Below are 68,509 nucleotides of genomic sequence, written 5' to 3'. Positions count from 1 at the left end.
CATGAGTCGAAAAGGAGTTTTCGATTTATATTGACTTAATAGTGGAGTGAAAGATATGATCGATGATCGAGATTGACACAATTCCATATCTCGTAATTGATCGGATCATATTGACGAAGGGATTATAGTTTCACGGTAAACGAACGAATTTGGTTTTGTCATACCACGTGATATTTCCCGTCACATGTATTGCCCTGACACATTGCTAGATGTCAATCAGGGACGGCGAATGTGAATTGACGATAAATTAAAAGAGTGTTTTAATTTATCAATTTTGATTAGATCAAAATAATATTTCACGTCGTTAGGCATCGTGGTCGGGAACCTAATGGGTCACACACAAAAGAGAATTGGAAGATTGCAAATTGCCAATTGATTAATTTAACAATCGTTGGATAAATTAATTAATTGGATTTGTTATTTATATTTTCGAATTAATTAATTGGATTAATTAATTCACGGACCGGGTTTAATTAATTGGATTAATTAATTATTGGACCGGACCGGACCGGGCCGAGCCTGTTTGGGTTTATATAAATACATAACTAGGTTTTGAGGTCCATTAAGGTTTTCATTATTCTTGCTAGCACAAGAGAAAACCCTAGAGGCTGCAATCATTTTCTCTGTGTGGATCACCGTTGGAGGCTGGACAATTGGACAGCTGTGGTGGCGAATCAAAGTTGTGGAACGAAAAGAAAAGCAAAAGGATTGCAGATCTGAAAAAAGGTACAATCTTATCACAATTCCTAACCAAACACAATGAGATCTATTGGATGGGAATCGAAATAATTTAATTTTCCGCTGTGCATGTATAAGTAGATTCCCAACACTCATTAAAGTGGGTAACTTCATATTTCCCTTTGATTTTGTTGTCCTAGATATAGAGGAGCCATAGGATGCAACGTTACTTATCTTGGGCAGATCCTTTCTATCAACAAGCCGAGCTGTCATGAACTTTGAAAGTGGTGAATTGACATTGAAAGTGGAAGATAAGCAAGAGACGTTCAAGATTTACAACACTATCTAGAATCCATTACATGAAGAGGTCAGCAAAAAGGCTAAGGAAGAGTACAAGTATATTGCTACAAAGGTACAACAAGGCTCAAGAGAGATGGAGCCTAAACATCTAGTTAGCGTTGGACAAAAGAAGAATGGAGGGTTCAAGGTTTGGAGGGCAAAACGAGGATGCAAGGCCAGAAATTGTAAGGAGGGTAAAAGCTCAAAACATATATTTAAACCACCCTGATGAATTCGTCTGTGCAGTCTAGCTAAAGACTATAAATTAAACACTTATTAGGAGGCAACCTAATCTTCTAACCCTTTTATTTATTTTGCTTTCTGCATCGCATAGCAAATAGATTTATTTTGATTATTTGGTTGCATTAGATTTAGGCATGTTTTAATTTGCAGGGTATCACCATCCTTAATACTCCACTTAGGCCATTGAATTTATTGTTGGTATTTTGATTGTTTGGGCTAAGTAACACAAGTTCTAGATTATTTGATTTTTAATGTTTGATTTAACTGCTATGTCAGGAACATGACGTCGTGGAACACTCAAACCAACATATAACAAAGGAAAAATATGATGATAGAGATTGTCGAGCCGTCATCCATACTGCCTCACATATTCAACAGAAAACTTCGGGGAGTATTTTCTTCCTTTTCTTCCCCATTCCCTTATACTCTTGCTTTTGCTTTATGACATTGAGGACAATGTCGGGTTCAAGTTTGAGGGTGAAAAAAGACATTGAGTTTTTTGGTTTTCGTATGCTTGTGTTGGTGCGTTTGTTTAATACTACTTAAAAAACAAAAACAAGAAAAAAAACAACAAAATTTTTTATTAGGTTGCATGCTTGTGTGGGTGGATAGCCTGGCCGACAATGATGATCTAAATTGAGATTTAGTGTTAATTTATAAACTGTGGATAGGTTGTATGCTAGATTGATTGAAACTTAAACTTGCAAAACTTGATATTAGACGCGCACAAGAATTGAGTTTGACATTGTGATAAAATAAGTTGTTTCGTGCTCTTAATAGGTGGATTTAGTTGGACATAAATGCTTTACCCAAACCATACTAAACTAATTACCATTAGACCAAATCTAGCACAATTTGGGGTGATTTTACTATTGTAAGAAAATACGGATGTGGCTAGGGATTCCTTGTGTGAAAAAAAAATTGTGTGAATTGTTTGAGATTAACAGGATAAAATTGAGTGAAAGTCTTGAGTTGGAGGTCAGTTTTCTTGAATAGGTGTATGATAAGGGGCATTACACTAATCAAGGCATATATTTTTGAATTTAAAACTTCTCTTTGAAACCTTAATGACTCGAGCAATTAAGCCTGCAATGGTATCTTAAAACTTGATGCCCTAAAATCATCTGACTTAGGAGTCATCAACCTAAAACTCGCTACAAGAGTCATTTAGAAAGCAATCAGAGATGAAGTTGCCATTGAAAAAATAGTAATAATTGTTCTCTTCGAAACCTTTATGACTCGGGTTATTAAGTATGTAAGGGTGTTTAAAAATCTGGTGCCCTAAAGTCGTCTGACTTGGGAGTCTTCGGCCTAAAGCCTGCTACATGGGTCATATAGAAAGCTTAAAGGGGAGTTAGGGATGTAAACAAGCCACGAGCCTAAAGTTTCGGCTCCGGCTCCGGCTCCGGCTCAGCCCGGTTAAAATGGTCGAGCTTTTTTGTGGGCCTGAGCTCGGCCAAAAATCGGGCCGAGCCGGGCAGGCTCGTTTTCTCCACTTTTTTTTTTATTATTTCTCCTAAACTGCTGCCTTAAAAGGCAGCAACTTGCTGCATTAAAAAAGGCAGCAGTTTTGCTGCCTCAAAATTATTTTTTTTAAAAGCTCACGAGCCGACTCGGGCAAAGCCCGTGTCCCAAAAAGGGGCTCGGGTCTGTCGAGCCCCGAGCCGAGTTACGAGCAGCCCGAACCGACGAGCCCGATTGCCATCCCTAAGGGGAGTTCAAAAAAATAAAAATAAAAATAAAAATGCATTAAATGTCTTGTTAAGTCATAACACTTATTCGAGGGAATTTAACTTTCAATGAAGAATAATTAGCCTAGTTGATTCTTGCAGTCGAAGCAATCAAATAATTGGAGAATCCTTATTCATTGATGTGTTGACTTGCAACTAGTGACATCCACCCAAATTGGAGAGGGTAAGGATAGTAATGAAAAACTCAATCTTAGATCACACGCTGGGAAAAGAGTGAAAAAATTAAGTTTGGGGGTATGTAATTCTTACGAGAGATGAAATGATAAATTTGACCATAGAGGGTCAGAAATTGGAATAACTTGTGAAATCATTAATCTCTACCTATTTCTTCACACACACACACATACACACATACGTCGATTTTGCATTAAAAAAATGGATATTGATTTGGTGTTGTGACTTTGAAGTAGTTTGTAAATTTAATACGGTGATCTCCATTCCCGATGTAAAAAGCTAGATTATCCAACCAAAATATTTTACATGTTTGTGTGTTTGTTAAGTTAAGTTATGATTTTGTTTAAGGACAAACAAATGTTTTTAAGTTTGGTGATTTCTATTCCTAGGTTGGTTGGTCCTATGTTGTCTAGCAGGCATCTGTCCTACAAGTCCCTTATTTTTAGGGTCAGGGTCAGGGTCAAGGAGAAACTTAAGCTTGTCAGTGGCAGGGACAAAATTGATCTTAGAAGTACTAATAGCATTGTAATCATTCTCCTTATATCCTAGACCTCCCTTATTACGAGCAGGTTTGCTCATTCCTAAGATGCTATCAAGCTTTACAGAACCACTAGAGAACTCAAGGAGTTAGGTGTTGGAATCCTCAAGATCGCTTATCAAGGTCTTAACCTTATTTTCTAAAAGACTCATTCACAACACTCAACTCAGGAAGTCTCTCAAAGGACTTCTCAACATCACTCATCAGATTGTTAACATGAGTATCTAAAGATTCATTCACGGAGTTCAAATTACTTAGGGATAAAGTAAATTCTTTAAGGTCAACTAAAAGCTTTTCTTTCTGTAACTCAAGATATCTAACTTTCATACACTATGCTTTATTTTTAGTCAAAATCTTAAGGCTTTCCTCATAGTTATTATTACCACTTCGTGGAGCTAACTATGGATAGATCTCTACAGTGAGGTCACCATGGGCATTAGAAGGAAGAAGGGAGGGCCTCCTCCCAGTGGATGCCAGGAAAGAATCTTTCAGACCAAAATTTCATTAAGAAATGTTAGGAATTTATCTCTACTATATAAAAAGGAGAATGTGAAGTTATTGTAGAAATCAACTGATATGATCCAGGAGTCGAGCCCGACGAAAGCGAGTGCAAGACGAGACCCGTCGGTAGTCAATGGCGGACCAATGACACGATCAAGGGCAAAGCAAGTGAAACAAGTGATGGGGATTGCTCGTTCAAGAAACCATTGATGGAACCATGTTCGGGACTCAAAATGGAGCAATTTTCATGTTCGGGTCGAAGGTCGAATCAACTTAGATCAATTTATTATCAAGTGACGAAACCGGAGACTGAAAACAAGCCATGCGACCGCATAGGCTAAAACACCATGCGACTACATAGGTGCTTACCGAAACTCAAAGGAGCCAACCGGACTGAACCATGCGACCGCATGGAAATACATTATGCGGTCGCATAGACCATTTTTTTGGCGAATTCTCTAATTTTGGCAATTTTCCATATTTTGTTAGTTTTTTATTCTTTTTCATATTTTGGGGATTATGATCAACTTTTGCACAATTTTTACCTAGTTTTTAGGTTTAGTATAAATAGGAGTTTCCATTCAATTGTTAAAAACTTTTGACATTATTGATATTGAATTAAAGTGAGGCGTATTGTCTTCTCTTCATCGTTCTTCATTGAACAACTTCGAACTTATCAAGTGTTAACTTATGGCGTTCAAACAACCGGATTTAATTCTTGGATTGTGTGATCAAGGGGTCTTTCAAGCGTCGTTCTTGTTGGATTTTTTTGTTCGACTTTCTTTTGGGTTAATCCTAAACTCCTGGATTAATTTGGCTTTCTTGGGTTCGTTAATCTCGTTGTGGGTTTCGTAGTCAACGTTGCTACGAGGTTCGCATCAGTTGGTATCAGAGCAAGGTTCCAAACTAAGTGAAAGTTATATCTTTGCTTTATTTGTTTGAGTTGTTAATTTTGTTTTCTTAGTTCTTCTTCATTCTTGTTTTTCTTTTCATCGTTTCGTTGAGTTGTTGGTAATTTAATCATCTTCTTTCATCAAGGAGTTTAAAAAAAAATGAGCACAAAATTTTATTGATTGATTTTGTTTTTCTACCAACACTTCCTACATTATGTTTAACTTTGGGATATTCAATTGGGTTCGATTCTTTCAATCTTCTATTGAGTCTATTCACATATTCTTGTCAAAACATTCATCTATTCCATTTATTCAAGTCCTTTGAGTCTCGTGATATACGATTAATATTCGGTTTGTTTGAATTTTCGATAAAATAATTGATTTAGTTCACTTGGTTCTTTGAAGTACTTGGAGGAAGACTTTGAGTGGTAAAAGGCCTAGTGGTGAGTTTAATAGAGGGAAAAAGACGTAGTGAGTGTTTTCCGAGTGAAATCTTTGTGAGGCATAAAAAAATTGTGTGATATGATGTCGGAAAGAGAAGGTTCCAACTCAAGCCGAAACGATAATGAAAACAATGCTTCAGAGGACATGATGCGGAGGTTTGAACGGGTACTTGGTGATGTTAGGGAGAAGGTGGATAGGCAAGGGGAATGGATGGCGCAAATAGGTACTACAATTGCTAATCTTAGTCGGGGACAACTGGAAATGTCTAATGCTAGGGGGTCGAGTAGGCATGAATCTAGGAGAGGAAGGCGGGATGAGTATCGTAGTGATGAGGATGATTTTGATGAAAATGACTTTGATATGGGTTGATCGAGGCATAGGGGCGATCGGATGGAAAGACGGGGTAAAAATAACTAGGGAGATGGAGTAGATGGAAATTTGGGGAGTATTAAAATGACTATTCCGCAATTTAAGGGGAGAAGCGATCCGGAAGCATATTTAGAGTGGAAAAGGAAGGTTGAGATGATCTTTGAGTGCTATAATTATTCGGAGGAGAAAAAGTTAAAATTGGCAGTACTTGAATTTGTAGATTACGCGATGTCTTGGTAGGATCAAGTACTTACATCACGGCGTAAGGTCGGGAAAAACCAATTAGCACTTAGGATGAATTGAAGGTGTTGATGAGGAGGAGGTTTGTTCCGAGTCACTATTATAGGGAAATCCATCAAAAATTGCAAGGTTTGTACCAAGGATTGAAACGCGTAGAGGATTATCACAAGGAGATGGAAATTCTTATGATTCGGGCTAATGTGGAGGAAGATCGGGAAGCTACCATGGCACGGTTCTTGAATAGGTTAAATCGGGATATTGCAAACATCGTAGAGTTGCAACACTATGTGGAAATCGAGGACATGTTACATGTGGCAATGAAGGTCGAGAGGCAATTGAAGAGGAAGGGGACGTCTAGGCAACCGTTAGGTACTTCGACTCCTAATCCAACATGGAAATCAAAGTGGGATGATAACAACAAAAATGGGGCTGCACCTAGAGATAAAAATGATTGGCAAAAGGGCAAGGATGAAAATGCTAGCAAACCAATATCAAAATCGGAGGCACAACCGTTGCACAATCGAGACATCAAATATTTTAGGTGTTTGGGAACGGGGCATATTGCTTCTCAATGCCCAAACAAACGGGTGATGGTGTTGCGGGATAATGGAGAGATCGTGAGTGATAATGATGGCGAGTTTGATGACATGCCGGTATTGGAGGATGTTAGTGATTAAGAAAAAGTTAAAGGGCCGGTTGGGGATCTACTAGTCACAAGGCGAGTTCTCACTACTTACGTCAAAGCGAATGACTTGGAGTTGCAACGGGAGAACATTTTCCACACTCAATGCCACATCAACAATACGGTATGTAGTGTTATAATTAATGGTGGTAGTTGCACTAATGTAGCTAACGTATCTCTTGTAGAAAAATTGGGTTTAACATTGTTGAGACACCCGAGACCTTATAAATTGCAATGGTTGAATGAGAGTGGCAAGGTGAGGGTGAATCGAAGAGTGTTACTTAATTTGTCAATTGGGAATTATAAGGACGAGTTAGTGTGTGATGTGGTGCCAATGCAAGCGGGACATATTTTATTGGGGCGACCATGGCAATACGATAGGGAGGCTATGCATGATGGGTACAAAAATCGATATAGTTTCATTAAGGATGGAAGGATCATTACTCTTGTACCATTAACACCGACGCAAGTCTATAAGGACCAATTAAAATTGAGAAGTGAGAAAGAGAGGAAAGCAAAAGAGTTAGAAAAAATGAGAGCAAATAGTGAGTTGGAGAAAAAGAGAGAAAATATTGAGATAGCAATTAGAGAGAAAAAGAGAGAACAATCACAAGAGAGAAAAGAAAGAGAGTGTCCCGAGAGAAGAGAGAAAACACGAGCGAATTTCTTTGCAAAAGAGAGTGATTTGAGGAGGGCGGTAGTTAAGAGAAAAGAGATGATCTTGTTTGTTTATAAGGAATCACTCCTCAATTTTGTGGAAACTAACCCACTCCTCCCTAGTTTGGCTAAGTCTTTGTTGCAAGAATTCGACGATGTATTTTCAGAGGATGCTACAAGTGGATTGCCGCCTATTCGAGGCATTGAACATCAAATTGACTTCATACCCGGAGCTGTCATTCCAAATCGACCGGCTTATCGAAGTAATCCAAGTGGAGGAGTTAATGAGCAAATGATACGTGAGGGAAAGCATGAGTCCTTGTGCGATACCGATTTTGCTTGTACCAAAAAAGGATGGAATATGGCGAATGTGCGTGGATTGTAGGGCTATCAACAACGTAACGGTAAATCGTCACCCTATACCTAGGTTAGATGACATGCTTGATGAATCACTTGGTGCTTGCATATTTTCTAAAATTGATTTAAAAAGCGGGTATCATCAAATTCGTATGCAGGAGGATGATGGATAGAAAATGGCTTTTAAAACTAAATATGATTTATATAAATGGTTGGTTATGCTGTTTGGACTCACAAATGCACCTTGCACTTTTATGCGTTTAATGAATCACGTTTTACGTGCTTTTATAGGAAAATTTGTTGTGATTTATTTTGACGACATTTTGATCTATAGCAAAGATCTAGGAGAGCATTTGAAACATTTAAAGTGTGTGTTAATTGTTTTAAGGAAAGAACAACTCTATGTTAATCTTAAAAAATGCACGTTTTGTATGGATAGAGTTATTTTTCTTTGTTTTGTGGTTAGTATTAATGGGGTAGAAGTAGACGATGAAAAGATAAAGGATATTAGAGATTGGCCGACACCTAAAAGCATAACGGAAGTTAGGAGTTTTCATGGTTTGACTAGTTTTTATAGGCGTTTTGTGAAAGATTTTAACACTATCACCGCATCGCTCACGGAAGTAGTTAAAAAGAGTGGAGATTTTCATTGGGATGATGAACAGAAACTTGCATTTAATACTATTAAAGGTAGATTGTATGAAGCACCTGTTTTAGCATTATCTAACTTTGATAAAATATTCAAGATTGAGTGTGACGCATCAGGAATAGGGATTGGAGCAGTTTTAATGCAGGATCGGAGGCCTATTGCATACTTTAGCGAGAAATTGAGTGGAGCTCCTTTAAATTATCCTATATATGACAAAGAACTTTATGCACTTGTTCAAGCTTTGGAGACTTGGCAACATTATCTATGGCCGAAGGAGTTCGTAATACACACCGATCAAGAGTCACTAAAGCACTTGCGAGGATAAGGTAAATTGAACAAGAGGCATGCACGGTGGATGAAATTCATTGAGACCTTTCCATACGTCATTCGGTAAAAACAAGGTAAGGAAAATGTGGTGGCGGATGCGTTGTCGCGAAGGTACATATTGCTAACTACTCTTGATTCTAAGCTACTTGGGTTTGAACATATTAAGGAATTGTATGAAAAAGATATTGAATTTTCGGATATTTATTTGTCATGCATAAAAGGGGTGGTTGATAGATTCTTTAGGCATGGGGGGTATTTATTTCGGAAAAATAGGTTATGTGTTCCTAATTGTTCTATTCGGGAGTTGTTAGTAAGGGAGGCTCATAGTGGTGGATTGATGGGACACTTTGGGGTTCAAAAGACTTTAGATGTATTGAAGGAGCATTTTTACTCTAAGATGAAAAGTGATGTTGAGTGAATTTGTAGTCGATGCATAGGTTGTAAAAGGGCTAAGTCTATGGTTTTACCTCAAGGTTTGTACACACCTTTACCTACACATAGTAAGCCTTGGGTTGATATCTCGATGGACTTTGTTTTAGGTTTACCTAGGACTAAGAGAGGTCGGGATTCTATTTTTGTGGTTGTAGATAGGTTCAACAAAATGGCACATTTTATAACATGTCACAAAACTGACGATGCCACAAACATTGCTGACTTATTCTTTAAAGAGATTTTGCGTTTACATGGGGTTCCTAGAAGCATAGTGTCGGATTGGAATGTCAAATTTTTGAGTCACTTTTGGAGAGTTTTGTGGGGTAAGTTAGGCACTAAGTTACTATTTTCCACAACTTGTCACCCACAAACGGATGGGCAAACCGAGGTAGTGAATAGGACTATGACACAATTGTTACGTACAGTAATCAATAAAAATTTGAAGAGTTGGGAGGAGTGTCTACCATTTGTTGAATTTGCATACAATCGAGCTGTTCACTCTACTACGTCATATTCTCCATTTGAAATTGTATATGGTTTTAATCCATTAACTCTTTTGGATTTAATTCCTTTACCTGTGAATGAACGTGGTAGTTTAGATGGCAAAAAGAAGGCGGAATTGGTTAAGTCACTCCACGAAAAGGTAAAAGCGCAAATTAAAAACAAAAGTAAGTTGGTTACGTCGCAGGCGAACAAAGGTAGGAAGCGCGTGATATTCGAGCCAGGAGATTGGGTTTGGGTGCACTTTAGGAAAGAGCAGTTTCCGGAGCAAAGGAAGTCCAAGTTGCAACCGAGGAGCGATAGACCATTTCAAGTGATTGAAAAGATAAACGACAATGCTTACAAGTTGGACCTTCTAGGTGAGTACAATGTTTCAGCTACTTTTAATGTATCTGATCTCTCTCTGTTTGATGCAAGTTCAGATTCGAGGACGAATCCTTTTGAAGAGGGAGGGGATGATATGATCCAGGAGTCGAGCCCGACGAAGGCGAGTGTGAGACGAGACCCATTGATAGTCGATGGCGGACCAATGACGCGATCAAGGGCAAAGCAAGTGAAACAAGCGATGAGATTGATCGTTCAAGAAACCATTGATGCAACCATATTCGGGATTCAAAATGGAGTAACTTTCATGTTCGGGTCGATGGCCGAATCAACTTGGATCAATTTATTATCAAGCGACGAAATCGGAGGCTGAAAACAAGCCTATGCGACCGCATAGGCTAAAACACCATGTGACCGCATAGGTGCTTACTGAAACTCAAAGGAGCCAACCGGACTGAACCATGCGACCGCATAGAAATACACTATGCAATTGTATAGACCATTTTTTTGGTGAATTTCCTAATTTTGGCAATTTTTCATATTTTGTTAGTTTTTGATTCTTTTCCATATTTTAGGGATTATGATCGACTTTTGCACAATTTTTACCTAGTTTTTAGGTTTAGTATTAATAGGAGTTTCCATTCAATTGTTAAAAACTTTTGACATTATTAATTTTGAATTAAAGTGAGGCGTATTGTCTTCTCTTCATCGTTTTTCATTGAACAATTTCAAACTTATCAAGTGTTAACTTGTGGCGTTCAAACAACCGGATTTAATTTTTGGATTGCGTGATCAAAGGGTCTTTCAAGCGTCGTTCTTGTTGGGTTTTTTGTTCGACTTTCTTTTGGATTAATCCTAAACTCTTTGATTAATTTGACGTTCTTGGGTTCGTCAATCTCGTTGTGGGTTTCATAGTCAACGTTGCTACGAGATTCGCATCATCAACAGTGAATTGTTCCATTTTATCTTACTATAGCAATTTTTTTTTGTTATGGAAACAAAAACGACGTCGTTTGTCTTCAATCATTTTTCTATTTTAACACGTCATTTTACTGCAACCATCACCTCCACTAGAACATTTTTCCATTTTCACACACTAGTTCACCTCATACAATCCAACTGATAAAGAAAAAACTGAATTATTTAACAAATTAAACAAATAAAAATTACAAGCAAAAATAAAAGGAAACAAAAAATATGGAAGAGGTAAATATAGAATGAAGTCTTTTTAACTTACAACTATGTAATAAAAAAATAAAAAAAAGGCACACGCACTTTTCCTACCTAGATTTTTGACAAAAAAATTCATTTTTTAATATAAATCATTTAATATTTTAGATTTATTTTACTAAAAATTTAAAAAAATAAAAATAAAAAATTAGTCTCCACCTCCTGTTCACTCCGTGCACGGAAGAAACACACTCTGTGCACAAAGCCTATGGAGTAGCGCTCCGTGCACGGAGTGAACATTTTGCCACGTTTCGCATATATTTTACCCTTTTTATGTATAGGGCCTTCGTATATTTTCATGCAAGCAGTTCCCTGTTTAACCACGTTCTATGCTTGTATGATCAGGTACCGTTTCTGACACTATGATATGCCACCCCCAACGAATTTGACTTCTTCCTTTGTAGTCATGCCGGGATTCAAGTAAATTTGATTTCCATTGAGTATTGTTTAGATACGTAGGATATTTTGCTTTATAATTCTAATCGATTTTTGCATTTCCAATCAGGGAACTAGCCGTCCAACGCGCTACCATGTGCTATATGATGAGAACAGATTTAATGCAGATGCTTTACAAATGCTAACCAATAGCTTGTGTTATACGTAAACTATCCTTCCTAAAACTTGTATTTTTTATGAATGGCTTGAGGTCGCTTTTATGTATTCACAATTGGAAACCTTTTCCTTTCAGGCATGCCAGTCCACTTTTGGCGTTGTTATACTCAAAAGATTGCAGGATATGACTTGATCACTGAAATTTGCAAAGTTGTATCACTAAGTCTGACTTGAGAGGGGAAAAGATCCCAAGGGAACTGCAAATAGTATAAGATGCATAACCTTCCCAAGAGATGATCTCCTTATGAAAAAATAGAACCCATCTTGGATGCAATATATGTAATTGTTTATAACTTAAATTTATATCAAAATTCTAATCACACCAAATAGAGGCTTACTTTAAAAGCCAACTTTCCAAGAAAACTGCTTGTCTAGAATGCTGAGAATCTTCTTTATTTATCAACATCACTTGTTTAATGAACACTGCTACATGTACACTATGGTGTACACTTTAGTTTACACTTTGTTACGTGTCATTATTCTATTGGACAATTTAAATTTCAAACAGTTTTTTCATTCAATTAACACTTGACAACAACGCAAGTATCAAACAAAATGTAAAAAATCAGTTTATAAATAGCAAAGTTCTTGTTTAATTGCTTAATCATTAATCAATGCACATTTTTATATGAAAAGTTTCCATATTAAGAGGAGAAAATATATTCGCAATGTTTGTTGAGAACTTCCCCAATTTAGAGCATGTCTGGTTAAGTTTATCTAAAAAACCAGCTTTTCTCGACCGGATCTCGCTAGATAAAGTTGAGGAAGGATCAAAAAAACAAAAATGAGTGAGATGCTACTCTTGTCAATTACGAGATTTTGCACCTTGTTTAGTACACAATTTAATAATTTTTTGAAAATGGGTTAGATTTTTTAGTACAGTTGGAAGGGGTTTTTATTCTCAATTGGTTCTAAACGCGGCACAACAAGAGTCTGCCAAACTATTTAAGAATATTACTTTTAACAATTGATTTTAATCATCATTCATGCAAAATAAATGAAGTTAGAATTAACACAATTCAAGAAAATACAAAATAAAATATTGCTTGAAATCGGCCAAAAAAGAAAAAAGAAAAACTCATTCTCCGTGCACGGAGAGATTACGGTCTGTGCACAGAAAGATTTCTCTCCATGCACAAAGAGATTACGGACCGTGCACGGAGTGCCACTATTCTCCGTGCATGGAGAGAATTTTTTTTTCCTTTTTTTTTCTTTTTTTATTTGTTCTGTTTATCTTATAAATAAAAAAATTTCAATTTAAAATTCTTTTTAATTCTTTTCTCATAAAGCTTAATTTTTCAATTTTAACTAAATAATATTTATATATTCTTTATATAAATTTCATAACTTTGTTCTATTTTGTTTTTATTATATTTTTTTAAAATTGTTTTAAAATTTCTTTTTTCATCATATCATAAATAATTTTTTTTCGATTTAAAATTCTTTTTAATTCATTTCGTTTTATGATAAAACGTCATTTTTTATTTTTAATAAATAATATTTATTTTTAATTTTAATTATTTCAATTTAATTAAAAAACTTTACAATAACTTTTTTTTTCACCTACAATTTTTTTTATTCTTTAATTTGTTAAATCATTTATTTTTTTTATCCATATTGGTGTAAAATGATTTTTACGAACTAAATAATTTAACAAATTAGAGAACAAAAAAAAAATTCAGACAAAAATAGAACAAAATTATTGGCCAAAATAAAAGGTTACTGTAATTTTATTTTTTTTGCCTGATTTTTTTTTTTTTTTTTTTTTTTGCAATTTTTTTTTTTTTTTTTTTTTTTTGTTAATCATTTAGTTTGTAACTATCATTCCATGCTTGCTATAATATTGCACAGCGAGAATTTTTTTTTTTTTCCAATTTTTTTTTTTTTTCAACTCCAATTTCTCGGCGCACTCCCATTTCATCGTCATTCCCCATCCACTAGCCTTCCCTCACCATTGCCAGTCCTCCCCTCTCCTCTGTCCGGCTGTTTCTATTCCCAACTCAAGTTGACTGCCACTGCCTCCTCTTGGCTTCTAGTATTTCAGATATGCCCAATTCCTAATTAAAGAATATTATGTACAAGAATGTGGAGGCCCAAGAGCATGAAGCCATTTAATTTGTCAAAAATTAAAACATAGCAAAATAAAAGTGCTTCTAAATTGATCTCATCTTTTAAGATTTTACACAGATTTACAATTTTTCATTATAGCCAAACAAGAAAAAAAATCTAAATAAAAAAATTCCCCAAGGTTCTGTGTTTTCGTATCAAGAATTATTTGCAAATGAAAAGATTCAAGTTTTCGCTTAACTTTATCCCTCGAAAGCAACTTCTCCGTGAGCATTCGGACCTATTCACAAACAAAATAATTAGTGACAACTAAAGTGTAAATTGAATTTTTTTAACCAAGCAATAAAGTGTACCTCATTTTTCAGTTTCTCATTCTCTTTGAATTGGCTATAATCTGCCTTTCTTTTAAAGAATCACAGCTTTCTTTTAAAGAATCACACTCTTTCTCCAAGTTCTTTGTTTTGTACCGGGCTCGACGGTTTTGGAACCAAATTGCAACTTGCCTAGGTTACAGTCCAAGTCCTTTAGCAAGCTGGAGCTTTCTCTTTGGTTCGAGCTTATTTTTCACCTCAAAACTTTTCTCAAGAAGCTGAACCTGATCGAGCGTTAGTGGGATGTCAAACGGGTCGAGCGGCTCGTCAGCTCGTCAAAACCCGACTCGTAAGCGGCTGGGGCTCGTCATTTAGCCAAACAGGGGGCTCAATCTCACGAGCTCATCGAGCCCACGAGTGTTGACGAGCCCACAAGCTCGTCAAAAAATATGAAAAAAAAAAGGTCAAAAATGTGCAAGTTTACAACAACAAAAAAAAAAAAAATTTAAATTTAAAAAATCAAAAAAATCACGAGCTCGCAAGTGGCTCGTGAGCTCCACTAGGCCCACGAGCTAGTGGCTCGTGAGCTCACGAGCTCGTGGGCCGAGCCCGAGGAACACGCCGAGCTCAAGCTCAGCTCATCTTTCACGAGCCCGAGTCGAGCTCGTGAATTAAAGGGCTGAGCCGGCTCGATTCGACCCAATGCCATCCCTAGGCGTGAGCCGCCTTTTCTTCTACGACTGTTGAAAGCAACCATCTAATCATCATTGCCATCTGCCTTTTTATCAATCTGTGTGAAAAATGAACTCTCTGGATTTTTGAAGTTTACCATGGATGTAGATCCTAAAACAAAGAAACCAGACAAAATGTTATCAGATTCTTCAACTAACATTAATTGCCCAGATTCCCATATTATCATAAAGAGAATGGGTAATTGGCGCAAAACGTCCCTACCTTTCAGCTTAATTGTGAAAAACGTCCCCACCTTTCATTTTTTGGCATTTTTGCCCTCATTTCAACCTTTCATTGCGAGAAACGTCCTTCCCTCCAACATCCGTCATTTCTTCCGTTAATTAAGAAAAAGATGCCATTTTCTTTCCAATCAACAAGGGTAAAACCGTCCTCACCATGGAACCTTTCATTTTCATCATCTTCTTTAAACAGCACGAGATGGTTCTCATTCCACTTCCTTTTGCTTCTTGAAAACTTTCCATTTGTCTTCCATTTCTACAATTGTTTCTCCATTCTTGTATGGTGCTATTTCTTGGTCAGTAGCTTCAACAAGATGTTTACTAGAGCCTGAAGAATCCAGCACCGTCTTTTGAAAATAATTTGGAAGCTGCTGGAAATTGGAGTTCATTAGCATAACAAAAAAAATCTGGAATTGAAGATGAATCCAGAAGCATGCTGAATAATTTATCTTCACCGTCGTGGATTCTCTAGAAGATTGAAGACGGCCACTTCACTGACATGCTAGAATTTGCTAGAAGATGAAGCCACTGACCTTGGATGTCTATATATATGTGTGTTGCTATATTTTGTATGTAAGTGTGAAAGAAGAGAGACAGTGCTTGGTGAGAGGAAATAATCTGGCAAAATAATTGGTGAGATGCTCTAGTGTGTTTGGTTAAGATTTTTGATGTGTGTGCAAAACTGTATAAAATTTATTTCATCAATAAAATTATAATTTCTTGTGCGTTCTAAAATTCAAAAAAGTGATATTTGAGCTCAACAAAACTCAAAAGAGCCTGAAAAAGGAAGCCCAATTACCTTTCCTGCAAATGATATTCACGTTCAACATTTAGAACCGGTAGTTGAGTTCGTGGACTCAAGCTCATCAAGAGATTGGAAAGTGCTCTCAAGATTTTATTTTTTTTTTTGGTAAAATGATGTGTAAATAAACAACTGTTGTTTATACAAAATAAAGCAAAGCACTTTGGGAATGGATGGGATCTTGTTTATATGAAAATACGGCATTGATATTGTTGGACGTCTTCCACGGGTTTTTAATCATCCCTTTTTCTTTTTTAGATTTTCTTCGACCTTATTATGTTACTTTGTATACTTACAGGGTTTCCAATCTTTTTGGTCTAAATCCCAACAAACAATTCATCTGTGGGTTTCTTTTTTGGAAGTTTTTCTATGAAATGGCAACTAGAAGCTTCATGAAACTCATCCAGTAAACTGAAGAATTTTGTTACTGCTCAAAATAACCAAGGTTGAAGTCATCTTTTTCTTAATTACGGTTTTACCCCTATCGACTATAAAGAAATTGACATCTTTTTCTTAATTAACGGAGGAAATGACGGATGTTGGACGGAAGGACGTTCGTTGCAATGAAGGTTGAAATGAGAGCAAAAATGCCAAAAAATGAAAGGTGGGGACGTTTTCCACAATGAAGCTGAAAGGTAGGGATGTTTTGCGCCAATTACCTTAAAGAGAATTGACCCTTTCTTGAGGGCTGAAAATCACAATATATTGAAATTAGCTCTTCTTTCATTCTTAATTCTGTACAATACTGAACAATCCACCGCGCAAAAATCTACAAAATCTTAACTTCAGTTTCTTCCTTAACACTATCCAACACTTTAAAATCCACTGCACGAAAATTTACAAAAATTTAACTTTGTTTTCTTCCATAATACAGTCCAATAATTTAGAATTTACATTATAATAATGTGAATCTCTAATTCCCCAAAGGTATATCAAAGCTGCTTAAATAACATAGTGACTGCAAATTATTAACAAAACGCTCTCAAAGATTAACAGAGTAAAAATTGAAGTCTTTACAAAGAATTTACACAAAACCCACAACAAAAATATTGGACCCTTTCAGACAAAGTACTAAATTCTATATCATTAAAGGGAAAAAATTATTACCATGAAAAGAAGAGAAAGAATTGGTAATCCAGAGAGAATCAAGAGCTTCAAAGAGCCAAGAAGCCATTCACTTTTGAACAGAACATTATTCATATTTGAACCATCACAAACTCTGGGATCTTCCATACCCTCAGCTTTCTGAAAAGATGATTTTTTTTTTATTTTTTTATTTTGTGGGAAGTTATAGTAACATACTTTGGCACATGAAGAATGAGTTCCAAAAATAAATAAATAAATAAAAATAAAGGTGAAAATCTATGGCTTATGACGAAAAAAAGTGATTATGAGCATAATATTGATGTGGGAAATGTATAAGCTACGGAGAGATTTTTTTTCCTTCTCTCTCCTTTGTCAACTCCAATTTCTTGGGTTGTGAAGAAATGTTGAGGTTGTTTCCTTTTTTTTATGAAATTTTAGTCAAATTTAATTAGAAACGTGTCAATAAACAAAGATCAACAACGAAGCTACTAAAGTGGGGCCGATTTTAGACAAATTCCTTTATGTGTTGTTTCTTTTTTTTAGTAAGTTTTGGTTATATCTCGACGAATTTAAATCGGATTTGAATTCCGTTTGTTGGTGAATAATATTTAAGATTAGGAGTCTCGATTTTAGTTACTATCTCGATTTTTTCGATTTTTGGAAAAACAATATAACGCTCTAGCATTTTTTTTTCATCGTAGAAAATCTCCGAATAACCCAATTTCTGACCACCCACATTCATCACCCAAAAATCATGGGATTCTTCAAACATAATGTGATTACAAGAATCCAAAGTATCCACCCAATATTTCAATAAAAAAGACTCAAAATATCTCTTATAATTTCAATGAATTCCTGTAATCAAGTAACAGAGTCATAAAAAATAGACCCAGGGGTTCAAAAAAATCAATTAAACTCCATAGATACTTTTTTAAATTCTACACATTCCACACTAATAATAACATAATAAATACAAACTCTTGCAACGCACGAGACGCAGACTAGTATTTTTATAAAATTCTATTAAGGATTGGAGTCTTTGTAAAATTAAATTTTACTCTAATTTATCTTATGACTTGGGAACCGTCCTTAAATTTTATTATTAACAATATAAAAGGAGAGAAAGCGATGTTGGAGAAGATATATATGCGATTTTCTCTTGTAAGTATTTTTTCATTGTAGTGAATTATTGTAACGACGAAAGAGAATGTAATCTCACATTGAAACAATCCTCCATAAATTTTATGTCTTCTTGACTGTTTATTTTTCTTTGTTCAAATTGATTTCTTTCAATGAAATAAAATTAAGGTCTATAATTCTTAACATTGTCAGCCTAATGCACATCCTATCTAGATCCTTAGGTGTGGTGTCTTGTCCTTGGCTCAAGGACCCGATTTCACCATCTATTCATGTGTAGCCCCATTTCACCTCCATGACCTCGATCTTACACGGATTTCTCCACGAATTCACTGTTCCATCTCAGCGAGGAGCCGTACTCCATCACATCTCTTACATTTTGATCCTAACTTATGTGAACTCGGATAGGTAGATCGCTATTAAACTCATAAAAGAATGACGCAAACCCCAAGAAAGTTAAAAATCAAAGTTCAGGACTCAATTCACAAATTTGTGGACCAAACAACCAATTAATGAATCAAACAACCCCAAGATAACAAAGATACGAAGGACCTTTTGATTAGACAATTAATTAAATCTTACCTGAGTTGTTGAACGCCACAAAATGTTGAATCTTGATAAGTTCAGATTTGTCCACACAATAACAAGGATTGGAAGCAAAAGCCTCTTGAACTAATTTCTCAAAATATCAAAGTCTAAAGTTTACAATGCAAAATAAGTCTCTATTTATATAAAACCATAAAAACCCTAACTAAACTTAGCAAACACGTCCAAATATTAAAAGAAATAAGGAAAGATTAGAATTCTATAAGAAAAAGGAAACTTGCGAAAATTCAAAAATTCGGCTCCAGTTTTGGCATATTCTCATGCGGTCGCATAGACCACATAAAATTTGGCCTTCAGCGTCCTGTTGCCTCCCATGCGACCGCAAGCCAGGAACCACTATGCGGTCGCATAGTGGCTGATTTTGGCTCCACGTTCAGCCATTTGAATCAAGTGTCTCCAATCCATTCCGGCCTTCATCTCCAACACCAACATTGTTCCTTGACATGTTGTCTTCAACCCCGTGAACTTCATAGCTCCCACTAGCAATCATATACCTTAAATCAATGTCAATTGGACACAATTGCGCCCCCTTCTTCTCGGCTTCGAACATGGAATTTTTGATCGGGTTTGGTCAAACCAAGATCACATCAGATCCTCCATTTTCAAGAAGATTCGTCCTCAAATTCGCACTTGGTTCAAAGACCTGGCACCTTCCATCTGCTTGGCCATAACTTAGCTTCTGATTGTGATTTTGATATTCCACCATGCCATGATTGAATATTTCTCCTTCGACTCTCCATAACTACTCTAATTGCTCCACCTCAACTGGATATTCAAAGGGTGGTTTCTTCTTCATAAAGTCCTCATGCAGCAAATATTCATAGTTCTGCAACAAAGAATTATGCAAACTGGGGAGGGACATGTTAGCCTTCACCAACACACTTCCACCACCTAACTCACTCTTCTTTACAAATATGCTCTCCTTTCATTTTTCTTTCATTTTTTCTCTCTTCTCCCTTCAACCTCAACTGAACATCATACACTTGTTGTGGTGTCAAAGGTACAAGTGTAATAGTTTTCCCGTCCATGTCAAAACTATACCTATTTCTAAATCCATCATGCTTCACTTTCCTATCGTATTGCCAAGGCCTACCTAATAATAGATGCCTCGTATCCATAGGCACAACATTTCATCCTTATACCTCCCAATTGACAAATTCAATAACACCCTCTTATTCACCTTAACCTCTCCATGATCATCCAAACACTGTAATCTATATGGTTTTGGGTGTTTAATTGTTTTTATGCCTAACTTCTCAATTAAATTGGTACTAGCTAGATTTGTGCAACAACCTCCGTCAATTATTAAATTACATACCTTATTTTCCACATGGCATTGTGTGTGGAAAATATTCTCCCGTTGTTGCTCCTCTTCATCTACCTTGATTTGCGAACTGAGTGCACGCATCACCACTAATACGTCCCCTTCAACTGAATACTCCACCCCGTCACCATCACTAACATCTTCTAACTTGGGCATTCCATCTTCATTACTGTCACTCACCACTTTCTCACTGTCCTTCAAAATCATGGCCCGTTTGTTTGGACACTGAGAAGCAATGTGTCCTGTCCCTAAGTACTTGAAGCACTTGATGTCTTGACTCCTAGAGTGCTGTGGTTCCGCCTTGGGTCCAACCTTGCTAGCATTGTCATCCTTTTCCCTACGTGGCTCAATTTTATTGTTGACAACACCCCTATCAACTTTCTCTTCAGTCCACCTAGACCTCTAAGATGAATTAGGCCCCTGTTGATCCCTAGCTCCTCCTTTTCTCTTCAACTGCCTCTCAACCTTCATTGTCACATGAAACATATCCTCCAATTCCACATATGCTGCAATTCAACAACATTGGCGATGTCCCTATTCAACCCATTCAAAAACCTTGCCATGGTGGCTTCCCGGTCCTCCTCCACATTAGCCTGAATCATCAAAATTTCTATCTCCTTGTGGTAATCCTCCACACTCCTTGACCCTTGATTCAACCCCTGCAACTTATGACGAAGCTCCCTATAATAGTGACTCGGTATAAATCTCTTCCTCATAACTGCCTTCAAATCATCCCACGTGCTTATCGGCCTCTCCTTATTCCTTCGCCATGAAGTGACCACCTGATCCCACCAAGTGATGGCGTAATCAATGAACTCCAAGATTGCAAGCTTCACTTTTTTCTCCTCTGAATAGTTATGGCAATCAAAGATCAACTCCACCTTCTTCTTCCATTCTAGGTAAGTCTTCAGATCACTCATACCCCTGAATTATGGAATCGTCATCTTTATGTTACCCCAATTGCCATCCACATCATCTCCATGGTTATTCCTACCCCTTCATTCAAACCACACCCTCTACGCCTCATTCTACCCATTTCAGCCTCATCATCAAATTCTCCTCCATATTCATTCTCATCCAGCTCACTGCCAATATCATATGCTTCCCGTTCCATCCTAGGCTCCCGCCTACCCGACCTCCTAGCTTGAGGGACATTCACCCGTTGACCCCGAATAAGAGTTGTAACCATCGCGTCAAGCCTGTCCAACCTACTTTCCAATCGATTTTCCATATTTATCATCATCTGCTCAAACCACTGTATTAAGTCATCTTGCATGTTGATTTGATTACCGTTTTGGCTAGAATTTGATCCTTCCTTGTTAGACATTGCTTACAAATTTTCTACCTCACCAAAATTCCGCTCGAGAATCACTCAATATTAGGCTTTTACCCTCAATTGAACTCACTACTCAGTTACTTAGAGTAAACTTGTGGGATAACAATTGAATTGTGCAGGACTCAAGATTAGGAAGTTGAAGGATTAAGAAATTAAATAATTTTTTTTGGAGGGACAAATTTTATTTTATTATTTTTTTTTTTTGACAAAAACACAAAACAATTAAACTATTAAAACGTTTAGATCTAGGACTCAAAATTAATGGGAAACACGAAGAACAAAACAAAGGCTCCAAAATAAGAAGAAAAAAACAAAGGGATATAACTTTTATTCTAATGCCTAAGCTCTTACACCATCTGATGTGAACTCGGATAGCTAGATCGCTATTAAACCCACAAAAGAATGACGCAAACTCCAAGAAAGCCAAAAATCAAAGTTTAGGATTCAAATCACAAATTGCGTACCAAACAACCAATTAATAAATCAAACAGCTCCAAGATAACAAAGAACGAAGGACCTTTTGATTACACAATTAATTGAATCCTACCCAAGTTGTTGAACACCACAAGATGTTGAATCTTGATAAGTTCAGATTTGTCCACAAAAGAATAAGGATTGGAAGCAAAAGCCTCTCGAATTAATTTATCAAAATATCAAAGTCTAAAGTTTACAATGCAAAATAAGTCCCTATTTATATGAAACCATAAAAACCCTAACTAAACTTGGCAAACACATCCAAATATTGAAAGAAATAAGGAAAGATTAGAATTCTAGAAGAAAAAAGAAACTTGCGAAAATTCAAAAATCTGACTCAAGTTTTGGCCTATGCGACCGCATAGGCTATTCTCATGCAGTTGCATAGACCACATGAAATCCGGCCTTCAGTGTCCTGCTGCCTCCCATGCGACCGCAAGCCAAGAACCACTATGCGGTTGCATAGTTGCCGATTTTGGCTCCAAGTTTGACAGTTTGAATCAAGTGTCTCCAATCCATTCCAACCTTCGTCTCCAACACCAACCTTGCTCCTTGGCATGTTGTTTTCAACCCCGTGAACTCCACAGCTCCCACTAGCAATCATATACCTTAAATCAACGCCAATTGGACTCGATTGTGCCCCATCCTTCTCGGCTTCGAACATGAAATTTTTGATCGGCTTTGGTCTAACCAAGATCACATCACCAACTAAGATTCTAAGACCAATTGGAAATCAATTCTATCTAATTTACTTGTTATCTCAAGGGTCTTTCAATAGAATTATACTCTTATGCTCAGTATATATACTTAGCTTAATTCATTATGAAGAGCGTCTCCATTATTGTTCACCTTATAGTCTCATGCACATATTTTTTGAACGACTTTCTGACTTAATCATTGAATGGACTCTGAGAACAACTTGTCATATGATTTTTGATAGCATCATATATTATGAGATAATCGCTATATCTAAAGTTAAAAAGTTGTTGTCAACAACTAAATAATTTATAACATAAATAAAGCCTAGTGTGCAATACACAAATAATTTCTTTCCTAGTCAGATGGATCAAACGACATAGACAGATTGAGTTGCCCCGCCCCGAACCCACCTTGTGGAAAAAAAGTAAAAAATTAAAAATTAAAAATAATTTTATTTCTAGATAATTCATTCGTTAAAAGCTCATTTTAAATTTATATTTTATTCTCTAATAATAAAATAATTCGAAATTTTGAAAATGTAAAAAAAATAAAAAATAATAATAAACGAGGCAAAAAGTTGTCCCATCCACTCCCCGCCCCGCCCAGAGTGGGGTTTTGGCCAAACGGGGCGAGGTGAAGTAAGTGTTCCCCGTCCCTCACCCGCCCTGGGGCACCCTCACCCCGCCCTATTGCCATCGCTATGATTGAGGCTCCTGAAAAATCCAGGTGTCACGTGGACACCCATTGGGCCGCACCCGGTTTTGGGGTGCCAAAATGCAAGAGGCCAGGCTCAACCCACACCCACGTGCCTCACTAGTCGTTTTTTTTCTACAAAACGAAATAGTGTTACAAAGAATAAATTATAGAGGACAAAATAGGGATATAAATAAAAGAATGGGGGGCCCGCCAGTAACTGTAGTTGTAAGAATATTGGAGAAACCTGTTGACTAGCTATTGGTTGCATAGATGAGTCATAAATGGATGTTGAGGATAAGGTTGCCACCTGTCCCTTCGTATTGGTACATGAACGAGATGTTCCAATATTTCGCGATATGTAGCTTGCACTTCAGAATTAGAAATATTGCGCTCTAAGTGGCTTTCATTTGAGTGATTTAGAGGAAAAGCTTTATTTCATTGAAAAGATATATGGTTAATTATAATAATTACACGACTAATTGTAATAGATTAATAATTACTCCAATTTGTCCAATCTTTGTTCAACTACTAACTATAATACTACAATTAGGGAATTTTTTAAAAATCTGACTCAAATATAATGAATTGAACTTTACAAATATAAGCCACTAAACAATAATAAATTCATTAAAATTTTGAAAGATCTATTATTTAAAGTATTCACAAATTAACATTTGTTAATGTCAAATTAACCCCGTAACAAAATGTTTCATTTAAAAAAAAATTATTTAATTATTTTTGTTTTCCATATTTTGTCTCAACTTTTATCATATATATAACTCAACAAGTTTTCAATATACCATTTTATAATTTTCATCATATTGATATATATTGTATATGATAAGTTTATTAGTGAATGACATTTGTACTCGGACGATCCTAAAAATTATTACTGTTATATCCTTAATTCTTCCCTATAAATATAGGTGTCTTAATAAGACACACAAGTCGATTGACTTTTTATTATCTTTTCTCTTTTTCTCTCTTTTCATAACACATTATCAGTATAAAAGCTTAATTGTTCAAAATTTAGTGAATGTAGTAATGTTCTAAACATATCACGTGTTACGAGTACTGAAATTAATTTGGTAACATGTAATTTTTCACACATGCAAGATAATGTCAAATATGGCATTTCGATTTGTGTAAATATATTTTATATGGCTATTTATAACTTCCTCGATATCTGTGTGAATTTCTTTTTGGTTTCTGTAATATAAGTACACTCTCATCTCCATTAGTCAATTGGTTGCTCGTGTTTCTACACTGAGACATATTTTAATTGGTTGCTTATTAATCACGCAAATACCTGTATGGTGAAATATGTTTGCTCAATTGGTCATTGATTACCCGGTACTTCAACACACTAATTATTGCTCAAAACAAATTTGCTCAATAACATAAGTTTAAATCATGTTTTAATTTGTTAATTTGGCCACAATTAATCATGCTTTACATTATGTACAAATTTTCGACTATAGTTGTCATATTTAATTATGCTTTAAATCATGATTCTTTCATATAAGCTTTCTGAATACTCTTTTTATCCTTAACTTTATTAATAATTTTTTTTATTCTTGTATAAACTTTAAAGTATATATTGTTGTTTCTCCTGAAATATCACAACATTATAATTAATATATTTTAAGAATATTACTTGCTCCAAAAGAACATGAACTATATTTTTTTAATATTTTAGAAGAAAATTATTTGATCATGAAGAGCATGAATTATATTTTTTAATATTTTAGAAGAATATTTACATATTGATCTTGAAGAAGTAATCGTAAAATACAACGTGGTTCCAACATAGCACATATTTCGAAAAATATATTATTTTAAATTAGTGTTTATCTCTGAAGAAAAATACATAACTTATATCATGTTAATTACCTGATTAACTATTATGTAAAGTTTAACCGCATTTTTCGAAACAAATTGTTTTTTTTTTTTTTTGCTTTATTTTGTAGTTAATCAATGGAAAATATCTCAAAACTTGAGTTTGCTGCACTTGATATATCTGATAGGAAATATATGTCATTGGTACTTTATATTGATATCAATCTTGTCTCAAAAAGTTTGGGAAAAACAATAATAAAAGCAAACAAATAATCCCTACAGGATCGTGTAAAAATATTCATCTTCCTTCGTCATCATTTTCACGATAGATTGAAAATTGAATATCTCATTACGAAAGATCTATAGGTTTTTTGAAAAAATTAGCTAATAAATTTGATCATCAGAGGACTATAGTTGATAAGTCTATTTTATACAATTATTAGGGGCTTTAAATAATAATATTTTGTAGTTCTTCTAATGAAATATAGCCTAATTTTTGTTATATTATGTTAAATAGGTAAAACTCGATGTTTGATGTAGAATTAGAGAAAATAATGCAAAATAGTGAAAAAATGGCGAAATCCAAAAGTCAAAGACTAAATTGCAAACAATCCATAGATGAGATGGGCAATAAAATGCAGATCGAAGATGCTAAGGATTTAATTGGACACAATTGAAAGATAAAAGAACAAGATTACAAGAGAAAATGGCCCGATTGAATCAAATACAGAGTTTGGGACTAAAATACAATACTTCAAAAGTTGAGTCCGATTGCAAAACCATGTCAAATGGAGTTGAAACTAAGTCGATGAGATGAAAGTTTGTTGAAATTTATCAAAATACACGCCTGAGAAAGTTCGACAAAAAATTGTACCGTGATTAAGCAAGGTCACAAAAATCCACTCCAAAGACAAAATCATGTGTGTACACACCAAATGAATTTTGGGAAAAAGTTTTGTTTCCTTATTTCATTTTGTAAACTTTTGGTATGTAATTTTTTGGCATTCTATATATAACATAAGCCATTCAAAACGGAAAATATATATATATATATATATATATATATATATATATATAAAATAAAGATCCTTTTAACCTTAAAAAAATCACATATTCTACGCATTTTGGAGGTGAAGAACAAGGCTAACAACGCGAAATCAAAGCTAATTGCAAGAAAAAAATCACATATTCTACGTATTTTGGAGGCGAAGAACAAGCCTAACAGCGCGAAATCAAAGCTATTTGCAAATCATATATTCTACTTATTTTGGAAGCGAAGAACAAGGCTAACAACGTGAAATCAAAGCTAATTGCAAGAACATTGAAAATTCTTCATCTGGATTCAAGATTCACATCAAGAACGTGGAAAATTCATGCTTCTTCATCATTTCTTCTTTTCCAGATGATGATTTTCCAATTTTTCTTTTGTAATTTAATTTTAAGACATGTTATGCTAGTTTTTCAATTATATTGTATGATTGAGGAATCCTATTGTTGTTTATTTTAATTTAATACTTTAATTTAAATATTTCTTACTATTTCTTGATTGATTTTGCATTCTCATTGCACTATTTAGTTGTTTGGTCATCAATTGAACAGTTAGGTACTTGTTGTAGTGTAAGAATACTCACAATAAGTTTAGAACGCGGTAAAATCAACACATGGACAATAAGTATTAGAAATAATATCTATGAAATTTGCAATCATGTAGATAACTAACCTAAATGCATGATTTTCATATACATTCAGACTATGAATAGGATTGTGTCGTGTTAAACATAGGTTGATGCATCTTGGAAAAAAACATTTAACATATTAGTGTTATCGATTGTCAAAAATACTTGAAATTAACTAGATTATTAATTGATAATTGAAATAGATGGAAATAGGGGGAATCATGAATCCAATACAAGCATTGTCATTCGATAAAATTAAAATTTACTTGTTTTATTAGTATAGATTAGAAGTAGTATAAACAAATACAAAATTACTCTTTTCCTATCACTGCTCACTTGAATTTAATACAAACTGTTGAACTATATTTTAAACATTATTCATTGTTGGAATAATAAACTCAAAATTAACTATTTATATTACTTGTACATGTTGGGAATTTACTTAAACATGCATAACGAAACTAAACAGTTTCAATTCCCACTAGGATTTAGCTTTGTATTTAGATAAGAACTATGATGAAAAATATGCCTTTTCTTGATTTTGCAAACTCCTTTGCATTATCCCCTTTCTAGCAACTTGAATCTGCCTCCCACAGCTGTCCAATTGTCCAGCTTCCAATGAAATCCACACAGAGAATAGACTGCAACTGCTAGGGCTTTTCCTCTTGTGCCAGCAAGAATTATGAAAACGATCTGGATCTTAAACCCTAGCCATGTATTTATATAAACCCAAACAGCTCGACCCGGTCCGGTCCATTATTTAATTAATCCATTTAATTAAATCCGATATGTGAATTAATTAATTAATTCGGGGATATAAATAACCAATCCAATTAATTAATTCATCCAACAATTGTTAAATTAATTAATTGACAATTTGCAATCTTCTAATTCTCTTTTGTATGTGACCCATCAGGTTCCCGACCACGATATCTAACGACGTGAAATATTGTTTTGATCTAATCAAAACTGATAAATTAAACACCCTTTTAATTTATCACAAATTCAAACTCGCCATCCCAGATTGACATCTAACAATGTATCAGAGCAATATATGTGATAGAAAATGTCACGTAGTATGACAAAATCAAAGCTATTCGTTTACCATGAAAATATAATCCCTTCGTCAATATGCTTCGATCAACTACGAGATATGGAAGTGTGTCAATCTCGATTATCGACCATATCTTTCATTCTACTATTAAGTCAATATGAGTCGAAAAATCCTTTTCGACTTATATGTATACCTTGGCCAAAGATTTCGTTATTGACTTAATTGAACGAAATGCAGATCACAATTTCTTACTATCTAAGAGTGACGAATCCTCTATTGATCATTCGCAACCTTCATATTTCATCCTCACTAACATAGTTTGAAATGTTTAGAACTCCGTTGACAAAAATCCTTATGAACTATTTATAGTATCTAACCACAACTCCCTCGAGACAAGCCATTATAAACTCTCTTACTTGAATATGTAATTTCTTAGTTGGTTAAAGCAATAGATATGCTATGTTTGGTACATAGTATTAGATAATAATTTAAAATTTTCATTAAATTCCCATATAGAATATTGGAACGTAGTATTAATAGAGTTGGAGAGAATTCCACATGAGTATTCATCGAATCAATATCAATACGAAGAACTAAATTTTGTCCTAAAAAAAATCGGACTATACTTTCTATGTTGAGATGTGACTAAGGCTTGATTTGGTATTGTTGCATCAATTGCAACTTTGCTGAAAAAAAGAATGGTAAAGAAAAATTTCTCCTCCTTCCGTCTCATTTATATAGATCGACTTTCCTTATTTTCTTTTCCCAATTATATAAGCCCCCTTTTTTACTGATAATATTTTATTTTATTTGTTTAATAATATACCCTTATTTAATTTGCCTAATTATAACTAAACTTCTCACTCAATCTTGAAATTGTGCAAACATAAGTAAGGGTAGATTAAGAAAGTTTTTGACAAAAATTTGACGCCAGAATTAAAAGTCAGAAAGGTTGATTACATGATGACGAACAATAGAATTGACATAAATTGTATAATATTGAGTTGGTGAAATCACAAGTCAATTTATTGATCTATTAGAAATATAATTAATGAGCACATCTATTAACTTTTGTAAATGGCATGTTCATCTTACATTTGAAATAAGTTCAAGTAATTTGTTTTTGGGACATGAATGGATCGAGGTTGCATATACTCAAATGAACAAGTTATATTTCAATAATGCCACTCGTATCATTATTTTATAACTTTTCATCTCAATAACGATACAAAATACTGTTCTCAATAACCTTTTTATCCTCTCAACGACAGTTGTGCCGTTCTCTTAGAGCTTTTCATGTTAATAATGGCACAAGTATTGTTCTCAAAGACCTTTCATCCTCTTAAAAGCACTTGTGCAGTTATTGAGATGAAAAGTACACCATTATAATGGCACCATTCTCATGAACAATTATATTCATGTGTCGTTCTCATGTAAAAAAAAAACAAATATAATAAAAATACATAAGAACATTTAATTAAGGGCTTCAAAACTGTAATTACAATCAATATTTAACTTGAAGCAAACATGTACAAATATTTGACTTTGATTCACTAAATCTACGAATCAAAGTGCTATGTAAATATCTCTGCAACTAATTTCTTCTTCCAAACAGACATCTATTTCGAGTGAACCAAATCCAATTTCAACTTAGCTTGCAAAAACTCTATATAATCCAGATGAATCGAATCCATATTCAACTGAGCTTGCAAAAACTCTATGTACTTAACTTGAACAGCAAACAGTTAAGTACAGCAAACAATCAGATCTACAAAATAATAATGAGATAAAAGTTAGATTAAAATGACATACACGAAAATTTGCACTGTATATGATATCAAGTTGGTGAGCACAAGTCATTCTACTGATTCATTAATGTCTAAGTAATGATATAGAGGCACGGACAAACGGGTCATGGCTGTTTATACTCGTGTTCATAGGCTATACATTACAAGTGCCATTTTATTATCAGTAACGGTACTTGAGCTATTTTGTTGATTTCTCATTTATTTTCATTTGTTTCCAACGCAATGACCTTTATAATTGGACACTCTAAGTTGTGTCGTTCTCACAATAACAATAGAAATTTATATTTTGGTAACGTCACTTGTGCACGTCACTTGTGCCATTTTCTTAAAACTTTTCATCTCAGTAGTGACACTGATACCGTTTTTAGGGACCTTTGAAATCCTGTAAATGCACTTGTCCGATTCTCATGGACACTTATAAATCAAATATAATGACAGTTGTGTTGTTCTCATAAATGTTTTCGACTCAGTAACGACACAAGTGTCATTGTCATAAAAAGGTATATTTACAAGCATAACAATAGTTGTAAAGTTCTTATAGACATTCTCATCTTTGTAACGACATGGGTGTTGTTCTCATAGACAAGTAAATTTACAAACATAATGACAGTTTTGCCATACTTATAGACGTTCTCATCTCAGTAACGACACAATTACTATTTTTATGGACACTTGTATTTACAAACATAACAATACATGTGTCGTTCTCATTTGAAAAGAACAAATTGAATATAAATGTACAATCAAAATCTAACAATAATCCCCTCTTTATTTTGCCATTGCTATGCTTGAAATGATCTTTCACAAGTCTTCAATTTTGTCCTAGTGTCGCATCGTCATCCTTCAAATCCCAAACTTTAAACTCGGTCACCAATGCGAACACTTGCAATCCGAATCTTGCAAGCTATGTACAAATGTGAACACACACATCTACTTGCCATCGAAGTTAAGCAAGCAACACAGATTATGCAAAGAACAGGGATATAGTGTTTTAGCTTGTTCATTTTCTAAGATTCAGATCCTTGTTAATTGTAAATATCATCTCCAAGCAAAACTATACCAAAAATTTAGAACCATTGCAATGCTCATTCCCAGTGAATAATTCTATAAGTCTGTTGAAATGCTCACTCCAATGTTCTTTGTATAATGCTCATATATCCTCATTTTTCCCATAATTCCATAAGAAATGGGCCTGCATATATGTCCCTATTTTTGCATAATGCTCATATATCCTTTATTCCAATATTCTTTGCACACGTAGGGATATAAACAGGGAAATGCTTATTCAGCAATAGATGCGTATGTTCATTCAAGGTACACATATCCCCGTTCATTCCAATTAAATCTGCTAAAATGCTCATTCCAATGCCTTTAGGGTACACATCTACTTCAATCATTGACTTAGCAAAATGCTCATTCCAATGCAATATCCTAGTGAATAAATTCCACAAGTGTGCTTATCCATAAATTTAGAACTACTCCAAGAGTTACACATAAGAAATCCATAAAACTTAATTATTGAACAGGCATCACGTGACAATTAAAAATATTGTTTAGAAAGTACATAGAACCAATAGCATGATAACTTTAGAACAAATATAGAGAAGATAACAAAATACTAAAATTCCTTTCAATTTAATCAAATACTTCAAGTGAACCGAATATAACGCATATTCAATCAATATTGAGAGATAAAGAAAGTAAAAATGGACTCACTGTCACGAATAAAAGTATTACAAAAAGAAGGTAAAAGAACTTGTAGTTCGTTCGCTTTCACCGTTGTAGTAGTTGAAACAGTTCCTAAATCTTCAAGTTCTTGAAATTTTGTCCATAAAACAATTGATTCTTCCCAATCAATTAAAGCCAACCTGACGACATGTAGTCGATTTTATTGGATTCTACAATGGACAATAAAAAAAGGAAGAAATAAAAAAAGGAAGAAAGAAGAAGGAAGAAGAAGACGTTATTTTTAATATATTGAAGAATAGGGTTTACAATGTAGAAAGAAGGGGAAATAATAGGTAAAATAAGGGGAAATTGGATGAATTTGAGTTAATAACTTAAGGACAATCATGTCATTTTACCAATTAAAACATTCTGAATTATTTATTAATTTTTAATATGAGTAAAAGGTCATTTCACCAAAATCATTCCCTAATCAGGCTAAATGGCCAAATTTCTTTTAATTAAGTTGTAAAGATCATTATATGGATTGAAATAAGTGGAAATTACATATTTCCAGGTATATGAAGAACTGAGTTCACAAGCCAGGTTGGAAAATTTTATATGCACATCTTCGGTTTCTATATCCATACGTATAGTAACTGGTGCCTTAATTATCGCAATTAGGATATCCATTAAGTTAACTTCCATAATATACCAATTCCTCTCTCTCTCTCTCAATATCTTCTGCACGATTCCAAACTACCCAAAACTTTTGCCCCACGAATCCGCTTCGATCGTTTGATTTCACATCCGGTAATTTCGAAGTCTCTCGTTTTCCATTTTGCAACTGTGTTATCAGCTTCATTCGTAGTAGTATATAATCTATTCAAGTAGTTTTTGCCCAATTTTTTTGCTTGGGATCAACAAGCGAAGTGAAATGGAGGAATCGAAGGGCGCAAAACCGGTTACTAATGTCAAAGACATGTCAAAACGAACAAAAAAGAGGAAATCTGAGCAGAGCCCCAAAAGAACCTCACCTAAGAAGCACGTCGTTTCGGTGTCCGCGAGAAAAGTGCGATCAAACAAGGTTTTTTAAATTTCTGGTGTATGCGTTCTGACTTTAGTGGCACACATGTTGGTGGAATCATGGGTTTAGCACTATTGAACATTAATTTGACATCTGTAAACTTAATCTGTTGTAATCATAGGATTAAAGTTTTGTCACCTCATTGTGTGTGAAAAACATGTGTGCTAAAATGTGTTTTGTTTACCCCGTCGATGAACATGACCATCATCAACAATGAAGGTTCATGTGATGAATATGTCAATCTGTGACCGAGACAAATATGAATTTGTGGCCTTAATCAATGGATGACATTATGCATGTACTGAACTAATTGTTAACGTAATTGTTGAAGAGTTTTATGTGACCATGAGCTCCAATTTGTGACTACATTTTTTAACACACTTATGGCGTGTGACCATGATATCCGTCGGTCACTAAGGTGGTTGTGTATACGAGGCTTGAATTCATATTATTACGCATGCCTGCGACCATGTTATTATTGTCTTACGACACTGTGAATATGTTTTGTGGCTTGAGTACACGGTTACATATATATGTGACCCTTTCAAAATAATCAGTTTTCTAGGCTGACTGTGTGATTTGACTACGTTTGTGTGTGAACAACATGTGTACTGAAATGAGTTTTTATTACACCATCTGTGAACATGACCATTATCAACATGACCATGTGACCAATATGTGAATATGTGACCGAGACAATTATGAATTTGTGCCTTTAATGGATGACATAGTGCATGCATGTGACCTGATTGATAACATAGTTATTGAATAGTTTTATGTGACCATGATATCGAATTATGAATATGTTTTTGTGGTCTAAGTGCACAGTTGCATACATATGTGACCTGTACAAAACAATTTGTTTCAGGCTAACTGTACAGGTGCATGCATATCTAAGTGTTTGTGCTTTCACTACATTTGCTTAACATTACATCATTCTAAAAACTTCGTGTAGGCCTGGCAATTCATCATTCCAGAGGAATAGTGGTTCCCAGGTAAGATTACAACATCAGTGACCAAGGGTGTCTTGAAAAGTATACAAACAAACTTAACCAACCATTAGAAGCAAATCATGAGGAGAACCTGCTTCGCACATTTCCTCGACTGCGATGAAATTGTGGTACAACCACAGCTAATTCACTTTTTCCTATTGAGGCAGGTATATCAACCCAATCCTGAAGAATTGTGGTTTTTAGTTGCCGGCCGATATGTAAGATTTTCTATAGCTGAGTTTTGTCTGGTCACGGGATTGAGATGTTCTGGCAATAGTGACATCAGTATTTTTGAAATTAGACCGTCACAATTGAAGACAAAATACTTTTCTCAGGTAGGTAGTGTAACACATGAAGATGTGAAGTCCACATTTATATCTGCCTGCCAAATGCCGGACTTAGATCTTGTCGAAGCCCTCCCTGATCATGATGTTGCACTGATTAGTATCCTCCATTTTATTACTGCCTATTTGTTTCCTAGAGATTATAAGAAAGTTGTCGATCACTATTTGTTCACACTCGTTGAAGACTTCCCTGAACTGAATAGTTTTCCGTGGGGAAAGTTACTGTTCGATGTTACTTTGAGTTCTTTGAAAGATAGGTTGAGTCGTCGAACAACACACTACAGGCTACGAGGTATGTTGGTAGCCTTTCAAGCATGGATCTACGAAACCTTCCCTGGTCTAGATGAAGTTATTGTCACGAAGATATCAACAACGCACCCCCAAATCAAAAACTGGTTTGCAAACGAGCAACCATCTGCTTCTAAGTTAGAGGAGCCTGATTGCTTCAAGAAGCCTAATATAATGGTCCAGTAATTCTTTTTGTCTGATAGTTGAATATATGAAAAACTATTGTTTTCTAATCTCTACTGGAATGCAGATGCAGATCTGTAACCTGGTACCAAGTGAAGCGGAAATGGCGATACCATATATAGATGGGGTGTAGTATAACAAAACAAATCAATCGGAGTTTTCCTGTGGCAGCTATCGAAGGAAAAACAGGAAGCGAAAGTCTGCTAACCCTGCTAGCATGAGTGGAGAATCTGTGCCTTTGGTAACGGACATTGGCGTTGGACCTGCTCATGTTGCAGATGGCGACGATGCTTTCATGGATCCTCCACGACGATGTGAGGTGACATCACATCAGGAAACATCCAATGCTGCTGAAGGCCCTTCGGCCCCCCAACATTCACCAAATGAACCACACTATCATGGGACGGAACGGAGTGATTAGACAAAAAAGATTAATGAAATCATGAAGATGCAAGAACAGATAAAATGTGACATGACGGAAATTAGGACGAATATGCAATTCTTGTCCGAGTCTGTGACTGCAATGATATCAAGTACTATGGATGAGATTTTAAGGCTTTTCAACGATAGGAAAGGTCGTCATGTTAAAGAGTTTGGAGATACGGAAGCTGCTGTAGTTGGAGGTGAAGAAAGTCATGTTGTCGAAGAAGTTCACAAGATTGATGAGGTAGATAAACAATATATTCAATCCATCCTTCACTGACCGTATTTACATTTTTTCACATGTCATATTCTCCAATTTCACGTGCAGGTGGGAAATCAGGAACCTGTTGTTGACAGGAAAGGGAAGGGGAAGGTCGACCCAACTGATGATGCTACTTTTGAATGTAGTCTTCAACCGCCATCATTTGACTTGGGTTTTGGATACACACAATTGGATGTTTCTCACTCTGCAGAAATTCAAAAGCGGGTAGATGCTGTCATATCTGATGTGGTCACAGCATCTGCAAATGTTGAGGAAGAGGTATTCCCATTTTGTTCTTTGTGCTGCATGCTGGTTACTGAATGTATAGGTCACGAACGGTACACGTTTCGAAATACACAGATCACACGCATCCATGAATTCATGTTACATTCATTCTGCATAAACTAACATTTTATCTTTTTCAATACACAGGAATCTCCAACTTCTGAACCACCTTCTGAATTACCAATGAAGCGGGTGTCAAGGCCAGCGAGGATTTTGTGTTCTCCATTTGTTGCGGGTACAGGAAAGTTATTCCGGCATGACGACAACATTATTGTATTTGGAAGTTACAAAGACAATGTTGAAGAAGGTGATAAGTCGACATTCTTGGGTTGGTTCCAGAGAGGGTACAAGCCCAAAAAAAGGCACGAATATTTTCTTCCCTTTCTTCAATCTATTGCTCATATGGTCACAATAAATTGTTCTTACATTTCTTGTTTCAGGAAAAAGTTTAATGAGCATGATGACTTAATCAAACCAGCTTTTGTTATTGGCTCATATCCAGTCGGTAACAAAACATGGTTCCACCAACTCGTAGACCCTGAGACGTCTTTGAATAGCGGGGTATGGTAACATTCATGTATTTGTTCACCGTACAATTACTTGTTAACAAATGAGACCACGTTACGACTCTGCTACCACATCATGCACGAAGTACTATGCGGTTCACTGACATAGTGGTCTCATAAGTATATGTTTTGTTCAACAAGTCACATACCAACTTGGTCACAAGTCACAGAATCACAACTTTATGAAATTTTCTGATGTTGCTCTTATTTCTTATCTTCTTGATCACATAGCACATGGATGCATGCTTCTACTACATTCGGCAGCTAGCAAAATTTGGGAAAGTACAGTACAGAGCTACAACAACAAACTCCTCTTTCCAGAACATGATAAAAGACATATACCCCGCTTTCAAAAAAGATCCTGATGTTCTGTTGTCAGGAAGCCGGTTGTTCCAGGTGGTCACAGGTGATAGCACAACTATGAGAACACCTTGGGCTGATGTAGACTATATGTTCATGCCTCTCCTGCCCACGAATAAAGCTCACTGGTTGCTAGGTCTGCTAGAATTCAGAAGCCACAGATTGATCGTGTTCAATTCAGCTAGTAAAACTTACCATGACTGGAAGGTGCTAAAAGGTGTTAAGCCTTATGTGAAGATATTGCCTGCTCTTATGAATGCATTGGGAATTTCGAAAAAAGACCCTGACTATAATGGATCTGAGTGCATGGAATTGAAGGTGACCGTTGACACTGCCATACCCCAACAGATGAATGGGTGAGTATTTGACCAATACTACATACATAACATATTTTAATATTATTTCATAACATATTGTTTTGTGTTATTCCACAGTCATGATTGTGGGGTGTTCGTCATATTATATGCGTTATATATCCTTCGAGATGGCAGATCTTCTATACCATAGAAATTTGATGTCGCCAAGTGTAGACTTGATATTGCATCGCTACTCTACAAACACCGGGAGACCTATGTGAAGAATCCGAGGTAGGCCACAAAAGGAGAGGGCTTGTCATTGAATGAGGATTGTCACAAAAGTTTTTGTAAACGAATTTTATGCTCGAATATGTAGTCTTTTATAAATCAATGGGGGTGATTGATTTGAATATTGTCCTATTGATGTAAACTCATTTTTTGCATTCCATGAGTGCCACTACTTTTAGTATGTAATGAACCGTTGTTTAGACACATAGTAGTGTGACTAGTCATCGATTTCGTTTGCATGTTCACATATCTTATGAATATCATGTCACATATTCACATTGCGACACAAAACATATTAATAACAGGTCACAGATTGCATTGTTCAATAAAGGCACAGGTCACAGTTTATATTTTTTTACTGACGGGTTGGTCACATATTTAATTTCCCGCACGGAACGTATGAATATTATGTCACAGATTACTGTGTTCACTACATATTTTGTTCTGTGACCTGTTTACAAATAGTTCAAGATTTTATAAATTTTGTTTGTAATGCTGTACGTTAACATCAGTCACATGTCTTATGATTCTGAGGTCACATTTCATGTTCTGCAGCATTGAAAACATATTAATAACAGGTCACAGATTACATTGTTCAATAAAGGCACAGGTCACAGTTTATGTTTTTCTACCGACGAGTTGGTCACATATTTAATTTTCCGCATAGGACGTATGAATATCAGGTTACAGATTACTGTGCTCACTACATATTTTGTTCTGCGACCTGTTTACAAATAGTTCAAGATTTTATTCTGAGCAAATTTTGTTTGTAATGCTGCACGTTAACATCAGTCACATGTCTTATGATTTTGAGGTCACATTTCATGTTCTGTAGCACTGAAAATATATTAATAACAGGTCACAGATTACATTGTTCAATAAAGGCACAGGTCACAGTTTATGTTTTTCTACTGACGGGTTGGTCACATATTTAATTTCCCGCACAGGACGTATGAATATCAGGTCACAGATTACTGTGCTCACTACATATTTTGTTCTGCGACCTGTTTACAAATAGTTCAAGATTTTATTCTGAGCAAATTTTATTCTGAGGTCACATTTCACGTTCTGTAGCACTAAAAACATGAATGTCAGGTCACATATGACAATGTTCAGTAGAAACACAAGTCACCATTTTGTGACCTGCACCAACAATTGAAGATTTTGTAGTGATCTTGTGGTCACATGTTATTTCCTAATTTATTTTTCGTTTGATACACGATAATGCGATTGGTCACAGTTGTAGTTCGTAATAGCAATATCACGTCATATGATTATGAGGTCACATATGTGATTATGAGGTCACATGTTTACATATGATTATGAAGTCACATATGTGATTATGAGGTCACATATGTGATTACGAAGTCACATGTTTACAGATGACAATGTTCGGTAGAAACACAAATCACCATTCTGTGACCTAGAACTAACAATTGAAGATTTTGTAGTGATCTTATGGTCACATGTAATCTCCTAATTTATTAATCTTTTGGTACACAATAATGCGATTGGTCACAGTTGTAGTTCGTAATAGCAGTCACACGTCGTATGATTATGAGGTCACATATCATGTGAAAGACATTTGGTCATAAGTGATGTCAATGCTGTTATTCCAGTAATGTTTCAAATTCAAGAATATGACATATGGTCACAATTGAATAATGTTTCTTATTCAAGAATGAAAACTTTGGTGTTTTTATCAGGTATTGGTCCTTACTATGAGCTGTCTTTTTCAAACGGTGTTACTCTGTCGAACGCTCTTGTTTAATGGAAGAAAATTTGAGCATCTCCTGCGGTTGTGTCCATGTTCACCACACCGTCCACATCTTACTTTCGGTTTGCCTTCCCTAGATGATCTCTTCCTCTTCTCTGTAGGTCTTCCACAACTTCGTTTTTGGTCAGGAGGTAACACAATTTGGTTTTGTACTTCGTTAGCAACTGTCCATTCGTCTGGATTTCCAATAGGATATACTGAATGTTCATAAGCTTTTAAAAATGCATCCTTTGTGTAATAATATGAACAGTAAGCATACGGATCCCTTTTTGTATGCGCAATTACAGCCAATGCATGTGGACAGGGCATCAGATCGACTTGCATCATCCGACACGTGCATGTACGTTCCTCAATATCAACAACAAAGGTGGACCTGTCATTGCTGATGACGGAAAAAATTGTCTGGTTGGAAGCAGATACCTGCAAGAATGTAGTGTTGTAATACCAATTGTATTTTGTCAGTTTCAAAAAGATCAGTTCTGGTCACAGACATGCAAATTTCAGTGTACATTACTCAAATCGGGTCACATGCAGTCATACTTTATTTTGGATATCATGGATTCGAGTCACAGATGTAAACTTCAAATCACTCAGCGTTGCAAATGTAAATTTCAAGAGAGATGAATTTAATACTGGGTCACATGCATTTATAGTTAGAACACAATCACAACTGTTCATTCCAGGTCGGATGCAATTATGGTCAGGTCACATGTATCTTCATTTAGTACACATACACAAACATCAGGATAAAGATAAGATACCTACCCTTAAGTTCCTTAATTCTGAACTCATTTTTCTTACACTGTTCTCAAACTTGCTTGTCAACATTGTGAAAGTTCCATGCGCCTCGTCTCTATGTTTACAGAACCAAGTTTGCACTGTTTGTCGTAAAGACTCTAGCAACGACACAATGGGGTAATTCTTAGCTACCTTTGTGACTGCATTAACTGATTCTACAATGTTTGATGTCATTGTGGAAAATCTGTTCACTGGCATATGAATTCTCGACCACTTTTCAGGGCCGACTTCAGCCTGCAAACATGTATCATACATATGAGTTCCATATACAATGACATATGTGACCAATTTAGTGTGCGTGATATCTATTTTTGGAAAGCAATACATTACCAGGTATCCAGTAATATTCTCATTCATTGTGTGTAGTCGATGCATGTTGTATTCAAATTCCCCCAATGTGTAAGCGCGGACAGCCGAGTTGAAAGCTTGTGTAATATTTTCTCCTGATTTTCCATAATAATGTTTCAGGTTCTGTAGCAAATGACACGAGCAAATACCATGACAGGCTCCTGGATACACATGTTCTATTGCTTTCTTTATACTGCCATGACGGTCTGATGCAAAACATAGTCCTTCTCTATATCCATAAGCCTCTTTCTGTTTTTCCAAAAACCATCTCCAAGAGTTATCGTTCTCATTATCCCCAACACCAAAAGCAAGAACAAATATGCTATTGTTTACGTCCTGTGTACATGCTGTGAAGAGTGTGCCCCCGTAATGACCATTTAAGTATGTACCGTCGACTACAATTACAGGCCTACAATGTGGCCACCCACGTATTGAAGCACCGAGTGCCATAAAACAATACTTGAACCTGTTGTGACTATCAATCTCTAGATATGTGACCGTACCTGGATTCTTTTGTTGGAGCATGTAGAAGAAACTTGGTATCCTACTGAATGATTCGGTTGGATCACCCCTAATCATCTTCAAGGTTTGTTCACGGCATCTCCAAGCTTTCGTATAGTTCAAATAAACTCCAAAAGTATGCAACATTTCACTGCATATATCCTTTGGTGTGTATATGGTGCTGGACGATGTGTACTTATACTTGATTCTAGATGAAACAACTGCAGTTGTGACTTGTCTATGTGACCCCAACACTACATTTGATGCACATGTGTGACTACCAATCTTTCGAATCTTAAATAGATCCGTTTTGTCCCATTTCGATGATCTGCATATCCAACTACATCCTTCCTGTGAACACCTCACAACATATTCTTTCTTGTCTGACCGCTCAACCATGAACTCAAACATATTCCTTATGGCAAACAAGGATAGGCTCAATTTTAAAATCTCCTTATCACGGAAAACCCTTCCTTCTTCGACCTCCCCAGCTTCTGCTACTGAAACAACTGTGACCTCGTTGTCGTAAATGTGACCTACATGTTCACTCGATGCTTTGCATATTTCAGCTGCCATATCCTGCAATGTATGAAGCTCGCTGCTATGGTAAGCAGTATATGGAGCCGTGTTAGATGGCTTCTCTATTGCTGCATCGGTAATATCGATGACTAATGGGTATTTAGCAGGTTCGCGATCGCCTTCCTTCAGCAGAATGCACGAGAGGACGTTACCGTCATTTTTTATCTTGATTGGAGGAAAATTGTCATTCAGGACATACTTCAGTGACACTGCCACCTTCGTAGGATCCAAGCTGAACTCTGACATGATTGTGTCAACAAGGTTTACGTATCCGCAACCACGGTCTACCAATGCCAACGCTGACTGAGATCCATATAGCAAACATACGTACACGTACACCATTTATACAAAAATTGAATTTCATGTAGCTGATTTATTGTAATACAATGCATATAGTTCAAACATGAATGACTGTAATGACATGGAAGTCACATTTGTGAACAAGTCATATATGAGACTAAAGATGCAATAAAATGGAGGTCATATATGTTGGATGGCAACCACTGTTTCATGTGGTTACATTCCTGCCAGATATATGAGAAGGTACGCTAAATATTTGACCCGATATTTCATAGGATATGTGAACTTCTGCTCATATGTGGCATTGTTAACTAAATCGCCGAGCAGTCGCATTACTATGTATCCAAACGAAAATACATTATCTTACTGTAGGTGAAACGGAGGTCACATACGTGGATGGCAACCACTGTTTCATGTAGTTACATTTCGGTCACATTTATGAGAAGGTCACATATGACAGGAATCAATGTCAAGATGCGTGGTGCAATAGACACATGCTTTCATTACATTGGTCACATTTGTTGTCAGTGTGCATAATGGAATAAATTGCATGCCACATTTTTTTCGCATAGTTTACATTTCATGCTCGAAAACGAAGCCTCTACACCTACCTATTCCAGTACAAATCACATAACACTGGTAACATATGCTGCCTACATCCTCTGGTTGGTGTGGTTACAATCTGTTCAGATTATTGAACCAGTCACAGATTATCGGAATAAATCCCAAAGATGGTTTTAGGTAGTTCAGATTCGTTCACAACGCAGATATAGAACAATGTTTTTGCATCAAACAAAATATGCACCCAGAATAGATCCGATGGACGATTATGTGACTGCATGCAGATCCTATTCGATGGATCGTGACTACAAACATAGTAGCTATCCACAATATTGTTGAAGAATTACCTAGATTGTCTTCTTCTCTGCGATTGTGTTAATTTCACGAAATTGAGTCCCAAATCTGCGTCACAAACAATTAATTTCCATCAATCCAAATACAAAATTGAAAATATTCTGTGACACGGAGAAAATAATAATTTCGAACTCAGTTCAAATTCATCGTCCGTTACCTTCTCTTTTCTCCTTCTCCGGGGGCCAAAATAGGGTTGTGACGTGAAATTCTGAAATTTGGGCTCTTTTGGTTGAGATCTCGATTGTTGTAGTGGAAAGAATCCTGTTATAAATGGGAACTGAGCTTGATTTCAGGAAACTGCTGTAACAGAAATATATATATATATATATATATAATACCTGAGTTATGAATCTTTTTTTTAAAAACCTCACATGTGAACTGGTGTATACAATACACCGGATATATGTATTCTTCCCTTGAAATAATTCGGACGAAGATGGTATAATTATCTTTGCGAATATTTATCAAAAGGAGGGTTATAAAAAGACAATATATGTTCATGTGTTTTCATAAATAAAACAAATATTGAATATGCAATTGTGGCAGTTTATGTTGATAATTTAAATTTAATTGGAACTCGTGAACAACTCAATAAAATTTTAGATTATTTGAAAAATGAATTTGAGATGAAAGATTTAGGAAAAATCAAATTTTGTCATGAGTTACAGATTGAACACTTTCTAGAAAGATTCCTTGTTCATCAATCGACATATAAAGAATTTTTTTTTAAATGTTTTTATATGGATAATTAACATCTATTGGCATCACCTATGATTGTTGGATCACTTGATGTGAAAAATGATCCATTTGCCCACTTGAAGATAAAAAAAATTCTTGGTTCTGAAGTAATATATTTTAATGCAATTGGAGTTAATACTTATCTTGCAATGCACTCGACCCGTCATAACTTTTTCTGTAAATTTTCTTTCAAAATATAGCTATGCACCAATTCAAAGACATTGGAATGGTGTTAAACATATTTTTCGTTACCTAAAGGGGCACTGTTGATTTGGGATTACTATATGCTCAAAATTCTGGATCTTTTTTAGTGAGATATGTAAATGCATGTTCTCTTTCTGACCCACATAAAGTTAAATTACAAAAAGAATATGTGTTTACATATGGAGGAAAAATCATATCATGGAGATCTGTGAAGCAATCATTGACAAAAAATCATCAAATCATTATAAAATTATGGCAATCCATAAAACAAGCCAAGAATGTGTATGGTTGAGGAACATGAACCATCATATCCAAGCATCATGATGCTTAACTTCAACAAAAGATCGTCCAACAATATTGTATAAAGACAATAAGCTTGTATTGCACAATTTAAAGGATGTTACATTAAAGGTGACATGACGAAGTATATTTTCCAAAATTCTTTCATACACATGAGTTTGAAAAGAATGTTGACATCGATGTCAAACAAATTCGATCAAGTGAAAATGTGGCCAATTTATTCACAAAAGTATTGTCGGTATCTACATTCAAGAAATTGGTTTATGGGATTGGAATGAGTCGATTCAAATATTTTCAGTAATCAATATCAGGAAGAATAGCTGTACTCTTTTTATTTCACTTATGTTTTATCCCACTTGGTTTTCCTAACAAGATTTTAATAAGGCAACATTTATTTTTAATACTCCAAAATAATTTTACTATTTTTCCTTCGTTTGATTTTTTTGTCCCATTGAATTTTTATTAAACAAGGTTTTAACGAGACGAATATTTTATAATGTGTTATTCAAGGGAGAGTTTTGTAAATGGTAAGGTTATTAGTGAATGACAATTGTACTTTTGTAATACTAGAAATTATTATCTTTTTTATTCTTAATAAGATACATAAGCCTATTGAATTTTATCACCTCTTCTCTTTTTTCTCTTTTCATAACAATATATTTGATTTTTATAATGTTAATAAAAAATCACAAGTTAATTAAGAACTTTGCGTTTTTCTTTGTTTATTATCAGTTTACGTCATAATTATTATATGATTGATTTTCAGAACAAAACATGCAATAACACTTGTTAGCTAATATTACTTTGAATCCCGGTCCCACAATAGCTTTTGTATTTTTTCTTATAAATTATAGGTTCTCACGGGAAATTGACGAGAAATTATACTTTCCTATGCTCAATGCCTCTAAGTCCAAAACCCTCTATAAATACACTATCTCCTCCTTTCCACTGCAAATCACTACACTATTTCTGATATTTCTTCTAAAATAGTTAAAAAAAGAAAATGAGTTACTTGAACAGGGTTTGGATGGCAGCCAGTGTGACCGTTGTCAACAGACACACCGATCAGTCAGGCCTTAAGTCCCTCCACCATGGCAAAAGGCGTTTCATTTCCAGCTCCTCCTCTGCCACCAATGGCGCCGATCTGGCGGATCTAAGGCCATTTTCCGACGCCGTCAACTTGGAAATTGGAGGATTTATTGGGATCGGTGGTGGCGAGGACAACAGAAAACATACCGACGACTCTCTCCGGCAAGTCATGTACTTGAATTGCTGGGGTCAAAGCTGAGACTAATCCTTCTATTTGAATTAGTTGACTCAATAAGTGGTGAAGTTGACTGGGAGCTCCCTGAATAAATAGGAGGGATTCCGATTTACGGATTTCGGCAGGTTCTGATTCTAGTTCAACTCTCTCGTACCAATCACTTAGAATTGAGACTGACTTGATTAGGGTTAAGAGTGTATCAGAGGAACCTTAAAACATGGACGACTCGGACGTAAATTGCTCGAGAGTCCATTTAATTATGATGTATGTATACTTGAGCCCCGACAATGAAACGTGAAAAAATCAAAAGAGATGAAGTTTCAGTGGTAAATATATGGTTTCAGTTTGTTATACTGAAAAATGATCAAATGAGATCGGTGTCTATTGGTGTGTCATTTTACCGTATCGTTGCTCTTTAGATCATTTTTACTGTTTTATATACATCTCTCACATTTGAAATTACCCAAGATTTAGTCAAAAGTGATCGCAATTTTATTTGATTTCACCATGGCAAAAATTTGTTCCTACACTGTGATAGGGTCAACTTTTTTGCTGCGATTATTTCAGAAAATATTTCAATAAAATAAGGGGAAAAAATATGAGATTGTAAAGATGAATTGTAAGCTGTCCTCCATCTTTGTATACATTCATATGAATTGTAGCTGTCCTCAGGCCGGCCCCATTGTCGGAAAAAATAACAATAACCAAAGGCAAAGATGAATCGTTTTAAATTTTATTAAATTGATAGTGGCGATTACCCACCTTTGAGATTTGGTGTTTAAATAAACAATTATTAAATTGATTCCCTTAAGATTTGGGATAAGCTCATCTCTTAATATTTACTATTTAGCTTCGATATAGTTGATTGGTTTTGGAAAAAAAAACAGAATCCAAGCTCTGCTTGCAGCTAAACTCATTTTCAAGAATTTGGATGTTGCTCGAAGATTTTGTTGAGGTTTATTTATACATGGACAATGAAATTTAAAATATTTTTCAATTTCCTTCGAGACCATCTTTGTATTTAAATAGAAATCATGATTAGAATTATATATTTAGTAAATTCTTTAAACTCTTTTGAAAATCTTTATCAAGAACAATCAAGATTTTTGCTCCCTTTTGTGAATCTTGATCTACAACGATTTTTCACGCCTTTATTAATCACGATATTTCGACACATTTATGAATCACAATCCTTGCGCATACAACTATTCAATTGTCTAGCATTGAATGGTAATCCATTTAGGAGAACGAGAATGGGAGATTATAGTTTTTTTTCCTTGTGGTATCAAGATTATGATATTGTAATGTGAGTCATGATATGTTGTAATTGCAATCTCAATTGCTATTGTAAAAATTATGAAAAACTCAAATCCTAATTTTTTATTTATATATATATATATAAGTGAACGTGAGCCATTCACTAAATTTAAGTCGACCGTTAGTTGATTAATTCAATTAATTAAACTTGGCACATAAGCTAACTAATAATTAACTCAAGTCCATAAATAATCCAATTAATTAATTCCATAAATGTCCCACACTTGTCAATTAATTAATTAATATCATACTTCTAGTTCTTCCTTTTGTTTGTGACCTATTAAGTTTCCGATTAGAATATTGCACAACGTGAATTATTATTTTGATTTAATCAAAATAAGATAACTTAAAACTCCATTTTAATTTATCATTAATTCACTAAATAAATTAATTAACACTTGTCGTTCCCGATTAATATTTAGCAATATATCAGAGCAATCTATGAGATAGAAAAAGTCATGTTGTGTGACAAAATCAAGTTTGTTTGTTTACAATGAAATTACAATTTCTTCATCAATATGATTCAATCAATTGTTAGATATAGAAGGGTATCAATCTAGATTATTGATCATATCATTTTAATAATATTCAAAACTTTTCGACTTTACCTTGACCAAGGATTTCGGTATCAAATTAACCGAATGAAACGTAGATCGTAATTTCTTAGTATTTAATAACGTCAAATCCTCTATTGATCAATCACAACTTTCAGATGATTCTTGGCATACCTGAACGATGTTGTATAAGAGGCTCTTGACAAAGCAATATTCAATATCACCAAAGCACGTCTGTCTTCGTATAAGGCACTATGATGACCTCAAGTTGAAGGACCAATTGTACTACCAAATATTATAGATCAACCAGTGACGCTTAAATAATTATTCACGTGGAATCTATGTTGTAGGTCTCCAATATTTATTCTCTCCACAAAACATTTATGTTTTCATTTAAATGTCACTATATTTTAACTTGTGACATCAGCTACTTGCTTTAGAAGGGAGAAACGTCACACGTACTGATCTTTCTGTAATAACAATATCTATATCTTATTATTACTTATGATCACGAATATTTTAAGATTGAGTCATATATTAACTGTATATCACAATCACCACTTCTTTTGATTAATAAGTTACTAAAACTTGAATCTATGAATTCTATTAATTTAATTTATCATATTACTAATTAAATTAAACCATAAATCTACTATACATAATGCATCAATCATATTAAAAGTATCTACAATCAAAATTGATTGAATATACTGTACAATATTTACTGATTTCGAGTTTTAAAAGGGACTTGAAAAAACTTTTGATTTTGTCGTTGCATGATTGAAAACATTGAAGAGAACCATATAATATATTTAGAACTAATCTCACATCCATAGTAGACAGGAAATATCTTGTGCATTAGTCTTGCAACCTAGTATTTTAGACCCATCGGATGAGATATCTTTTGTCCACTATGAGTAGGAGATCAATCCTGATGATAGTGGGCAGGAGATCAATCATAACATATTAGGGCTGAACATTAAGCTAGAGGCCTGATTTCTCTAGTGGTTTTGAATACTGTGGTGGGCACTTCTTTGCTCACCTTCTCCAACTTGTTCTATGACAACTCGTTAGTAAAAATGTCATTTCATTTGAATGTTGTCTATTATGAGCAAACTAGTTTTAGTAAACAAATACACTTGCACCAGGGAAATGGGATTGTGGAAGAATTTTTTTGGAATGGGCAATTATTAAATTTATTTTCAATACCCATTACAAATTTGGTTAAGGATATACACAATTTAAATAAATGGGTATCAATTAATCTTGTCTAAATTGGTTAAGGATTGTCATTCTTAAGATTGATATCATGGATTCTATCTCACTCCCCTCAACTCAACCTTAAAAAAATATTTTAAAAAGGGTCATGATTTAAACCTATGTCCTTTACATGATCTTGCACCATAACTAAATAGCTTTGACAATGATATATAAGGCATATTTATTCAAATTATGTAGGTTAATAATTGCAACTATCATACAATCATTGTATCGAAAAAATTCCAAAAATAGCATAGCGTAGAGATGTATTCCTTTTTCTTGCAATGGTTTCACCATTTTCAAGCATATTCATATGAATTCCTTGATCAACCTAAATTGTTGTAGCATCTAGAAAAAGCCATTGACCAACAAAGATTTTTATCAAAAACAAGATTTGGATTAACTGAATTGAAGAAATCCAAAGTCAAGTTGAAGGACTAAGTAGTACTGAAGCACGTGTCAGCATTTTGTACGCCATAGATATTATGAATTGATTGCAAGATAGTAACAATAATGAAATAAACAAGAACACTAAGATTTATGTGAAAACTCAAGATTGAAAAAAACATAGGTAGAGCAGGAGAATTTCACTATAATCAATAGCAATTGTATTGACAACAAGATCCCAGTACTCTCAATTAAGATCTAAAGCTCTCAAGATGTTATATGAATTGTTCTCTCAACAATACAAATCATGACTTATATATACAAGCCCTAGAAAAAAGTTCTAGATGAATAGGAGTTCAGAACAAGCATCAAAATGAGAAACAGGTTTTGGCCGGATACCTGATCCCTCAAGTGGTAGGCTAGCGGTGGTAGACAACAACTCTGTCACCCAAGCGCCAGACAAGCGACAAGTTTCGGGAGAAAATATGAAGGTGTCGCTCGAGTAACAGGCTAGTGAAAGTGCGTCGACTTTTCTTGCTGGTCTATAATTTTGATCTCTTCATGGCCACTTCAACCAAAACTCTAATACCTACTAGAATTTGGGTCAAATATAAACAAATTTCCACCTTGAACCAAAGTCCAATAGAAGGAAGTCAAAAACACATCTCTAAAGTAAACATCACTCTTCCTCTTCCAAACTAGACCCAAAGGGCTAAATCAGTGACAAACACCAACTATGTTCAAACAATGCTCAAACTTCGCAATGAGAAGTGATTTTATCAACATATCAGACAATTTATCTTTGGTATCAACCTTTTTCACTACAATATCACTATGAGCAATAACTTAACTCATAAAACGATACCCCACAACAACGTGCTTAGTTCTCTTGTGAAACATATGATCCTTACAATACAATATACAAATTTGTAAGTTTTCACTGGTTTCACCAATCAATCGTCTCAACCACATAATCGCTATGTACCTATATTCTGCAAAGTAGCTTTCCAGCTGATAGCACATCCTCCAAGGATAAACGCATATCATTTTAGTGATCTCCTTTTATCAATATCACCTACATAATTTGAATCCACATACCTAATGACTCCATCCATATTCCTACCAAAATGCAAGCAACTATTAGTAGAGCACCACAAATATCTGAATATCTACTACACTATTTTCCAATGTTCATTGCCAGAATTTTCCATGTACCTACTAACTGTACTAGCTACATGTGCCAAATCTGGTCTTGTACAAATCATGACATACATAAGCGAACTAATTGCACTTGAATAAGGAACCTGAGACATATAATCAATATCTTCATATGACTGAGGACACAAGCTAGATGATAATTTATTGTGGGTAACCAAGTAAGATTGATACTTTTGCAGTGGGCATATTAAACCTATGAAGCACCTTCTCAATGTACCGTTTCTAACTCAAATACATTCTACCAGCTTCTCTATTTCCCCAAAAGCTTTTATATTTCTAACATCTATTTTATCCTTAGTTTCTATGAACATATCATCAACATGTAATAGTAAATTTGTAATCCACCAACTCCCTTTCTGAAGTACACACAACTATCTTGACTGCTTCAAGTGAAATTATGAGCAATCATGAATGAATCAAATCTTTATACCACTGCCTCGGCAAATGCTTCAGTCCATAGAATGAACTATTCAACAAGCACATAAAGTCTTCCTTTTCAGAAAACATGATACCCTCTAGTTGTTACATGTAAATACTTTCCTCAAGTTCTCCATGCAAGAATGTTGTCTTGACATCCATCTATTCAAGCTTCAAATCATTCTTTGCCACAATCCCACGTAAAGCCCGAATTGAATCATGCTTTACAACTGGTGAGAACTTATCTGTGAAGTCAACACCTAGACTATAACTGTAGCCACTTGCTACCAGTCTGGTCTTGTACCTTGCATCTTCAATCCCTGATGTCCACTCCTTTTTTTTGAACATCACTTACAACGAACAACCTATTTGTATTTAGGTAATTTCACCAAATCCCAAATACAATTTTTATTCAATGACTTAATCTTCTCATGCATAGCAATCAATTATTACTAAAATCATTGTAGCCGACTGCCTTTGCATATGTAGCAGGTTCCTCAATGGAATCAATGCTGTCAACCACACTCAATGCATAAGCTACCAAGTCTGCCTTTCTAAACTTCTGTGGAGGTTTAATCTGTATGCAAATTCTATCCTTAGCAATAGAATATTGTGGTACTGTTGGTGGTTAGGTAAAGTAGACAAAATATTACTGTCTGTCAGCTTTGAACAAGACGTTCTGAAGCCTCTTATTATTCTCCAGAACCAATTTTCAACTCTACCTGAGTTGAATGATTATGTTTCTCAGTTTTACCAGAATCCTCACGAGATAAACTATTAACCATTGCACGTTAATCAAACACTATATCTCTACTGACACGACATTCATTATCTCAAAACACCACAACTTATACCCATTTACACTTGATTTATATCCAAAAAAAAAAAAACTACTTTCTACACCTAGGCTCTAACTTCACATTATCCACATGAGTATAAGCAGGACACCCAAAAATCTTCAAATCAGAATAACAAGAAAGGTTTTCATACCATACCTTTTTCTCAATGGCAATTTAGAGTGAGCGATTCATCAAAAAACAAGATGTAGTAGCAGCTTTAACCCAAAAAGTTTTAAGCCACTAAGAATTTGAAAGAACACAACGAACATTTTTTTATTAAAGTTCTATTTATTTGTTTTGCCACACCATTTTGTTGCTAAGTTTCAGGTACAGTCAAGTATTTTAAGATGCCTTCAGCCCTGTAGAAACTATTGAATTCATTCGAACAAAACTCCAACATATTATCTATGCTAGACATTTTACCTGCTTTCTAGTCTTCTTTTCTATCATCGTTTTCCACTCTTTGAAGGTCCCAAACACGTCATTCTCCTATCTTAAATAGAATACCTAAACTTTCATGGAGAAATCATCAATTACTGTCTACAACTAAGCACATCCTTTAGTAGTCACTCTCCTCGGTCCCCAAAGAACTGAATGTATATATTTTAGTGTTCTCTTCATGTTGTGTCATCCTTTAGTGAATCTAACTCTTTTCTATTTTTCAAAGAGACAGTGGCCACAAAATTTCATTTTACTAGTCTTCTGCCCATCAAGAAATCATCTCTTACTCTATTTTGCCTTTCCAGTCTTACTCATATGCCCTAATCTCATATGCCAAAATTTTGTAACTTCCTTATCTATTAAAGAAGACATAAAAACCATTGCACCCCTTCTAAATGTGGAACCCTACATAATGTACAATTATGTAGAACTTTTATGTCCCTTCATGACAACAAGAGCACCCCGGCTCACTTTCAAAACTCTACCTTTACTAGTGTATCTATAACCATTTGAGTCAAATGTGCTCAAAGATATGAGATTTCGTTTCAGTTCTAAAACACACCTTACATCTGTAAGTGTTACAATAACACATTCAAACATTCTAATTCTGACTTTACCAACCTCGACAATTATGCAAGGCACGCTGTTTTCCATAATTATTGTGCTTCCCAAAGTTCATATGTTGTAAACTAATCCCTATTGGGACATATATGAAAAGTATATGTCGAGTCAATAACGCATTCCTCACAAGGTTTAGAACCCATATCAGAAAATATAAGAAGCTCTCATTTACATTGCCCATCTTCTACAGTATCAACCTTCGCTGTATTTTCAAGTTGCTTTCCTTTATCAGTAGCATCAGCAGGCTTGTTCCATTTTTCAACACATAGCAATCAACTCTAATATGCCGCTTCTTCTTATAGTAATGACACACTTTCTTTGCATCTCCTGGTTTCAATTGAAAATATATATATGATGGCAGTAACAAACATAGTGAGAGTATCTCGATTATAGAAAATAGAGTCTCCAAAAGTTATATATGATGGCGATAATGAACATAGCAACATCAATGCCAAGTTCCTCATCATCATACTTAATCTCTAATATCTCAAAACCGACCACTATTTCTTTGAACAGAGTTAAGTGATCATCTAATGGCGCCCTTTCAGACATCCGATAAGAATACAAGCATAACTTCAAGTATGACTTACTGGTCAAACTCTTTGTCATACAAAGCTTCTCTAATTTCAACCACAACGTAATAATACTTTTCTCTTTTAAAATATCTTGAAGAATTTGATTTGATAGATGTCGATGAATTTGAGATTAAGTTTTTCGATCCTTACATTAACTTTCATCCTGCGTCCAAGTTGAAAGCATCTTATTAATGCTAAGCAAAACTTCCTTCAAATCTATCTGCGTGAGAACTGCTCACTTCTTCACTTATCAAAGAGTAATCTTGTGTTTCGATCAAATAATGGAATATCGTATTTTATTGTGCGATGTGGAATAATCAACCTTGCTCAAATACCATTTGTTATAAATTGATCGCAAGATAATGACACCAATAAAATAAGTAGGAACGCGGTGATAATAACAAGATTTATGTAGAAATCCAAGATGGAAAAAATATAGGCAGAGGAAGATAATTTCACTATAATCAATAGCAAATATGTTTACAATTAGATTACAATATTCTTAATTAAGATTTAAAGTTCTTAAAATGTGAAATGGGCTTAGGTCAGATAATCCTATAGTTTGAGCGATAGGCTAGCAGTAGGTAGACGATAGTTCCTCTACTTGAGCACCAGGTGAGCGATATGTTTTAGGAGAAAATATGCAGGCATCGCCCGAATAGTAGGCTAGAGAAAATATGGTGACTTATCTTTCTGGTCTATAATTTTGATCTCTACGAGACCACTTCAACCAAAACTCCAATATCCACTAGAATTTGGATCAAATTACAACAATATATTTGCTCACAAACATGAACTTGCTTGTCCATCACCTTAGCTAGATAGATACCACACAATTAAAGTACAGATTAGGTCCATAATTTTTAAATCTAGCTAATCATGTATAATTCAATGTATAAAATATGTATAAGGATGTTGACTTACAAGCAAGAAGCAGCCTATTTTCGGCCATGGAAATTATGAGCACAAATATTGCTAGAAAGAGACAAAGAAAGATGACTATTTTGCTGTTTGCCATTCTCAGTTTTCTATTGTATGATGCCTTGTAATGTTGTCTTCTAGTTGTAAAATTGGGACATGTTTTTCGTAATGGTACCTTTGCATGATGTTTGTTGTATTTATAGGCAAATGGATATAGATGGGACTCACGAGTCACGACATTGTTTCCTTGAATGTCACAAGATGGCCGCCTTCATTGTTTAGTGTCTTCTGTTCATAAATTTTATTGTTTGGTTAGACATAAGGAAATTGTTCCTATGTAGTTGTTGATCAAAAAGTTATATTTCTATGATATTAGAATGCCTTATTATATAGTGTTAAAAGTTTCACCACAAGCAAGCAAAATGAGGGCACTCTGCTTTGTGGAGAAATTTGTCTTGTAATTGAAGGAGCGGAGACTGTTGCAGTGAGGCTGAGAAACATTTCATCGCCAACTTTAACCTAACGGAGTGTACCAAAGTTTTGCAAAGTATTGGTGGAGGTACGTCTACACTGAGGTGGTGGAATGGATCGAAGCTAACTTTTAGAGCTTCAATACCTCTGACCTAAGGTTTGAATTCTTGGAGGAAGAAGAACCTCAAACTCCAAAGAAGATAGCCACGTATAAATATTGAAGATGAAGCCAATGAAGAAGATGCTGAAGTTGAGATAGTCGTAGCTCCAAATACCATAGCACCTTTTGTACCTCCCCTTCCCCACCCATTTAGATAGGGTAACTTGTAATCATTTTTTCTTTTTAAATTGGCCTGGAAGCCCACTTCTTGTAATATTTTTGCCAATGAATGAAGGTTTCTTTTTGCTTATTTTTTTGAGCTTATTTATTGCATTTCATGTATGGACATTTTATTTGTGTACTTAGCTTGTTTTGTACTTGCGATTTGTACAAGTGCTAGCAATCGTCTATTTTTGTTTTTTTTTCTCAACATAAGGTTGAGTGGTTTACCCATGTTGAGTCTTTCTTAACAACTTTAGTTGTTAAAAGCATGTGCTATCCACTTCACGATTTAAGAGGTGGTGTCTTTTAGGGTCCAGCTCGTCATCGAAGTGCCCAAGCTTCTCTATATAGGGACGGTTCATCTATGTCAAGGTACTTTTTGTTTAGCTTGGAAGACTTTAATAAGATAAAACTTTCATTTTCAACAAACCATACAAGAAATGTATTTACAATTTTCATTGATAGTATTTTCACAGATTTTCTGCATTCCATGGATTAGGTTGTGCCTTTCTATCCATCCCTTCAATTATATAGGTTCCTAGTCGAATCTCTTTCTTTATGCGATAAAGACCCTCCCAATTAGAACCAAGGTTCCCTGTTCCTGGCTCCTTAGTAGATTCAGACTACATTTAGACGAAATGACTTCCTATTAAATTGTGGTACCTAGCCATCTTTTACCGATAGATGGCCAACTTCGCCTGACATTCATCCCTCCTTTCTTCAAGGAAGTCTAATTCTCACAGCTCTTCATTTCCTTAAAATATATGTAATGAGGAGATGGAAAACCTACTTCAACTGGGCTCACAGCTTCGACTCCAGAGGTTATAAAGAAAGGAGTTTTCCCTATAGATGTTCGACTAGTAGTTCGGATAGCCCATAAGACCTGAAGCAACTCATCAACCCAAGCTCCTTTAGAAGCATCAAGTTTTCTCTTTGAAGTACATTTGACAGTCTTATTGACAGCGTCCACCTATCCGTTAGCCTATGGGTGGTTTAGAGAAGAGAAATGCCTCTTGATTTCCAACTCTTCACACAAGTTTCTGACCTTCTTATTGTCGAACTATTGTCCATTATCTAAAACAATTGAGTAGAGAATACCATGTTAGCATATGATGTTTTTCCACAAAAATTTTGAAGTGTTTATATCAATTATTTTGGTCATCGGTTCTATCTCAACCCATTTCATAAAGTAATCAATAGCGACAATTGTGAAACTGGCACTACCTCTCCTCTTCGGCAGAGGCTCAATAAGATCAATCCCCCACTTGGCAAATGGCTATGGACTAGAAACAACACTGACTTTTTGAGCAAATTGTTTCTGTAGGCAAAGAGAAGCCTTGTTTGTATAGCACATCGTTTGAGAAAACGAAGTGTGTGGCTTGTCTTCGGAGCATCTATGCTTCATTTTTATCAAATGATAGAGTTTGGTCCTTTAGAAAGGCTATAATTGGCTTTATCTATGAGGGGTTATCTTCTACCCACATCACCTCTTTGCCTTCGGAAGTAAAGGGCCTTGGAAGGTGTTCGATTGGAAATACAGTGAGTAGGCCAAAACCTTTACTGCTTGCTAACTTTGAGAAAGCATCGACATGGGAATTTTCAGAACGTGAGATCTATGTTTATTCAAACTTCTCAAATGTTGGGATGAAAACTCCATGACTAATTTCAAATACGTAGTCATGCTCTTGTCTTTGGCTAGAAAACTGCCATTAACTTGGCTAACCCCAAATTGGTAGTTGTTGTTGATGACCAACCTTCTCATTTGCATCTTCTTGACTAACCTGAGGCCTGATAAGAGGGCCTCATATTCCCCTACATTATTGGTGGCCTTGAAGCCGAATCTCACAGCGCAATTGAGCTTATGTCCTTCTGGACTGACCAGGACCACTCCTTCCGAATCTATTGTCTCCTAAGGAGCCGTCAACAAACAGGCTCTATAATAGGGGTTTAAAAGGTTCCATATTCTTTAACAGATGTTTTTGTTTTGAAGACAATGTCAAACTTTCTAAGCTCCATAGCCCATTTGAGTAATCTCTCCAAAGCGTCTAACTTTTGTGGCACTTGCTTGAGAGGAAAATTAATTAATACTTATATGCCATGTGCCTATAAATATGGTCTTAACTTTCTTGAAGCTGTTATAAGATCTAGGCCAACTTCTCCATGTCAAGATAACGAGTCTCTGCTGTAAGTAGTTCTTTACTTACATAATACACCGGTAGCTGATGACCCTCTTCTTCTCGTATGAGTACCCTACTGATAGCTTCGGTGGTCACCGTGAGCTAAAATAGTAGAGATTTTCCAATTTTAGGTTGGAAATGAGAGGTACCTGTCCTAAGTGCTTCTTCAGCGTTTGTAAGGGTTCTTTACATTCCTCTATCCACTGGAATCTATTTCTCTCTTTCAAAACCTTAAAAAATGGAAGACACTTATCAGTTGCCTTCGAGATGAATCAGCTCAACGCTGTTAAGGCTTTGCACTTCCTTAGGTTTTTTGTGATCTCATTTCGATCAAAGCTTTGATCTTCTCCAGGTTAGCATGATGCATCGTTGATTTACCATATAGCCTAAAAACTTTTCTAAGGCAACTCTGAAGGCACATTTGAGAGGATTCAGTCACATTTTATACCTTCGAAGTATTTGGAAAACCTCCCTAAGGAGCTTGATGTGGTCTTCTATTTTCAAAATTTTTACTAGCATATCATCTATATATACCTCTATAGTCTTTCCAATAAGGCCAACAAAAATCTTGTTGACCAATCTTTGATAAGTAGTCACTGTGTTTTTCAACCCAAAAGGTATTACTCTGTAATAATATAGACCTCAGTTTGTAATAAAAAACGTATACTCTTTGTCTGCTAGGTGCATTGGAATCTGATTGTAGCTTGAATAAGCATCCATAAAGCATAGTAACTCATGCCTAGTAGTATAATCAATGATTTGGTCTATTCGTGGTAGTGGAAAGCTATCTTTAGGAGAAGCTTAGTTTAGGTTAGAGAAATCTACGCATACCTTATACTTCCCGTTGTGATTCTTTACAAGTACGAGGTTTGACACCCACTTCGGGTAGGTCGATTCTCGAATAAAGTGATTGTTTATCAACTTCTTTACCTCATCTTTCAAGGCTTCATATCTTTCAGGGTTAAGGGCTCTTCTTTTTTGTCGATGAGGGTTAGCATTTTGATCGATCTTCAAATGGTGGCAACTAATCCTTGGAACAATACCAACCTTGTCATTATGCTTCAATGCGAAGACATTTAAGTTGTTACGCAAGAAGCTTTTCAACTTTTCCTTTATTACTGCTGGTAGGCTTCTTCCGACCTGTAAGGGCTTGGAAGGATCCTGAGAATCCACTATAAAGCTCTCCAGTTCCTTGATCAAAACTATTTGTGGTTCATAATCAATTATACGGAGATCTAGATCATCACAATTAGCTGTTTCTTCAGTAGCTCTCCTTTTTTTGGGGATTGATTTACTTTGAATACATACTCTTCTTCAAAGGCATCTATCATTTTGATATCATTCTCTTGTTCAGGGTTTTACCATTGTTCAAGGTCATCGATCTCATCAATGTCTATTAAAATGAAATTAACATCCCTTGGTTCAACATTTCTAATGGAGTTAGAGTAGCGCTTCGTTAGTCACCCTTGATCGTGGTGATACGATTTTCTGTTGGGAACTTCCTGCATAGATAATAGATGAAAGTGATAGCCCATAATTTCTTTCCTAAGTACTCCATGATAAGTGGAGCTATGCTCCACCACTAAAAAGCACCATGAAATGGTGAGTTATTAGGGGTACAATTCCCATATCTATTGTTAGAGTGATTTTTCCTTATGGGATAATGCTTTCATCAGTAAATCCATATAAAAGGAAGTTTATTGGGGTTAATTCATGGTCAAGTTCAATCTTATTGAGCCACCACAGCTCTTACGACCAAAGCATCACAATGCCGATAATAGACAGCCACAACATCATCTTAAATGAATGTGATGGTTTGAACTCATCTTTCAGTAGAGGGTTGGCTATTGCTGACTTTGAAGCTCATCACTGGGGGTCTTTAGCTTCCTTGGCATAATTCTTTTTGGCATTTCTAGACTCTCCCTAACATAGAGACCTCCGAATATGGTGTTAATTTTATGAATAGATTTGCGTCCATCATTTGCTGAGGGGCTCCTTCTTTGCCTTCGACTTTCTACAAGTCTTTCCCCATCATTGTCTCTCCTTTGCTGGGTGCCATCCCTATTGGGATACCTAGCCTAGGATTTATATCCCTTTTTAGGTGATTGTTTCTTCTATAATTTTTGGGTGCTTAGCAATAACTCTACATCTAGTAGTGTTGTGGCTATGAAAGTAAGTACAATAGAGAAGTGCTTCCCTATTTCTAGGTTTTGAGCCTCTACCCCTGCCTTTTCTAGTTTGGGAGAACCACTGGTAGGGAATGCTTTGGTGTGTTTCCATACCAAGGTTCATTTCTTCATATGCCAAAGTTAGTATTACATTTAGTATTGTTGTAGCCAAAGCTTGTCCTGGGTTAAGGAGAGCTGACTATCCGAATTGGTGGTCTATCAAGTGAGAGGTGGGACCTCTTTCTCTTTATAGTTGTGGAGGTAGAAGGCCGTGATTTGCCTATTCATGTGATCTCTCAATTCTTTATTGATGATCTAGCGCCTTTATCATTTCCAGTAAGGCGTCATAACTGGTAGGGTCTGTGTTCTGCACATCTCTCCAAAAGATGGAGTTCATATCCAATCCTTCCCTCAAGGCTGTTAACGCCTTCCTATCTTTGACTTGCATACAGTAGGTCATTTAGTCGGTGAAATAGGACAATGAATCCTTCAATGATTTTCCTTATTGTTGCCTTATGTCTTGAAAGCAGTGTATAGGTCCTTTTCATTCTTTACTTGTGGCAAAATGCTTAAGAAAAACCTTCCTAAAGTCTAGCTAGATCCGGATGTTTTCCTCTGAAAGCCTGTGTACAATACTTCAGTCGCTCCACTCAACTTTAAGTAGAAGAATACACTTCATTGTAGGGGTATCTCTTCTTAGGTTCATATGATTTTTGAAGCTATTGAGGTGCTTCACAAGATCGCCTCTCCCATCATACTTTGGAATTTTAGGAAGCATGAAGTGGTTGAAGATGGGTCATTCCTAATTTCTTGTGAGAATGGCAGATTGTTATTGTCATTATCAAAGTTGTAGGACCTTTGCGGCTTGCCAAAATCTTCATCTTCTCTGTTGGGCTTTCCCAGGTGGTTGAGATGGTTCTGCTTGATTTTTTTGCCTACTTTGTTCTCCTCTCACGCCTATTTCTAGGTGGAGGATTAATATTATCATAAATAGGCTCAATTTGCCTTTCAAATTAAGGCTCTCCTTGCTACTTATTTTTAGGTAAAAGAGGTTGAGCCTACCTATTTCTAGGTTGTCTTAGGCTCAACCTATCGAAGAGGCTTACTGACCTTTTGGGTGCATCATCCGGATCATAATTTAGAGAAAAATTAAAAGGGACTTCGTGAGGTTGATCGGTGGCATAATTGGTAGATAAATCAACCCTAACTTCCCTTTCTTTAAGGGCTTCATCTCTGGGATATTGTTGATATCCTGCCATTCGGCTTTAGACCTTGTTCTTGCCATTGTAGTAGTTTTCTTAGAAAGATGCTTTTCTTTGAGCTGCATATGAGGAAATTGGGTATCCTCCATGGGTTTGCACGTTCCTTAACAGCTCTGCATGTTGAGGGTCTATTGAGTTATGTTTCTCATATTTTTGGGCATGGCGACCACTTTATTGGTGATTCTAGTAGCTACCCTAGACCCTCTTCTTGGTCCACCTCGCCTATGTGGTTGGTGGAATCTATGGCGAGCTGAGTGTTCCCATTCTTTAGGGTATTCTGTAGCTCGTCGAGGTGCTAATTCCTCATTGCTAGTACTCATGATTATGTTTGACATTATTTCAAAGCTAACCAATACTTCATTTTTTGAGGGACGTAAATGTTATTTGAGGGTTCCTTTTAGTGATTCTTTCTTCAAGAGTACCTCATTTTCTTCAAAGGTAAGAAGTCTCTTCCCACAAAGATTGCTGACTTTTCTCCACAGGACTTTTATGGTTAACTGTAAGCTTTCCATAGATGATGTCAATCCGTGGTTAACTGTAAGCTTTCTCCACAGGACTTTTGTCTTTTCTTTATTTGACTTGGCTGACTGTCAGATGTTTGCATGTAGTGCCTCCACGTGACTTCCATTGGAAGCTATATTTATGCAGAGTAACACTTCCCATTTAAATATATATTATTGTTATCGGTCAAATTTTACCTCATATTATACCACAACAACTCAAATACATGACTTTCTTTAGGAATTCTTCAGACTACTTCAATTTTCTTCTTTCTTGAATTTATTGGAAAACATAAAAGTAGACTTGGGAGAGAGCTTTTTGGCTTGAGAGAATGATCTGAGATTGTTCTTTGCATGTTGATGTATTGATCGGATTGTGAAATTTCATCTGCAGAAACCTAGATTTTTTAGTACCTCCACGGCTCTCGTACTTGTTGAAATCCATGATCTACCTACAGTTGAATTCATTTTCGAGAATTTGGTTGTTCAATCAAGAAGAATTTGGAGATTTGAGGGTATCAAAAGGTACTATATTTTTGTATTTTGTTGACTGCTTAGTGTGGGGTGAAGTATGTATATATAGATACAGGCACGTAACTAGTGAATGAGTTCAGTGATTTTTGTTTTTATAGGGTGTGGTACTTGGTGGTTTATGTAGGTTTGAAATTCCTATTTTTTCCTAGGCTAAAAGTCTTGACATCACCATATCAAATAGTTGTGGAGGTTATGATAGAATTATATATTGTCCATTTTGCATGCTAGTTTGAATAAAGAACATTCACGTTCTCCTACTCACATAGGGAAATATTATCTTGTCCACTTGGAAGAAAACATTATTTACGGTTCTCACATTTAGGGAGAAACGTAAGTAAGGTTCTTCTGCCATATCAACTAGTGGACGATCTTACTTTGCCCATTGTGGGCAGAAGAACAAATTTTGAATAAAGAAATCCATTCGCACTGTGGAAATCTATAGGGACAGAGCAACAATTATTGATATTTGCGAAATACTATATCATCTCTTGGATCAATAGTGGATATTTTTATTTTGGAGTTTCATTCTTTATTCTTTGTGCTACCTGATAAGTGTATTTTTTTTTTTTTTTACACTTATTTAGGTCAATAAACTAGGATGTTTGTTGTTAAATTTGATGAATTATAGCATAATTATGTTTTAATTTTATTTGATAGGTAAAACTTGAGGAAGATTGGGTGAATTGCACAAAAGGAATGAAAATGGGCAAAAAGAATGAAATACAAAGTTTGAGAGTAAATTGTAAACGTCCAATAGTTAATCCGGACCATTGAAGTGATGATTGAAGACCTTACGGGATCGATTGGATGAAGTTTGAAGTTGAAGGGTCAAAGTTGCACAAGAGAAAGATTAAATTAAGGGGAAAAATTAAAACAAGGACCAAAATGCAAAATCCTTAAGTGTTGATCCACGCCGCTGCTAGAGAAATAATTAGAAAAAGCCGCTGCACTCTATACAATTTCAACCAAGACAGAATTAGTATTTTGGCGCTAGTTCATCCAATAAGATGGCGCGGTGGCCTGGGGTTCGCTTGGGACTAATTTATGTAAATTTCATTTAAATTCAGTTATTTAATCGTATTGAAATTGTACTCGCATTTTCCATGATTGTTGGACTTCTATAAATATAAAACATGGCCAAAATATGGGGAGAACCCTCTCTAGCTTCTATATACACAATAATATCATAAACTTCATCAAGAACAATGGGTCAATTCACAACATTTGAGAGAGAAGATCAAACCTAGCAAGGAACTGAAGCCAATTACATCAAAATTTTGAAGAATTTAACCTTAGAGTTGAATTGAAAGATTTCTTGCATTATTTCATGATCCAGGTGATGATTTTTCATTGTTCTTCTTGTGATTTATTTAAAAGCATGTTAGGCTATATCCGTTTTTGAAGTGTTAGGAGATGTACAATAAATTTAGAAGCGGCAAAATTAACATCTGTGTAATAGACTTGTAAAATAGAGTTCATTTATCTTTAAAAAAAATAAAATTAAATACATTAGTTTTATCAATGTTAGGAACGCATGAATATAATTTGATTACAAATCATGAATTGAAATAGATAGCAATATGCGAAGTTGAAATCCAATACAATCATACATAATTTGATAAAATAAAACTTTTTCATATTTCATAGATTAATTAATTTAGTATAAAAAAATCAAAATTACTTTTATTTACATAATTCAGATTTCATGCATAACTAATAAACTTGAATTGAAATTTATTTATTGTGGAATGATAACTCTCAACAAACTTATCTATTACTTATCAACGATCACATACGCTTAAGAAATTTTATCGAATAAGTTTTTATCGTCATTGTCAGATAGGGATGTCAATTTTGTTTGTCGGCTCAGACCGCCTGTGACAAGCCAACCTTAAAAAAAATTGAAATGAAGGCAGTAGTTGTTGCTTGCACATAGGCAGCTACTTAGCTGCATGTGTTTTATTAATTAAAAAAGTGAGCCCACTTGGCTCGATAAGGTCCGAGCCTAAGCTTTTTATCCGAGCTTTGGGCCAAAAAAGTTCAAACCATTTTTACTCGAACCGAGCCTAAACCTTAAGTTTTAGCTCCCGAGCCGACTTGGCTCGTTGACATCCCTATTGCCAAAGAAGGGAATTTTTAATTTAAGTTTATCAATTTATATAAATTTTGAATTTTTTTTGTTTTTTTTTTGTTTTATGCTATTAATCATACACCTATTCTCTCTTTTGAAAAATAAAATAAAATTATAAGTTTATGCAAGATTTAAAAAAAAAAAATCGAGATCTTACTGTCGAATCCCCAGATAGAAAAAACATTCAGACAACAAAGAAAAGTAAGAAATATGACAGAAAATCAAAATCAAAATCAAATTCAATTATCACTAGATCCGTCAAAACAACAAATCTACAAAGAGCAACTACTAATCGTTGAGAAACATTTAGGGATTATTTAAATCCCATAGTATCCAATTCTAGTTGATAAGCAAGCCTAGATAAATGGACATGCAGACCCATAATAATAATAACGAATTCTCATATCCAAAATATAACAAAAAGCTAACCATTCAATACATCCATATAGTTGAGTCCATAGTCATCCACTAGTAAAACATTCACGATATAAATGCTTTCCTATATAATATCTAATATTATATGTAAATATATTTCAAATTTCTAGTAATTAAAGTAATCTAAACTAATTTAGACAAAAAGGTTGGAAAAATTAATTAATTTATATTAAATAATTTATTAATCAAATTAATTAATTCAATTAGTAGGTTTGTTGTATTAAAATCAAATTTTAATTAAATATCAAATTAGAATCGAATTCCAATTTCACACTCCTAGGAGAATGTTGTTTATTTAAATCAAATTTTAATTGAAAACTAACTTAGAGTCCAACTCTAATTCCAAATTATAGGCGAGACTACGTAATTAAAATCAAATTCTAATAAATGTCAAATTGGAGTCCAACTCTAATTCCAAATTATATGCGACACAATTTAATTAAAATAAAATTTTAATGAAATGTCAAATTAAAGTCCAACTCTAATTCCAATATACTATGACAAACTTATTTAATAAAGTATAAAATTAGGTCCAACTGTAATTCCAACATTATAGTGCAAGTTTTATTTAATTAAAATCAAATTATAATTAAATATCAAGGTAGAGTCCAACTCTAATTCTAAAATTACAGGGTAAATCTTATTTTATTAAAATCAAAATTTGAATTATATACAATTAACATTTTACTTTAGGATAAAACTCCTAAATGAAATTAATTTCAATTTAGGATCAAAGTTTAATATTTATGTTAAAATCAAATTTTAACGATAATATTAAAAGTCGTGAATTTTAAATTTTAATTGGGTCAAAATTAAAATACAAGTCTAAACCATTTAAAATAAAAATCTAAAAATCTTTTCAAATTTAATTCAAAAACCTGTGGGAAAATTGCAATTTAATCCACTTAGAAATTAATAATAGGCACCTCAATTTCTAAAATTGCTAAAAGGCCCTTTATTTTAAAATTACAACTTGATCCTAAAATTATATTGCAAACAGGAGCCTACAATTTCTCAAATTGCATTAGAGGCCCCGTCTCCAACCATCCCCGTTCAAAACCCTAAAATTCTATAAAACCCATTGGGACAGTGCTAGCAACTTCAAGTGTAGCCTCTAGCAACATGTGGTGACACATCGTTGTTGTCATACAACAGTGATGTTCTGCAACTACAGGATGCTTCACACTCACGCTGCAGTTTCACTAAGTCGTAATGGCGATTGCAACGACGACTGTCATCGCTGCAAATGCATACAGCAACGAGCGATCTAGCGCTATCATCCATTATGGTGGTGAGCGATGTAGTGCATGCCACTGTCGAGTCCAGCACGGTGTTGCCGCAGTTGACCCTCATGATCTGATTTTCGACCCAAAAAAATTATTTTCTATTCAAAAACAGATTTTAAAAGATGAAAATAATTTTCTTTAAAAGTTAGAAGCATAAAAAATAAACAATCAACTTATTGTTCCCAAAGATTCAAAATAGTTTCTAACAAGCACAAAGTAGGCTTTGATGCCACCATTGGAAATTTACTTAATCATGCACAGTAGAAATAAAATTGATTTCAATTCCCATCATCGGTTTAACTCAAACATGTGGTTGCTATTTTAAATGTTAACCTCTACCCAAGAAACCTTATATGTATTGCTTCAAGCTTAATTATAACAGTGTATAATTTGAGAATTTTGAGGATTAAATGTTTGAACCGTTTCTTGATGTGGTCAACAATATTTTGACATATTCCTTTCTTTAAATTCAAAATATTAAAATGGCTATGAATTATAGGGGTGGCAAACAAATTGAATCACTGTGTGTTCAATTCATGGGAGGCTCAGATTCATTTTGGGATGAGTCATTGGCAAAGACAAGTCTAGCACCCTTTTTTCATTAGTTAAGGGAGCTCGACTCATGAAATTATAAACAAGCTCATTTTGGGCTCATGGAGTGACTTTTTTTTGACTCATTTTAAACTAGTTGTATTAAGCCCCAATTTGATGGCCATTATTTTGAAAAAAAAATGATATTTTCAATAATGATTTTTTGGAAAATGTGTGATTAAAATATAAAAAAGGTTTTGGATTTACATACAAATTGTTACGCCTCTCCACCAAATCCCCACAAGGAGCCTACGTGGCATCCCGCGAGAAGCCAGACGAGGCTCTTCCCCTATATTGTGAACAAAAAAATTAAAGTTCTCCCATCGAAGCATTGTAGCTCGGAGGTTCAGTTCGAAGCTCATTCATGGCCCATTCCCTTTAAAGATATCCTAATTAATGGAATCTTATTCGAATGCTTGATGTGACCCCTGTAATAAGTAATATGTCAAAATCTTATCGGTATAAGTTGTAGGGCAGCTAGTCTCTTTAAGAGCATTAAATTCGTCACGGGCTAGTGAGGTCAAATTCATGCCTAGGATAGGATGCTTTAGCTTAGGAGATGATGCTACATGCCTCATTATCCAATGGTCATTATTTCATATGTAACAATATAAATACTCAATTCGTGTATCATTTGAAGGGTAATGCAACTATATATTTTGAAAACTAAACTCCAGGCTTTGTTATCTCCTATTATTTGGACTAGGTTTTCAACCTTGAATTTATGTGTCTTTGATTACTTTTTATCATACAACTTCATTTATATGTGTTGCCGGTGCTCAAGCATTTTTGTCCTGAATTGTAAAGCTTCTTCCCCATACATACCCGAAACACTTTGTTGACTAGCAATTTATCCAAGCGTTTTAGAATTAGCTCGTTTAGAGACGAGTAGACTCGATATTTGTTATTCATGTGTGTGTACAAAAATCGAGGTCAACATATTAGAGGCTACATGGCATCCCGTGAGAAGATGGACGAGGCTCCTCTCCAACATAGCAAACCAAAAGATTGAAGCTCTCTCACCGAAGCACTGTAGGTTGGGGGTTTAGTTCGAAACTTATTTATGATCCACTTCCCTTGAAGATCTCCTACTTAATAGAATCTTATTATAATGATTGAAGTGACCCCTATAATGAGTAAATGTCAAAATCTTGTCAACAACTTGCATCATCATCCAATAGATGTCATTTAATACGTAACACTATAAATACCCCCTCTTTGTATCATTTGAAAGACAATGCAACTATATATATTGGAAAATAAACTCTATGTGATGTGATCCAAGATGGGCTTCAAAATTCTAGAGAATTGACGCATGTTGACGGAGGGTCGAGACCACTATTTGAGCCAAGTTAGTTGCCGATTGAGGTTGATTCAGTTGGAAAACATCATGGTCAAATTATGGAGTTCAAAATGTGGACATTCACGTGCCAAGGAACAAGTTCTATAAAGGGATCGATGGAAGAAATAACTTGGATCAACTGGTTGCAAACAAAGGAAACTAGGTTGCAATCTTTCAAGCTGTACAATCGCCCAGCTTAAACACCTTGCTATCACACATGGGCAATCAGGTATTAAAGAGATAGAAATCAATGTAGCCATGCGACCGCATCCTCAAGAATCATGCGGCCGCACCATATGTTGATAAGGCAGAAATGGGCGGAATTCCCAATCTTCACGCAAGTTTCCAAATTGTTATAGGATTCTATAATGGCAGACAATTCTGTGGTCCTTTGGTAGTTGTTTCCTTTTAAATAGGTTTTTATTATTATTTTATTCCTTTTAAATGTTAGTTTTTATATTTTCCTTTTTAAATTAGGATTCTTAGAATTTTTAATTCCTTTTAATTATATTCTAGTAGAAATAGGAATTTATCTTTTCATTGTAAGAAAAGACTTTATTGATGAATTAATGAGAGATTTTCCTCTTCGAAGCCTTGCTTCAAAACTTTGTCTATGACGAGCAATTTTATCGAACTTATCAAGATTTAAACATTTTGTGGCATTCAAAACATCGGGTTAAATCATTGAATTGTGTAATTATGGGATCTTTCGCATCAACGTTACCGTTGGGTTTTTTTTGGTTAATCTTTTATTGATTCAAATCCACAATCCGGGTGTGATTTCTTCAATCGTGTTATCAAGAGGTCCCTCACAGCAACGTTTTTGTTGGGTTGTTTGATTTACTATTTTGGGGTTAGATCCATAAACCTTGGTCATATTGGCGTTCTTGGTATCCGATTCAATATCCTGTGGATTCGATTGCAACCTTGCTAATCGGGTTCGCATCATTTGGTATCATAGCTTTAGGCACCAAGATCAAGGTTATATCTTTTCCCTTTCTTGTTGAGTCAGTTTTCATTTTTTTAATTGTTCTTGGAGTAAGTAATGTTTAGAGTTTTTTGATCCTTAAAAATCATAAAAAAAATTTAAATCTTGTTTTTGGGCTAATTTGACGTCCAAATCCTATTCCGTTTGTTCCGTTAGCGTCATAGTCGAATTTTTCATCTAGTGAGTAAAAAAAAAAGAGTAAAAAAAAAAAGGTGTCAAAAAAAATGTCAAGTTCAAGTCGGAATCAATTCAACATGTCAAGGGATGTAATGAGAAGATTTGAGAAGATGATTGAGGATATGGAAGATTCAATAAATAAAATGGATAGGATTGATTTAGATTTTGCTAAATTGCATGGAGATCAATGTGTTGGGTTGTCTAATGTGCGGAGACGGAGTAGATTGGAGCCTAGGAATAAAATATATGCTACATATGAATATTGTAGTGATAGTGATGATGCATGGATTGAGGATGCCTTACGAGGAATGGAAAATAGAGGCTATAGGTTTGGAGAACGGATAGAAATTATTTGGGATATGGTGTTAGGAGTAACAAGATGACAATGCAATCTTTTAAAGGTAGGAAAGATCCCGAGGCGTATGTAGCGTGGGAAGAAAAAGTTGAGTTGATGTTTGAGTGCTATAATTATTCCGGGGAGAAAGAATTGAAATTAGTAGTTAGCTCATTTGTGGATTATGCTGTAACTTGGTGGGATGAGTTTATGATATCTAGGCAAAGGTGTGGTGAGAGGCCGATTGAGAATTGGGATGAGTTGATGGCGATTATGAGGAGACGATATGCGCCAAATTATTATAGGAGTGATCGGCGTGAGCGAAACTTTAGGGAGGTGCCTAGAAGAACTTATGGGGTTGAGCATCCAAGGGAGAGGAAAACATCTTTTGTAGAGTGTGCAGGTAGTACATCAAGTAAGAGGATTGGGATGGATTATAAGCAGGAATTCTCCGAGATTCTTGACATTCCTAGGTCTCAAATTAATCATCCAAAGGTGCAAAAGAGTAAAAATAAAATTACTGAGGTGGTTGATTGTGAGAAAAAGGAAAAAGAGCCACAAGAAAATGAAAAGGGGGTTGAGAGTAACAATGAGAATGAAAGAGTGATTAAAATTGAATTGGAGTTGCAGGATGAAAAGGAGGAGAAGTCT

General features: G+C 35.1%; 2 protein-coding genes and 1 long non-coding RNA gene across 3 annotated transcripts; all 3 read left to right on the top strand.

Moving 5' to 3' along the window:
- Nucleotides 1-11,545: 11,545 nt before the first annotated feature.
- On the top strand, nt 11,546-12,400 carry LOC111395391. The gene is made up of 2 exons (XR_002702794.1): nt 11,546-11,929; nt 12,018-12,400. It is a non-coding gene; the product is annotated as an uncharacterized LOC111395391 (long non-coding RNA).
- A 22,414-nt stretch (nt 12,401-34,814) lies between these two features.
- Nucleotides 34,815-35,479, top strand: LOC111396413. Its single transcript, XM_023022850.1, has 2 exons — nt 34,815-35,053; nt 35,138-35,479. Exons 1-2 carry the CDS (start codon nt 34,829-34,831, stop codon nt 35,477-35,479), a joined length of 567 nt encoding a protein of 188 aa, XP_022878618.1. The 5' UTR covers nt 34,815-34,828.
- Nucleotides 35,480-35,534: 55 nt separating this feature from the next.
- Nucleotides 35,535-36,789, top strand: LOC111396412. The gene is made up of 3 exons (XM_023022849.1): nt 35,535-35,917; nt 36,154-36,638; nt 36,717-36,789. Exons 1-3 carry the CDS (start codon nt 35,540-35,542, stop codon nt 36,787-36,789), a joined length of 936 nt encoding a protein of 311 aa, XP_022878617.1. The 5' UTR covers nt 35,535-35,539.
- The last annotated feature ends 31,720 nt before the right edge of the window (nt 36,790-68,509 follow it).

This window comes from Olea europaea, chromosome 6 (assembly GCF_002742605.1).
Source record: "Olea europaea var. sylvestris chromosome 6, O_europaea_v1, whole genome shotgun sequence".
NCBI lineage: Eukaryota > Viridiplantae > Streptophyta > Magnoliopsida > Lamiales > Oleaceae > Olea > Olea europaea.
Note: the sequence above shows the minus strand (reverse complement) of the source record. Positions and strands in the feature narration are given on the sequence as shown.

What these genes read in the sequence shown, in the direction of transcription:
- LOC111396413 (XM_023022850.1), top strand. Translation starts at nt 34,829, where the DNA reads ATGAAGATGCAAGAACAGATAAAATGTGACATGACGGAAATTAGGACG. An exon ending in AAGTTCACAAGATTGATGAG is followed by an intron (nt 35,054 to 35,137) that starts GTAGATAAACAA and finishes TTTCACGTGCAG; the next exon opens with GTGGGAAATCAGGAACCTGT.
- LOC111396412 (XM_023022849.1), top strand. Translation starts at nt 35,540, where the DNA reads ATGAAGCGGGTGTCAAGGCCAGCGAGGATTTTGTGTTCTCCATTTGTT. An exon ending in AGACGTCTTTGAATAGCGGG is followed by an intron (nt 35,918 to 36,153) that starts GTATGGTAACAT and finishes TTGATCACATAG; the next exon opens with CACATGGATGCATGCTTCTA. An exon ending in ATACCCCAACAGATGAATGG is followed by an intron (nt 36,639 to 36,716) that starts GTGAGTATTTGA and finishes GTTATTCCACAG; the next exon opens with TCATGATTGTGGGGTGTTCG.